At 31.8% G+C, this 72,089-nt stretch overlaps 7 protein-coding genes and 2 pseudogenes across 8 annotated transcripts in view; 5 read left to right on the top strand and 4 right to left on the bottom strand.

Moving 5' to 3' along the window:
- On the top strand, positions 469 to 6,557 carry LOC109334699 (cysteine desulfurase 1, chloroplastic). Its single transcript, XM_019570602.1, has 11 exons — positions 469 to 572; positions 682 to 951; positions 1,985 to 2,118; positions 2,200 to 2,359; positions 2,641 to 2,827; positions 3,837 to 3,982; positions 4,057 to 4,129; positions 4,293 to 4,356; positions 4,476 to 4,575; positions 5,918 to 6,076; positions 6,182 to 6,557. The coding sequence occupies exons 2-11, from the start codon at positions 727 to 729 to the stop codon at positions 6,350 to 6,352; spliced, it is 1,419 nt and encodes a 472-aa protein (XP_019426147.1). The 5' UTR covers positions 469 to 572; positions 682 to 726; the 3' UTR covers positions 6,353 to 6,557.
- Positions 7,709 to 15,108, bottom strand: LOC109334008 (annotated as a pseudogene).
- On the top strand, positions 28,787 to 37,584 carry LOC109334547 (protein ROOT HAIR DEFECTIVE 3 homolog 2-like). Its single transcript, XM_019570376.1, has 22 exons — positions 28,787 to 28,995; positions 29,828 to 29,894; positions 30,054 to 30,156; positions 30,258 to 30,328; positions 30,753 to 30,816; positions 30,897 to 30,962; positions 31,054 to 31,101; positions 31,201 to 31,263; positions 31,341 to 31,397; positions 31,660 to 31,818; positions 31,892 to 31,960; positions 32,059 to 32,150; positions 32,585 to 32,663; positions 33,565 to 33,730; positions 34,759 to 34,883; positions 35,011 to 35,273; positions 35,879 to 35,975; positions 36,083 to 36,253; positions 36,345 to 36,449; positions 36,581 to 36,675; positions 36,789 to 36,885; positions 37,040 to 37,584. Exons 1-22 carry the CDS (start codon positions 28,845 to 28,847, stop codon positions 37,325 to 37,327), a joined length of 2,496 nt encoding a protein of 831 aa, XP_019425921.1. The 5' UTR covers positions 28,787 to 28,844; the 3' UTR covers positions 37,328 to 37,584.
- On the top strand, positions 39,983 to 44,164 carry LOC109334885 (annotated as a pseudogene).
- Positions 44,439 to 46,204, bottom strand: LOC109334886 (photosystem I reaction center subunit III, chloroplastic-like). 2 transcript variants are annotated; one of them, XM_019570876.1, is made up of 2 exons: positions 45,444 to 46,204; positions 44,439 to 44,646 (listed from the first exon to the last, which is right to left on the bottom strand). In XM_019570876.1, exon 1 carries the CDS (start codon positions 46,153 to 46,155, stop codon positions 45,451 to 45,453), a length of 705 nt encoding a protein of 234 aa, XP_019426421.1. In that variant the 5' UTR covers positions 46,156 to 46,204; the 3' UTR covers positions 44,439 to 44,646; positions 45,444 to 45,450. The 2 variants fall into 2 exon arrangements, with proteins under 2 accessions (XP_019426421.1, XP_019426422.1); XM_019570877.1 differs by having other exon boundaries at positions 44,489 to 44,618.
- LOC109333727 lies at positions 49,737 to 51,188 on the bottom strand. Its single transcript, XM_019569283.1, has 2 exons — positions 50,699 to 51,188; positions 49,737 to 50,025 (listed from the first exon to the last, which is right to left on the bottom strand). Exons 1-2 carry the CDS (start codon positions 51,102 to 51,104, stop codon positions 49,787 to 49,789), a joined length of 645 nt encoding a protein of 214 aa, XP_019424828.1. The 5' UTR covers positions 51,105 to 51,188; the 3' UTR covers positions 49,737 to 49,786.
- On the bottom strand, positions 54,679 to 56,267 carry LOC109333728. The gene is made up of 2 exons (XM_019569284.1): positions 55,782 to 56,267; positions 54,679 to 54,998 (listed from the first exon to the last, which is right to left on the bottom strand). Exons 1-2 carry the CDS (start codon positions 56,185 to 56,187, stop codon positions 54,760 to 54,762), a joined length of 645 nt encoding a protein of 214 aa, XP_019424829.1. The 5' UTR covers positions 56,188 to 56,267; the 3' UTR covers positions 54,679 to 54,759.
- Positions 64,591 to 66,669, top strand: LOC109334619 (patatin-like protein 6). Its single transcript, XM_019570494.1, has 2 exons — positions 64,591 to 65,613; positions 65,946 to 66,669. The coding sequence occupies exons 1-2, from the start codon at positions 64,669 to 64,671 to the stop codon at positions 66,303 to 66,305; spliced, it is 1,305 nt and encodes a 434-aa protein (XP_019426039.1). The 5' UTR covers positions 64,591 to 64,668; the 3' UTR covers positions 66,306 to 66,669.
- LOC109334620 (accelerated cell death 11-like) overlaps positions 70,559 to 72,089 on the top strand; it is a 3,547-nt gene continuing 2,016 nt past the window's right edge. Inside the window, exons 1-2 of the mRNA XM_019570495.1 lie at positions 70,559 to 70,851; positions 71,547 to 71,719. Of these exons, the coding sequence (XP_019426040.1) occupies positions 70,651 to 70,851; positions 71,547 to 71,719 (374 nt within the window). The 5' untranslated portion in view covers positions 70,559 to 70,650. The remainder of the gene's footprint in view (positions 70,852 to 71,546; positions 71,720 to 72,089) is intronic.

The raw sequence follows: 72,089 nt of genomic DNA on the forward strand, positions 1-72,089 counted from the left end.
AATTAAATTATCCTCAAGTTGATCTTCATTTTACTAGTGCTATATTTTTCATGCACATTTTGAGGGATTATTTTTTATTTTTTCAAACAATATAAGAAGAATCTAGGCAAAACGTGATTATTATGTTTTCACACATGATAACCCTAGATTAATATCATACAGATCATTCAAATAAATTTTCTTACACAAATAATGTTTTATCATAATATTAAATCCCACTGGACATTCTTTCTTCTTTTATATTTTCTGTTTTTTTAACTTCAATATAAAATATAAAAAATGGATCACTATATATCTTAATATATAAATCTTTAAAGAAAATATATTTATAAATAAAATGTTGGTGTAATTATATAAATTCTGATTCATTTCTAGGTCCCAATAATTATTGGGAGAAGGGAGATACATATACCAAAAAAACTAAAAAAGTATAGTGACACATATTAAATTTAAATTAAAATATTAACCAAAATTTGATTCTTATCTGGGTTTGTGACCAAATACTACATAGCTGATTGAAACAGTGAAACCCTTGATTGGCTGCAAAGGAATTTCCCCTTATTCTGAGCCAGGTTCATTCAAAAGCTCTTATTTTTAATTTGATGGATGTGTTGAATTTCATAGAACAGTGTTTGTTGGAGTTTTACTTGTTTTGTCATTACCCTTTTTCTTTGCTCTCATATATAATCCAAATATCACAATCCTCTTGTTGAGGGTTTTTCAGTGATGGAAGTTTTGGTGCCAAAGTTTCAATCTTTGAAATTTCCAAGCCCAATTTGTTGCTGCTCAATCACTACATGGAACTCATCATATCTTAATTTTGGGTTCCGTCGTTTATCTTCTCTCTCTGTTTCTGCTGCATCAAAGGTTAATGAAGCAGTAGTTGAATCAGTTATTGCTTCACCTTCATTGGGTCATTCCACCAGACCCCATTTCCCTATACTTCATCAGGTCCTTATTTTCTTATCCTTAAATCAATTTTACTTTTCATAAACTACACAGCCTGTGAATAATTATAAATGTTCAGATAGCTGGGGTTTAATTTTTTTTATTGATGATCATGTTGTAAGTTTAGGCTTAAAGTTAAGTGATTCTCCAGAAAAGTGTTTCGTGATTTTTTTGGGTGAGAAGCTGAAATTCAGCTTATCCTAGAGGATGAAAATCACCATATCCTAAAAGCTGAGTTTTATACTATTTTTTCAGATAAACTTTTTTAGTATATACACACTTAATGTTATGAAAAGAGCACTTAATGGGCTCTTAATATTATGGAGAAAGGGCAGCCCGGTACTCCCATCTAGTGGGGTATGGGGAGAGTAGACGTATACAGCCTTACTCCGCTAGCGGAGAGGTTGTTTCCAGCTTTTATTGCTATGGACTGTAGACAAAATATATACACACTTAATGTTATGAAAAGAATAAGGTAACAAGGATGATCACTTAATCATAGAGCTTTCAGAGTTCTAATTCATATCTCAATCTTTACTCAATGTCACAGTAGGTATACTTGCTTGGAAATGTTTCAGTTCTGGTGTACCTCTTGGTTTTTCAGGGGGCAATATGTTATTTTAATGCATGCTTTCTATCCGACCATGTATCTAATTGCAAGCTTGAGGATATATTTCATTGAGAACCTTTCAGCATGTAACTTAAATAGCTTATCTAGGTTATTTCCCAAGACTTCCATTGTTTTTGAATTCGAATGGAACTTTTGATGTGTCAAGAACTCAATGCACAAACTGCACATTTTATAACCAAACCTTGGTTCCATTGTCTTATTCTTAACTAACCTATCTGTAGTGCTGTTGCTGAAACTGGTAGTTGGCTTTTATTTATAAAGATATGGTTTTTCATTTCCCAATATTCTTTATGCATATACAATGGACGTAAATGTACTTCTATGTTTTTCGTCATGGAAATAAGGTATTTGGTGTGTTATTCTGGTACATATTATAAAGTTATGATGCTTTTACTCAATTCACAGGAAGTAAATGGCTCAAAACTTGTTTACTTAGACAATGCAGCAACTTCTCAGAAGCCAACTGCTGTCTTGAAGGCTTTGCAAAACTATTATGAAGCTTACAATTCTAATGTGCATCGAGGCATACATTTCTTGAGGTACACTGTGTAATATTTGTAGCACACACATATATTGCTTACATAGTCAAGAGTTACCATGCATTTTTCTGTTGGATATAGTGCAAAGGCCACAGATGAGTATGAGTCAGCTAGAAGGAAGGTTGCAACTTTTATAAATGCTTCTGATTCCAGAGAGATTATTTTTACAAGAAATGCTACTGAAGCTATCAATCTAGTGGCTTATTCTTGGGGCTTGTCAAATTTAAAATCAGGAGATGAGGTATTTCATTCTAGGTTTATATTTTGATGAACCTCAACTCACTCAATTGTTCAACTAAAACTGAGATTTTTCTGTGTATCTTGTCAAGAATTGGAAAGAGTGTTCAGGTTTAATTTGAATTATCAAAAGTAATTTTGAAATAAAATTTTTAATGAGGGGATATTGGGTTTTTTAATCACTTAATTCTGATAACCTATATTTAGTATGATGAATTTTTTTTATACTATCACTGTCTCCAAATTATGCCCTCGTAAAAGCTTCTGTTTTATATATTCTTGCAGATCATAGTTACGGTTGCTGAACATCACAGTGCTATTGTTCCTTGGCAACTAGTTGCTCAAAAAGTTGGCGCTGTTTTGAAATTTGTGACTTTAAACCAAGATGAAGTTCCGGATCTAGACAATTTGAAAGAAGTGCTCTCAAGGAAGACCAAACTAGTTGTTGTTCATCATGTTTCAAATGTGCTTGGTACGTTACTTATTATGATTCTTTCGTTTGACCCAGTCGTTATGCATGCCAAAGTCTTCATTAGATTTTGTGTTTTTGAGAATTTTGTACAACTAAAATTTCAAGACATCTCATATTTTAGATATTATATACTGAACATTCTAGAGACTCGGAAGTGGTTCCCCATATCAAATGTATCCTTAAATAAGGGAGATTTAGAAGCAATAAGGTGCTGCTAAGAGTCACATTGGTGTCTATCTGGGTTCTGCTAACAGTGCCTTCTAAAAGGGATTCAATTGTTAACAAACTCTAGGGTAGAGTAAGAAGTAAGCTATTGATTGTAAGTGTTTTTATCATTTCTCCTAGATAACAGGTCTCTGATGTGACTCAAACTTAAATTGAATAAAACATTAAGATTTTGAATTGAAAAAAAGATAAAAATATCCACACAGGATGGACAAACTCGCTGGGATCTAATACCAGTTGATATAGAGGAGGTTGTATCTCCCAAGCTAGGCTGTTAGGAAGGATGAAACTCGACTTTAAATAAGAGTTCTGTGTCTCACCAAGTCGGTAAGCAGTGCTGCTTGTATCAGCATTGCACCTAGGATTGGTTAAATTAAATCACACTTGTGCTAAGAGAGAAAACTTTCTGAATAAATTTGTAAACTTATCATTACTTGATAGAGAACATTACATCCAGATAACGAGGCTTTCCGTAAGTTAAATATTTCCTATACGGGATTGCACTTAAGTTCTAATTCTGTAAGGGTAAAGACTTCCTATCAATGCTAACCCCATAAATAATGCCTAGACATATTTCTGAGACCAAATACAGCCTTGAAAACATTAACTCTTGATGGATGTACAGAATCTACAGATGATAGCACCCTGTAACTAAGCCCTCTTTCCATGTTTCCCCCTATCAATGTCTAATCTTTTCTTATCCACAATAGTAGTAGTATTTGTTACTCACTTTTAAAATTTGTAGCTGAAACTAAAGTGAATATTTTCCCTTTGCTTTCTGTAGCTTCTGTCCTTCCCATTAGAGAAATCACACAATGGGCGCATGATGTTGGAGCAAAAGTGCTTGTAGACGCTTGTCAGAGTGTTCCACACATGATCGTTGATGTCCAGAACCTTAATGTTGATTTTCTTGTTGCTTCTTCTCACAAGGTAGGTTTGTTTACATGTTTTTGAATCGTAACTCTTCCGGACAAGTGAAATAAATTGTTGAATGTGTGTTGCAGATGTGTGGGCCTACAGGCATCGGCTTCTTATATGGAAAAATAGACATATTGTCTTCAATGCCTCCATTTTTAGGTAAGTTATTAGACATGGTACTTTCCTTACATCTCCCTATCAAATAAGAACAGCTAATGGAAATCCAATAAATAAAAGTTGCTATTTGTTTTGGCATCATGTTAACAAGATAGTCTTTTGAAGTTAACATACTTCTGGCAACCTCTGCTTTTACTTGTTTTAGGTGGTGGTGAAATGATTTCTGATGTATATCTCGATCATTCAACTTATGCTGAACCTCCGTCCAGGTTTGTGAACTTGTTTTCGATTTGACCAAGTTTATCTTATGAATAATTTATACGGACTTGGGTAAAGATCATAAGTTTGAATCCAAATGAGTCATTTTGAGGAATTTTGGTTGTCCTAGATTTGAGGCTGGAACACCAGCAATTGGGGAAGCAATTGGTTTAGGAGCAGCAATTGATTACTTATCCGGGATTGGTATGCAAACCATACATGATTACGAGGTGAGTTGAGCTTTACTCTTACAACATTTTGTAACACATTTTTTTAACACATCGGAATATCCCCCCCGGGCTATTCTTTAACTCATTTTTTTGAGTAGGCTTCAAAAGTACACCTTTGGATTAGTAGGTAGTTCAAGCTTTTAAAGAATGAGATTCTTTACAGAAATGTTGCAACTTGCAAATATTATAGAGAAAAGAAAACTAGTTAATAAGAACATGGGTACCTTCTAATTATGACATGGAAAAGAACGGATAAAATAAGAGAGATTCATTCATTTGCAGTACTATGATACTTCACCAAAATTGGACAAGGGTTCTGGCCTTCTGGGTATGTATGAGACACATATCTGCATACATTTCAGGGAGTTAAATGGACATGTATTTTTCCTTTGGTCCAAAATGTACTATACTTTATTGAAAATCACTGAAATGAGCTGAGTTGCAATAATGGCTTTTGATACAAAAGTGGTGCCATATTCTTGTGTTTGTCTAAAACACAGAAGCCATGTTCTGCCCAAATCACATACCTTGATGTAGCCTTTTCCTTTTCGTGTGAATCATCATTGAATATTTGGGATCTCAGTTTGATTAACTATAGAGTTGTAAAAATCTGCACTTCAGTAAATTGCATGTTGATGCATTTCAGTCACTCCCAACCAATGTTGTGAAACCCGAGCCGGACATCAAACCGGAAGAGGTCCCGTATTAGGTTTAAACGGTTAAACCATTCGGTCGGACCGGATAATTTCATATATAATGTATCAATTTTATCTATAAATATATATAGTTATATATAAATACAAAATTTTATATAATTATATTGAAATAACATTTTTCCGTCTTTTTTTGGATCAGAGTAAAACAAAACATTAGAGTAGTGTTCTATTTTTTTAAAATTTTAAGTGAACCGTCCGGTTCACTTCTCGGGTTATTGCGGTTCAACCGGGTTTAACATGGTTGGACCAGAATTTCTCCGGTTTAAAGCGGTCCAACCCCATACACGGTTAAGACTACAAACCAGAGCCGTTTTCAAGTCCGGTCAGTGGTCAATCCGGTCGGATCGTCCGGTCCGGTTATCACAACACTGCTCCCAACAATACATTGATCTTGAACCAACCATCTTTTAGTTTATTCTTGCATTCAGGTATACCTGATATCAAGCTTTCAAAAGTGAGACAAAAGTAAAATTTTACTTATTTTGCTAGGCATCAAAGTGAAGTGGGAAAGGAAAGGCACATTTCTACACATAATATAACATTCTAACTCAATAAGCACCAAAGTCAATCATAAATAGTTTTATGAACAGTAAGTTACTAATTATATGAAATGTCAATTTTCATAGGTGGAGCTGGGTAGATACCTATATGAAAGGCTTCTTTCCATCCCAAATATTCGTATCTATGGACCAGCGCCTTCAGAAGAAGTCCAACGTGCTGCTCTGTGTTCTTTTAATGTTGAGAATGTGCATCCTACTGATCTTGCAACATTTCTGGACCAACAGGTAAGAGGATAAAAGACTATCCTTGGATACATGCATTTTCTTAATATTAAACAGTTCATTTGTGCCTTAATCCGTTAAACCTGTTTTGACAATGTACCATTTCAGCATGGAATAGCTATCAGATCAGGTCACCATTGTGCTCAACCGCTCCATCGCTACTTAGGCGTCAGCGCAAGTGCACGTGCTAGTCTCTATTTCTATAACACTAAGGAGGATGTCGACAATTTTATCGAGGCTTTGAATGATACTGTCAACTTCTTCAATTCATTTAAGTAGCCGGAATGTATTTTATGTAAATTAAATTATTCATACACCAATGAGGGTTAGTTTTATTGATAGGATGAGCTGCATAATGTTGTTGAATTCAATTTGCTGATCTTTTTGGTAGAACAGACAATGCTCAATTTGTATGTATAAAAATATACCCATACACATTAAAATGTCATAAGGTGATTTTTATATCCAATTTTTCTTTGGATGACCAGGTTCTGCTCCTTTCTAGTTTAGTTTATGCTAATACTCACTGTTTATTAGATCAAAGCTATGCAAGTACTCTTGATAGTTGAGATTGGATCAAGTCAAAGCTGTTGAAACTATATATGGAGACTTTCAACTCTTATGCAGCCAGCTATTGCAGATACCATTGTTTAAGTAATTAATGTTTTTGGTCATGCTTCTAATTTATTTCATCTCAAATATTACCATTCTTTTTTAGGATTTTCTTAACCTCAGGATTTATGAGGATAATAAGTTAAAAAGGGTGTCAAAATACTTTTAAAAATGGACAATATTATCGGAAACTTAGTCAACTAGGTTTAGATGTATCAAACATAACATTTTCCAATTTGAAGTTGCATATTCAAACCTCTTATCTGCAACCCTAAGGCAACACATTAAAATATTACTTGAGTATTCACTTTATTTCATTTGCCACTTTAATACTTTTCATTTTTGTATTATCCATCATTTTATGAAATCAACAAGCATTAATTACAATTTTTTATTTGCCCTTATTGCATTAAATAGAGTATGGGTTATTAGGAAAATTTTAATCAAAATATATTATCTTAAATTGGTAATTACCACGAGAGCGCATCTTCTGTCTTATAATTTGTGTCACTCCATGTGCCATAAACTATAATTGATTAGAAAAATACTTAATAATTATATTCTAACTTACATACATTTTTTCAATCAATCACAAACCCATGACACATAAAATTATACTCATTGTCGGACAACGGATGTGTGCGCTCACTACAGGAGCATATCTTTTGTCCTAATTTGTGTCACTCCATAAACTATGATTGATTAGAAAAATACTTAATAATTAAATTTTAATTTAAATACATTTTTTTTCAACCAATCACAAACTTATACACATAGAAGTAATACTCATTATGACAGTATATGTTCACCCCAATGCCCTAAAGTAACAAAGTACGGCAGAGGGAGTAATAAAATAACCTTTGTTGGAAATCACAACTTTTAAGATTTATGAATGAGTAGACTATACTACATTGGTCCTTGAGTAGTCTCTAACATTAATCAAATTTCATTTATGATTATGATACTAGAATGTGATGATATCATAATCAATGCTAATCTATATAGTATGAAAGTGGAAACAGATTTGCATGATACAGACATAGAATAGTTTACTTGAGTCACTGGAAGTTCAATCCAGAAGTAAATCCCATCAGCTTACTAAAGCAATATAGCAACATTCAGATTAATCAACATGATACTGTAATCAATTTCTAATCTCTGCCTAATCTATTTAGGAATATTAAAGTAATCAACATGACATTGTAATCAATTTCTAAAGCCATAGTTGCAAGCACACACTTGTAAGATCAATTGCAGCTAGTCTGAAGAAGATACATACTGCAGCAGAAGAGAATACCTTCTTCTCTTTCAACTTTCTTCGTCTACAAGAATAGTTGATCCATTGCCAATTCCAAGGTCCATAAGAGATGACATGTCATTGTCAAAAGCAGTAATGGCAATGGAGAACCCTGAAAGTTAGAAGATATGTAATGTAAGTATGTAACTAAGTCAAGAAACTATGTTCATTTTAATCCTGCATAGTTCCTTTATCTTCCAAAATTAATTTAATTTAACAAGAGAAATAGCAAATCACTAAAAACTTGAATAAAAAATATACAAAGAAGTTCATCCACAAGTTTTTCCAGAATATCAACTTGTTTTTTTTTTTTTTTGCATCAATCTAGACATGCTAAAATGATTATTCAATATTGTGTAGCCTCTAGAGGGTGCTGTTTCTCTTTTAGGTAAAATTGAATCAGGCAACCATGATAATAAGTAGCACAGTTTTTTTTTTGTTAATAAAGAATACCTCTTCTTGAAGAAATAATTTTAGCTTCATGGACTTGAGCTTAAAAAAGCTTTCGCAGAGATTTTTCAGTTTACCAACCTGAGAAAAGGAGGTTAATCAGAAGGGCTGTTTTAAGTCTATAACAGTGAAAATTACATGAGTAGAGAAATATTGATATTCAACTGTAGTCGTTGTTGGTAGCTTCTTTGTCAATGGTGGCTTCTCACCCATGGATGCTCCAACACATTCCAAAGTGATAGCTGCATTAATCTCAATATCAAGTTAATAAATCTTTTGAGTTCAGAAAGAAAAACTGATGCAAAAACTAGCATCCATAATCCATACACAAGAATCCTGAGCCAGTTGTCCGTGGGCCAGCAGGTCCAACTGAAGGTCTTTCATCCTCTATACCATGAATTTTCTTCAGCTCAGAAAACCTGCAATGAAGTGTATCAGGGCATCCACAAAACATTTTCAAAGGAACCCTAGCCACCTAGACAATTGATTTATATATTAGGTGTAATGTGAATGTAATGGCAAAGAGCTCGAGGTATGAAACATAGGTTTCCTTTCTCCCTTTTATTTTATGATTCCCACTGATTAAATTCCAAATCAGAATTGTTCACTGGATACAGCACTTTCAACCCAATATAAACACCCTAAACCAGTCTCTTACATATTTGCTCCTTTATCCTATCAAAGCCTAGTGATACAAATTCCTGAATACCATTTTCATCAAACTTACAATAAACATCACAAAACACATACTGAACACTAATGCTAGAGTGAAGGTTCCAAAAATTATTTACTCGGCATGCATTTACCTGGGGTGTTGTTTAACTTCTTCAGGATTAGTATGCAACCTTGAGATAACAAGCCGCACATACCTGCATAAGAATTGTAAATAAAATCTAGCATAAGAATAAGATGTTGCTTCAGATTTTTTGGAAAATATAGAAGGCCCACATTGGATTGAATTGGGCGAGTTGAGCAACATATAGGAAAGACACAGAGACCCAATGCCTTAAGGTTTTGAGTTAACATGTGGTCTTATGTTGTTATTCACTTAGCCCAATGAAGAGCACCACCTAAATCTCCCACATTGCAAGACTTAGACAGGACTCAACCATAACTTTTTTCTACAAGATTAAACTAAGAAGTGACCCTTTAATTGAGCTCTCAACCCAAAGGTAAGCATGGTTGCAAAAACTGGGCCTAATAGCCAGTCCCCAAAGAAGAATTTAAACAAAAAATAGCACTTCTATAATGGACTCAATGATGCTCCCTGAATACTTTTCCTCTTCTGCAAGAACAATTGATAGCAAGTTAATAAGCAGAAGCATTCATGTACTGTGCAAGAGAATCATCCAATTGCAGAGTGGCAAACAAGCCAAGTCACCCGCGAGGAAAATTATTTAGTTCATAAGACAATGTTGATAAGGAAAGAGAAGGCCCTATGTTGATAAGGAAAGAGAAGTTATAGAAACCAGATAAATTATTTTCTCAAAGGAAACTTGTAAAGGCCCTTTGGTCAAAGCAAATGTAGCATAACAAACAAAAGCACACGAGAAAAACTGAGTCATCCCCAAGAACTACATGTAGACTGTAGTTAAGGATAAATCTTTGCATCAGTGTGTGTCAGGAAATCAAATGTCTAATACGTTTTCTGGGAATTATCTATGGTGCTTAGTAATTGATTTTTCATAGAGATTTCGGTGTCACGTGCAGAGAGATTAGCAAGTTTTGATTTTTTGTGTCTTTCTACATCTTCCGAGACCTCTAATTTATTTCTTTATCCGTAGAGGGCAATCCATCCCTAATTCCTTATTCCCCTGTACTTCACTGTTCTCTAATATAGAGTGCAGCAATAAGTTGTGTATCTGCAACTGTCTCCTTGTTTTCATTGGTACAGGCCTACAGCCATAACCTTCTTAAAAACTGGGTTCTCAGTTCAATCTCTACGCCGCAAGATTACATATCCAAGCAAGAATAATAATAAATTATGAATTATGAATTCTAAGCCCAATTACATATCCATGTGGAATTAGTTACAGTAGAATATACACCAAAATATTTTTTTAGAAGAAACAGGATAGGTAATAACTCAATCAAATGATTAGGTGATATGGACAACCGGCACATAAGATACTTAAAGTGTAGCTTCAAAATAATTTTGAATTGCATCCCCAATGTACCATTTTCAAATGGATTATTAGATATAACAGTCCATAGATACAGCACAGTACCCATGCCGTGCATAATCAAGAAGTAAAATCAAATATGCAAGGCATAATAAACACTTCAGAGTATAAACCTTACCACCAATTTAGGAAAGAAGTTTAATGAGTCAACAGAAACCAGATCACCAAAGTTGTTGTCACCTAAAGGATAAATTGAAAGACTTAACAGCTGATATCCACAATCGACATTTCATTGCAGTATTATGATCTTCATCAAGAAGAATAGTATTATTTACCTAATAGAAGGCAGCTCAAATTTTGAAAGGGCTTATAACATGCAACTTCCGGTTCATACTGGGAAGACTTATCAGGATAAAAGAGAGAATTCAAACTATTCTTATTCAAATAAAGCTGCTCCAAACTGAAACAAACAAACATACCAACTGCAAAAAATCAGCAACTCACAGACTTAGAAAACAAATGTACCCGGAAGCAGAGGCATTATTCTAGGGAATAATAAACATAAAAGCGAAAAGAACTGAATAACTGGCCAATTCTAAGATAAAATCAATACTTCCAGTGGTAAAGATACCACCTGTGACTTCAACTACATTCCACTTCAATTATACAATTCCCCTATTTGATAACCACTTCCAACAAGAAATTGACTGAAATAATAAGTGGTTAGCTCAAGTAATAAGTGGTGAATGTAGGTGTGGTCAACATGAAAGTAGATTTGGTTATCAATATCAAAGGTGGTTAAAATGACATCAGTCCCAACTGGAGTCAGGACTGTCTTGTAGAAGTGGGTACATTTTATCATTACCAACCATCTTAGCTGAGAAAGCTTCACGATTTCATCCCATTCGGCTATACAATTATCTTCCAAATTTAACAGCCGCAGAGAATCAAATCCCAGAACCATAGAGGACGACATGGGCTGAACAGAAAAAAAAACTATTATAAGGCTTTAAAGCTAGAAATTTACTTTATACAGGTGATAAAAAGTTGTAGAGCAATATAAAATGAAAAATGAAAGTGAAAACCTATGCGCAAATGGAATTCTCTTATGCCCACCCTTAAATAAAAATAGCACACTGCCCTGTCCACCCAAGTTCTACATTTTAATATCAAAACAGAAATATCATAGTGAATCCAAGGAGCCTGTCATCCAGATGAGAGAATGCACACTCAATAAAGCATCCCAATTCCCATATATGACTTTTACAGAAAAGGAAGAGTGAAAGAGAGAAAATTAAGAGATGAAATGATCTCAATCTTTGCTATTTAAAAACTGAACGAGTACAGAGGTTGAGCCTGGTATTTATGCCAGCTCAGATTTGGTAACTGTCTACTAACTGCCAAACTGCACTTCTACTAGAGTACAAGATATGAATTCTACGTGCAATATTCTACTACTCTAACAACAGCTATTACAACATTTTTGTTGCTCTTTTGTGATTATCACAACTAATGATATGCAATGCAGAAAACATGTTTATTAGGTTCTCTTTACTCAGTAAGATTATTTTTTATCCCCTGATCCCCTATGTATCTGAAATGCTATTCCCAAGTTATTGGCTTCCATACTAATATCATCACTAGTGGAAACGAAGTGCGCTGGAGAAGCATGGTTTTTATTACATTTCTAAGTGTACCTTTTAAGATATTTAACAAACTTATTAAACCAAAGACAACATACCAGTATTCTGCTTATACTGTTTCCCATAAGATGTAGCTCTTCAATAGCTGTTATTGACTGTTTAAGCAGTTCAACCTGCCCAGTTGGAAAGGCAATATTTACAATTTATAATTAAATATTAGGGGAATTTAAGTGAGACATAAGCTGAGAAAAGATATAGAGGGGAACCTGCTCCCAATCTACACTACTATTATTTAAAACCAGAACACAGATGCTTTTCAGTAATGGAAGCTCGGATTTACATGGTGACATCAAGTTGCTAGTTAAGTTGAGAGTCCCAAGATTAGGTAACTGTTCACAGATCGTGACAATATCCTGCACAATATGAATAATTGAAAAGAGACTAAATGGTAATTATGATCAACTATAAATGACAAGTTAGTAGGCCATGCAAAATAAGTAAAAGGGAGTTTTGCATGCAATCCATGCACTGGTTTTTTTATATAGAAAAAGGAGGTTATGAGAGAGAAAATGGACAAGTTCAAACGATGCAGATATTAAGATATCCTCCTGGGGGAGGGGGACAAGCGAAACGGCTCTTCTAAAGTGAGCTTGTCTTTGAAATGAACGAGAAAGGATGTATCCACCCTTACAGTGCAGGAACTGTCTATACTATAATAAAGGAAGACAAATTGTAATCATGCTTACATTTTGGATTTGGGACATTTGTCTTATGGATTATGTAGCAAACTCACTTAAATATGAAATAGCGCCCTCTAAGGTTCTAACATAAATTTCGGGGGAGCAGAGGGAACAAGTTAAATATGAAGCTGATAGAAATATAGGATCTGTAATTAGTTAGATCCATTACTGGTTTCATATTACATTTTGTAGCACACTAGTACCATAATCATAAATCATAATAATAAAATAAGAAGTCAATAGAACCAAGGAGTGGGTTAACGGTGAGGGTCATGCATAGTTTGCATGAGGTCATGAGTTTAAACCTCAGTGTCACTATTGTACCTAAAATAGTCATTATCAAATAATTAATCAAATGATCTCCTAAAAGGAAAATTCATTGTAAATTACTAAACCGTCGTAATCACAATAGACAATTAAAATTTAAAGGAAATTTTGATAATGCAAACCTCCTAACCAAAAAAACCTATTTGAGTTTAGCAAAAGGCAAACATCTGCAGTCTTAATCATGTAAAGCTCCAGGTAAAATTTTCTTGGCATTTTGAAAATTAGCAAACTAAAAGCTGCAGCCTTGGCCAGGATAGAATATTGAAACTTGGTCGCAGAATATACCTTCCACTCCGAAAGCAAGTTCCAAGTCAGGTCAAGTTCTTTTATATCTATTAACCAACAAAGGCATGGTTTTAGTACATTGATTTAGCAGGTTGATATTTTGGACTTTTTTATATGCTAATTTATCCTTGCTCCCTTGTAAATTCCAAAGGAACTAGTTACCTATATCCAACTTGCCTTACAGGACGGAAGTAGATATAAGTAACAAATTTCCAATTATAACTTCTGCTAGAATTGGCTTAACCAAAAATAAAAACTTCAGGTGAAAGCAGCAAATTCATCAAGACTTCAATTTAATTAAAAAAATCACTGGATAGTGGATACTAATAGGTTGATTTTTCATTCATCTTGATATGAGCAAGGAAATGGGAGCATTATGGAAACAAACTTACTTGGTACTCTAGTATTTATATGACATGGAATTCCAGGGGAACTAACACCAAGGCATGACAATGATGCACTGGTTAACTCCTCTAGTCGACTTAGCATATCATGAATTTTATCTTTACCTAAAAGTTGAATAGATACTCGCTTGTTGCTGGTTGAAAGGACATACATTTCATCTGCAAAAACAAAATAAACAGAGAGGCCAGGGGATTACAGTCCCTTTTGCTTTTGCTCAACTCTGCCTATTTATACTATCTCTTCTAACTTCAATAATGAATAAGAGGAATTACTATTTTCCTCTCCTAAAACTATAGTATCAAAAAGAAAGAAAAAATCCCATTGGCCATCCTTTATCTTGTTTAAAATTTGAAAATTTATTTTAAGAAAAAATAATCACAAATGACAGTAAGAATTAAAGTCCTGCACCATGCAACCAATTTCACAACAAGGTTTACAATGAAAGCTGGTAATAAAACCAAATGGTGTCCTCCAAAATGTGCTCATGTAGCAATACATGTCACTAGAACAACTTCCTGACTCAAAATCCCAAAGAATGAATGAAAACATTAAAAGACAACTACGGCAATAGATTGGTAATGAGGCTAGGGATACTAACTCAAATCTATAAATTAATAGAAGAATAGATGCCAGTGATTTCTTCTCTTTTTCCCATAAAAAAATTGTAAGATACCATTTCCATCCCTTGTGTTGTTTTTACTCCATGCTCCAGGGACCCAAAATATGGATACTTTAAATGCAAAGAAATTGAACCCATAGAAGAAGAGACATACCCTCTTCGTCTTTAGTAGAGTCACTTCGATATCTTTTTTCAAGCGCTTCAAGCAATGAAATGCCTTGGCTCAGATTCTGAGCACGAACAAATGATCCTGATCTTTCAGACTTTGCCTGAAAGTATCGGACACCATTGATAGATCCATTATGTTTGCCTTCTCCGTTGTCCCAGTCAACTCCAACCCATGTGCCTGAATAGCCTTCTACAGGCCCCACATACCTAACTGTACCAGTCCTATGTGAATCACCATGTGTATGCACTCGTTGTCCCACCCGGAATTCATGTTTTGACTCAGCGGAATTCTGCATCTTCTGTTAAAGTTGGCCAAGAATTCCTCTTAATAAAAACATGTGAAGTTTTAATTCCAATTTCAACTTAAAAAAACACAAAATATAAGCCACTCGAATAAATTAGTAAAGAACCTATAGTAGACTTAGTGAGAATATGGCAGTAGCTTCTACTAACATGAAAGCCATCATATAAAAAAAACTTAAACAAATATAATGAAATTTCTTTTCTTGATGTAGTGCACCCAAAAGCTGTTGCAGTTTTGAGATACTAGGCACGCTATCATGTGAAGGACTATTAATTTTGTTACTAGGATTTGTGACATCTGCTGAACCTGATTATTATTTTTATTGCCTTCATTAATTTGTTATAGGAAAATGATCATTCTCAGGAGTTGCTACACAAATGACACCTCTTCTTTAAAGAAAATAAATGAGATAGACTACCAAAGGTCATATATGCACAATGTAACGGTATAGGAGCAAAATTCCTTAATCAATATATGTTTTAAGGTGATATATGACTTTAACTATGTAACAATTCCAAGTTATTAAGTTAATTGAATTGAAATCGTAGGCAATTAAGATTGATCGTTGTATAGTGTTTCGCTACAAGCAATCAAATGAAGTGCATAGAATAAATAGAAGAGAAGAAACAGAATTTGGTAATGAGATTTGGCCAATTGTGCCTATGTCTTTAGGAGCACTGAGCAGCTACAAAGATATTATTAAAGAATAAAGATTACAAACCCTAGCATATTCATAGGTTTAAGTGTCCATGATGTGTTTCTATTTGGCACACATTACACCAAAGGACTTGAGTCCAGTATATAACACTAATACTCTACTTTAATCTAATACTAGGCAATATGAGACTTCATATAACAATATAATTCAAACATTCTCAACAATCTCCATGTAGATTGAAATAGATGAATATCTCACTCCTTAGGAAATCTACACCTTAACAAATATATGACTCCACCTTGCTCAATACCTGATTTTCTTTAACAACTCCTTCACATAAGAGTATGCTCCCCTATATCATAAACCTTCTCAGCATCCTTGACGTTGTTAGTAAGAGTCTAGCTCTCCAAACTTGTAGTGCAGCTTCCTGTACTGTCATCAAATGGAACATACTGCCTAGCCACCTATTGCTATGAAATCTTTCGATATACTGGAACCTCGACACAAAAGTTCACCAACAACTGTCATCTTCTATACTCAGTCAAACTGAATTTTGGAGCTTCCTTGGAGAGCATCAACCACTACCATCATTGTCTACTCCGAAAATTATAGTTCAAAAGAACTATCATACTCCACCATAAAGAGTATATCCACAACACACACCTTGCGTCAATGCTAATTAATGCATGTGTCACATCCATCCAAGTCAATGCCCATGTCACACCTTGCATCTTTACCAATGCTCGTGTTACAACTTGCATCAAAGTCAATGCTCATGTTACACTCTACATCAAAGTCAGTCATCGCCCCTGTGCTTTTGTGGATCTACTAACAATTAATATCCTTCACTTTGACATCTTAGACAGACCATTAGAATATTCCAGTTGTCATCTCAAATGAGATCATTCTCTCAACATCTAGAGAGATATTGTCAGCACATGTCTCAAGGCCAAACTCAACACATGAGTCCTTATCTCCACCTTTATCCTAATATAGTACATGAACTTCTGGGATTCTGGATCAACACATACATCGCTCTCACCACAGTTCTATCATGTTTTCTTGTCCTTCAGTTCATCTACTTTATCCTTGCGCGGTAGCTTTAACGCACTTTGTCTAGCCATCACGCCTTCACTTTCTTTAGCCATTATCTGTTGTCTAGGTTAAGAGTCATCTATCAATTGGCTCTTATACCAATTGTTGGTACAGCGGAAATGATCATTATGCAGCGTTGGCTATAATCAATCTAACTGTACCAGTCCTATGTGAATCACCATGTGTATGCACTCGTTGTCCCACCCGGAATTCATGTTTTGACTCAGCGGAATTCTGCATCTTCTGTTAAAGTTGGCCAAGAATTCCTCTTAATAAAAACATGTGAAGTTTTAATTCCAATTTCAACTTAAAAAAACACAAAATATAAGCCACTCGAATAAATTAGTAAAGAACCTATAGTAGACTTAGTGAGAATATGGCAGTAGCTTCTACTAACATGAAAGCCATCATATAAAAAAAACTTAAACAAATATAATGAAATTTCTTTTCTTGATGTAGTGCACCCAAAAGCTGTTGCAGTTTTGAGATACTAGGCACGCTATCATGTGAAGGACTATTAATTTTGTTACTAGGATTTGTGACATCTGCTGAACCTGATTATTATTTTTATTGCCTTCATTAATTTGTTATAGGAAAATGATCATTCTCAGGAGTTGCTACACAAATGACACCTCTTCTTTAAAGAAAATAAATGAGATAGACTACCAAAGGTCATATATGCACAATGTAACGGTATAGGAGCAAAATTCCTTAATCAATATATGTTTTAAGGTGATATATGACTTTAACTATGTAACAATTCCAAGTTATTAAGTTAATTGAATTGAAATCGTAGGCAATTAAGATTGATCGTTGTATAGTGTTTCGCTACAAGCAATCAAATGAAGTGCATAGAATAAATAGAAGAGAAGAAACAGAATTTGGTAATGAGATTTGGCCAATTGTGCCTATGTCTTTAGGAGCACTGAGCAGCTACAAAGATATTATTAAAGAATAAAGATTACAAACCCTAGCATATTCATAGGTTTAAGTGTCCATGATGTGTTTCTATTTGGCACACATTACACCAAAGGACTTGAGTCCAGTATATAACACTAATACTCTACTTTAATCTAATACTAGGCAATATGAGACTTCATATAACAATATAATTCAAACATTCTCAACAATCTCCATGTAGATTGAAATAGATGAATATCTCACTCCTTAGGAAATCTACACCTTAACAAATATATGACTCCACCTTGCTCAATACCTGATTTTCTTTAACAACTCCTTCACATAAGAGTATGCTCCCCTATATCATAAACCTTCTCAGCATCCTTGACGTTGTTAGTAAGAGTCTAGCTCTCCAAACTTGTAGTGCAGCTTCCTGTACTGTCATCAAATGGAACATACTGCCTAGCCACCTATTGCTATGAAATCTTTCGATATACTGGAACCTCGACACAAAAGTTCACCAACAACTGTCATCTTCTATACTCAGTCAAACTGAATTTTGGAGCTTCCTTGGAGAGCATCAACCACTACCATCATTGTCTACTCCGAAAATTATAGTTCAAAAGAACTATCATACTCCACCATAAAGAGTATATCCACAACACACACCTTGCGTCAATGCTAATTAATGCATGTGTCACATCCATCCAAGTCAATGCCCATGTCACACCTTGCATCTTTACCAATGCTCGTGTTACAACTTGCATCAAAGTCAATGCTCATGTTACACTCTACATCAAAGTCAGTCATCGCCCCTGTGCTTTTGTGGATCTACTAACAATTAATATCCTTCACTTTGACATCTTAGACAGACCATTAGAATATTCCAGTTGTCATCTCAAATGAGATCATTCTCTCAACATCTAGAGAGATATTGTCAGCACATGTCTCAAGGCCAAACTCAACACATGAGTCCTTATCTCCACCTTTATCCTAATATAGTACATGAACTTCTGGGATTCTGGATCAACACATACATCGCTCTCACCACAGTTCTATCATGTTTTCTTGTCCTTCAGTTCATCTACTTTATCCTTGCGCGGTAGCTTTAACGCACTTTGTCTAGCCATCACGCCTTCACTTTCTTTAGCCATTATCTGTTGTCTAGGTTAAGAGTCATCTATCAATTGGCTCTTATACCAATTGTTGGTACAGCGGAAATGATCATTATGCAGCGTTGGCTATAATCAATCAAATAAAGTGCATAGAATAAATAAAAGAGAAGAAACAAGAGAATTTGGTAACAAGGTTTGACCAATTGTGCCTACGTCCATGGGAGGGCTGAGCGACTACCAAGATATTATTAGAGAATAAAGATTACAAACTCTAGCACACCCATGGGCCCAAGTGCTCATGGTGTGTTTCTATTTGGTGCTTATATCTGATGCACAGTACAACAAGGGACTTGAGTTCAATATATAACATTGATACTCTACTATATTCTAATACTAGGCAATATAAGACTTCATATAATAATATATTTCAAACATTCCCAACATATATAAACAATGTATTAGTTTAGTGGTGTAAAGTCTTATTAGATTTTTAGATAAATCAAAATGTCAAAGTTCAATTCCTATGAGCGACATTTGTTGCGATGGATAGACACGCACCTTGAAAGATATTAGCTATTATTCATAGGCTGAGGTGATACTATTTGGTTAAACAAAAAAAATAATGCATTAGTGTAGTGGTGCCCCATCAGATCCCTATATATACTAAAATGTCAAATTTTTAATTCCGGAGTGCGACACTTATTAGAATATGTAGTCACATACCTTAAAAAGTATTAATTCCTAATCCATAAATATGAATATCTTTCTTATACAAAAAAAAGTCATTCTATGCAACTAAATTAGACAAATGTGAAAAATGAAAGAAAATTAATTTTGAATTTATATTGCAAAAGACTTCTTATGGGCAACTTACAACAATTGCATGTGCAAAAAGCCAATAAAAGAATTAGCAAAGTGACTTCATCACATTGAAGAAAAAAATCGTGCATGCATCGTTATAATAGGTCTAGTATTATCTTTTGTTTTTTGCTCAAAGGATAAAACTTGCATTAAGAAAATACAAGGGGTGCTAACCCACACACCAATCAATAGTTTACAATACAAGAATATGAATCTATACAATACACACCAAGAAGCAAAATTTACATTCGTATTTCCTACTACAATAGAAAACCATAACTAGGAACTTAGTTTAATCAGCTCCATAATTGTCAGAAAAGCTGAAACCCTTTCTTTTTCTCCCACACACTATTATGAAGTTGAAAAAAATCATTGTACATGGGTCATTTCTTATCAAAATGTGCTCTAGCTACTTTCTTAAGTAAATAAAATTGTCCCTTGACAAAAATTGATTACTTTTAGTCTTGTGATATGTCGAGGAACAATTTCATTTTTCTAAAAGTAATCTTTTTTTGTTGAGATAAAACTTTTTCTCATATAATTTGTTAACTCAATCCCTTTAGCTATATTTTATTAATTCAACCATCATTATCATCGTTTCCCATACAAGGGTTTTAGCTAAAGATTAGCAACCATTGGAAATGATCCAAGAAATCTAAGAATCACTTCAAAACCTTTCTATCTATTGTTGGACACTAAAACCATAGGTCCAAACAGCAAACTCAGCCCAGAAAACAGAAAAGAAAAGAAGAAGAAATGAAGACTGATGAAAAAATTAGTTAATCTAGTTAAAACAGTTTTTTCTGTTATGCGTTCCTCTTTTAGCTTTATATAAACAATATATTATTGTATTTAGATAAGCAAAAAACAACTTGTATAATCAAGATTCATAAGTTTCACCTATCATTCAATATACACGATTTTTCATTTTCATATCCAAGATCCTTCTTCTATTCTTTGTTCTTCTCTCGCCTTCATCCTCATCATAGATTCCATCATGCTTTACATCTATATTATCGACTAGATACTACATTTTTTATTAACTTTTGTCAAACCTTATATATCAAAAATATATTCATTAACCTTATCGCGAATCAAATGAAAAGTTATGATTCATCATAGCAAACTAGATCATTGCTTTAACACATAACAAATGATCAATTTTGACAATTCAAGATAGACCAACTTTTTAACCCATTGGGCAATGATATAAAATGTGTATGAGATTCTATATTTTAATTTTAGTTAGAACACAAAGGGACATGGGTAAATTTTTAGGTGCCAACTAAAATGCGAACCTTTTAGTAGTTCGCATGGAAACGAACTAGTCCATAGTCGTTGGATGAAAATTTTTGGGTACTGGTTACTTATTACAGGTCGTTTGGAAGTCGTATTGGAGAAATAGATATCAATGGAGAAATAGATATCAATGGAGAAGTCGGGTTGCTTCAGTGTAACTTTTGGGCAATACAACATTGGTGCAGATGAAGACGACTTCTTAACAAAAGTCGGTTTGGAGTGATGAGACTTCATGTAGTCGTCCTCCACGAAAACAACATCCTTTCAGAAGTCGTGTTGGGCGTAGTTGGTTTCAGCCAAACTGACTTCAGTGTAGATATATTTAATATCACTCATCAAACACTTCTCAACCATAGAAGATTAGCTTTTTTCTTGGTTGAAGAACTGCTTCATAGTGTTACATTGTCACTGTGTATTTAGAATTGGTGGAAGTGCATTATTAAGGTTAGTTTTTAGTTCTTTATTGTTTTTTTAGGAGATATGATGGTTAACGAAAATTAAGTTTTGTCTCTGTTTATTGAATTGTTAAGTGTTTTTTATGATAATTTTATTGATTTCGTATTTGTTTTTTGTTTATATTTATAGATGGAAGAAGAAATTAACAACAACAATGAAAGTTATTCTGATGAGGTATTATTATTGAGAAAATATTTTATTTTGTGTTGATTTATTTATATTTGTCTTGTGATTAATATATTTTTATGATTTTAGGTTGTAGAAGAATTTGTTGATAGTGATACTAAAAATAATAATGAAACAGATGATTTAGATTTTGATGAAATTGATTTTGGATTGTTAAACGAAGATGAAATGAAGAAGTTAATGTTTTTGAATAATGATATTGCATGTGAATTTTATAAGATGTATGATATGAAGAAAGGATTTGGTATCCGACAATATCACACACGTTGGGATAAAGATGGTGAAATTTTGTGGCAGTCATTTTTTCGTGATAGAGAAGGATTTAGAGAAAAAAAAGATGATGTGGTTCGGAAGAGGGCGCCCAGAAAAGACACAAGATACGGTTGTTTAGCAAGAATGAATATCCACATTGATAAGGAAAAAGGAGGTTGATATGTTAATTACTTTTCCGATGAACATAGTCATGAACTCGTTGGTGAACATTATGGTGGGATGATAGCCTCTAACTGAAGAATGACCGAGACAAATGTCGCGCATATGAACACCATGAGAGAGTTGGGCATTGGAACGGGAAAAAATATTTGCGTCATTTGCTGGTCAAAGTGGCGGTAATCATTACATTGGGTTTTCAAAGAAAGACATGTACAATCAAATCCAAAAGCAAAGAAGGATTAGAAATAGCGACACAGAAGCCGCCTTACAATACTTGAAGGACCTATCAAAATCAGATTGTACAATGTATTGGAGACATACATTAGATGAAGAAGGTAAGTTGCAACAATTTTATGGGCGGATGGATGTAGCATTTTTTACAACTCAATTTTCGGAGATGTTCTTGCATTTGATGCAACTTACGGTCGAAACAAATATAAATTTCCAGTCGTTGTATTTTCTGGTGTAAATCATCACAAACAAACAACAATATTTGTTGCAGCCGTTCTGTCCAATGAGACACAGGAAATATATGTGTGGCTCCTTAACAACACCATTTTACCAAAATATCTCCATCAACAATTACATCCTACTTTATACATCGACCATATCATACTCTTAACTAAAATATCTCAGTTGCTAAGGTAACAAAACTAACACAGATCATCTGTGATTAATTATTCAGTTAGTTTATTCTCTTACACTAACATGTTACATTAACTATTCGGTTAGACCAACATTTTTTTAAAATTTAATCATTTACTTGTAAGGTTTTTACTTTATTTCGTTAACTATACAACATATCCTTTTAACCATTCCAATTAATAAAATTGATGATGTCCTTCACTTCATTTTTCTACAATTATTCAATACTTTATAAATAAAATCATAATTTTACTTCATTTTCTTTTAGTTTATTTCGTTAAGTACTGTTATTAATGTAAACAATTTTTTTAATGAAAATTAGTTTGACCCATTTGGTTATTACAATAAACATACATGACATAGGACATGGGTTCAAGTCCTACCCTCATCATTTTATAATTATATGTATAATCATATATAACATTACTATAATAAATATATACTTATTGACATATTTTCTAATAAATTTTATTTCATATACATGACTCTACTAGAGATCAGATGACATTAAGACAGGTCAATATCATCATTGGAGAACAACCACTACTAGAAGATCTATTAAAATTTACTGGTTTTTCACAAATATCTTGATCTTGTAACATAGATCCATCTTTAGTTACGGTTCTGGTTGAAAAATGGAGGCATGAGACACACACATTTAATCTTCGATGTGGTGAATGCACCATTACTTTAGAAGGTGTTTCACCAACTAGGAGTTCCTGTTAATGGCCTCCCGATAGTGGGACCAACTTTTTTTGATTAGAATGAACTATGTATGAACTTTTTGGGAAAGGTTCTAATTGAAGGAATAGACATATGAAAGTGTGAATTAAAATTAACTTGGATAATTCAAAACTTTAGCAACCTCCCATCTACACCTACACAACTGCAATTAGAACAATATTGTAGGGCATGTATCCTCTGGATTATTGGGGGAGAGTTGATACCCGATAAATCCAATAGTTGAGTACATTAAATGTACTTACCTTTACTTTAGGACCTTACCTTTACTTCAGGACCTATCAAGAGTTAGCCGATATAGTTGAGGTTCAGCTTGTTTGGCTAATTTGTATAAAGAGTTGTGTAAGGCAACAAAACCAAATGCGAGGTCCATGGGCGGCTGCTTGCAACTTTTACAATCTTGGGCGTGATATTACTTACCTTTCATTGGACCCACGATAAATGTTATGCCATCTTATCCATTTGTTGCGAGGTAATATATATTTCTACCTAAACAACAAATTTTATTTATAAGTACTATATTTCTTTTTTCCCTAATAATTATTATAAATTTTAAATAGGTGTGGTATCGGAAATTGTAGCTTTACAGGAGTTCCACATGGGGATTTGACAGGATTTAGGTCACGTATAGATCAAATGGACATTAACGAAGTAACATATATTAAACTCTTACCATTACAAGTTGACACAATATTTTTATTTCATAACAATATGCTTAATTCATTTTTTGTAGTTTAAATGGCTCACATATCATGCTTATAGCAACAATCTCCCACGCCATGTACAAAAAGATAAGAAGGTCTAGACTGCATGCACAACTTTAGTTTGTTTCTCAACCGTCGAATGACATGAAACAAATTAAGTCAGACTATAGTTTGGCTTGGTTCAAGAAATTCCACTACCACCACAGAATATTGATGCACTGCACAGAATCGACAAACGTGGAAATCAAGACACAAATTGGGATGTCAAGCATGCATAGTGGATTTATCAATGGAGTCATCGCAATGATCAACTCTTGCAAGGACCTGCAATCCAATTTCTGTACCACACACAACAATATATGAATTGGTACCTAACGAATTCTAGACCTTTCTTGTCTTCTGAATTATTACTTCGAGACCCATGTCAAATAAATTATCAACAAAGTCAACCACACCACTACACCCCTACAGCTCCTACACTAAAAAATCCATTGTACTAACCTTGTGACAACAATTTATGTCTCAACATCCAATGTATCAACCGTCAATGTCCAACTCTTATAACATTCAACCTGGAAGAATGTCTTTTCAATATGAAACATCACACCACCAATGCATTGATGATATCTTGCCTCATCGTTACTCTTTCTCTGCAGAAGATAGTGATTTCATGAATAACTTATTGAGTACACCACGATCAGCAAATATTTTCAATGATATGAGGTTTACCTACCATCAAGATGATGGTGCTGGACCAAGTTCTTTCATTATTGATGATAATATTTTCCCTACTATAGAGACAAATACAATTGAACATCAAACTACAGTTGAAGACCAGATTACAAATGAAGATCCAGTAAGGTCACGACGTCATAGACAACCACGTAGGTGTGAAACAGGAGGACATTTAGGAAATTGATAAATTTATTATTTTAATTTAATTAGAAATGAATTTAATTTTTATTATAAACCTGCAATTACAACTATTTTTATATTCCACAAAAAAAAAACCTTAACTCATTAAAAAACATTTCCATTAAATCAATTAAATTAATATTAGTAAATTTTTAAATCTTAAATGCCACCAACAAATAAACAAATTTAGGCCCAACAAACAATTTTTTTCATTCAGCCCATCCCATTCACCACGTACAGAAGGCGGTTTGGACCAACTACACTTACCCCTTCTCAAAAGTCGTCTTCTCTAGGGAAGACTCCACCATGTTCAGAAGTTAAATCATGCTAAACCGACTTCTGTGAAGGTGGAAGTCGTATTCCACGAACCCGATTTCTCTAAGTAACAATTTCTAGGTCACCATTTAAACGACACAAATTCAAATGATTTTTATCCAACAGGTAAAAAAGGAGTTCACATGGAAGCGAACTAACCCTTAGTTTGCAGCTTAGACGCACCCAAATTTTTATACTCTGAATTCTTTTTTTAGAATAAAATATTATTGAAGATCTTTCTAGTATTATATGGCCTTCATTTTCTATAGCATCTTCTAGAAAAGAAGAATTTACATCTAATGCAACTCCAATTGATTCTTTAGATAGTGGTTAAATTATCAATCCAAATCCACATGTAAACTCTTTTGAGAGAGATAATTTTTGGAATTCACTTACTCTAAGAATATATTTTTTAAATTTATTTCTTATTTTAGTCATCAATTCTAGGAAATTTAAATAGTTTGAATTAACTAGTATATCTAAACTATTAAATATCCATAGAATTGATGGCTAGAATTGAGAGTAAAAATATTAGGGAACATTTTCAATTACCCATTCCCATGTTATTCAACTTACGTTTTCTTTCTAAGTCTATGTATGTTATTCAACTTACGGTCTTTCTTTTCACTAGTGTGCTAGGAGTTATTATTCCATTTCTTTATTTTTATTGTCAACACATTTTTTAACTTCGATATTTATATATGTCAAATAAAACTAAGTTAGGTGATAATAATTCAATTTATGTTTTATTACTTATAAGAACACGAATTTCATACTATTATCAGCTTGAGAACATCATTGATGAGTAATTTGTGTATCATTACATTTTTGCAAATGCTAATAGATAGTCTCTTATATTATTTGGATTTGTCTTCATAATTTATAATGTTTTGTTTAACTTAATTATACTCGTCACAATTTTTTGTTTACGAAATTATACTCATCTCTCATAAAGGGGTAATTAGTGTAATCTATGTATATATATAATTATGGATAGTTTGTATAAGTTCACTAAAATTCATTTTATGTCAATATAATCTACTCTAAAAAGAATTAATGGAAGTATATACCAAAAATATCAAACTCCAAATAAAATACATAAATAGTTATTGTACCCAAAAAAATACAAAATAGTTAATAATATAATGAACAAACAAATTAGGACTTTATTATTAAAATATGAAGGTTTATCCATTTAATGTAATTTCAAATTCCGAAAATTGATATAATACAATTTATTAAACTACCCGAACAACTTCAATATTTATTTGTTCAGTTTCATATTTTTTTATACAAAAATTATAATATTACGTACATTCAATTAAAAAATATGATATAATTATCTAAAATAAAATATATAAAAATTATATATTTAATAAAAAAAAAATAAGAATGTGGGACGCCAGTAGATATTAATTGAAGAATATAGTTAATTATATCCTTAGGTAATTAATTAAAGTTTAATCCAAGAAATAATAATAGAAATATAAAAACTCTAAATCTATTCAGCAACATATAATTTTTTTTAATATTCATAGTAAACATTAATAATATTAAATATTTGTATTAATAAAAGTAAATTATTTGTATTAATAAAAGTAAATTACACTAAGACTCTCTGAATTTTAGTGAAATTATACAAATCAACCATCTTTTTTATACCTATATAAACCACCCATATATTTATATACATACTTCACACTAACTATCTATTGCATGAGGAATAAACATGATCTTTTAAACAAAATGTCTGATAAACGTAATTAAGTTAGACAAAATAGGGATGAAAATGTATCTATGAACACTATAAGAGTTTTATACACTGTAATTGCATCATTCACTATTCATATTTAATCATGGTTGACAATTAAAAAAATAAAACAAATCAATTGTGTATGATGCATTAACTTTGTGTAAATTCTCACATCGACAATGCATAAATATTATATTTAACACAATATGATACATTGTGCAGACAAATCCAAATAATATAAGAATTAATGTTTATTCATTATTTTTAGTTGGTTGCAAAATGCATCAACAGGTCTAAGGAGATATTGTTAAAAATTATTCTTATGCGATATTCTAACGAACCAAAAATAATAAAGAGATGTTAACTTATCTATTATTTAGACTTGTTTCTACAATATATTATATTTTTTGAGGGATTCACTTACTCCAATAGTAAGTTTTCTAAACTTACTTTCCATCTTATCCATTAATTATAAGGAAATCCAATGATTTGAATTAGTGAGTAGATTTAAATCATTAGATGTTCATAGAATTGATGGTTATGATGAGGAGTAAGTGAATCTCCACTCGTATTTAATTAGGATTTAATATGTATATATTGTGTTTTTTACACTGTCAATAAATCATTCACTATTGATTTATTAACCACCATTGACTCTCAAACAAAAATAATACAAATCAATAATAAATAATGTGCTAACAGTGTAAAAAAACTTTATATTAATACATAATTTAATTATAGAAAAAGAGGGGTGATTTCACAATAAGGCAATGAGTGAGAATGCAATTTACTCTAAATAACATAGGTTTAGCATAGTAAAATGAATTCAAATTCTGAAAGCCTCCTCTTTACTTGTTAGAGTAAAGACAATGTACACTCATCTCTTACGTATCTATCACTTCAATACATGGAGTGTGTGAGAAATGAATGAATTAGATAAATTTAAATTAAGATAATGATATATGAGAAAATATTCATCAATTTATATAAAAATCATTAATTCTTTAAAAAACTCATATTTATCCATAATATCACTTTCCCATAAAGTTATTTCTTCCAAAAATCACTTTTCGAAAAAACACATTTTTTAGTATTTTTAATTTGTCTTCTGCCATGTTTCCATTGCTCTAATTTTACTTATATCTTTTAGATAGATTAAAATATTTTGAAATGGAAATAAATATTTACCATTTCTATCCAATATAATAATATATTAAGAGAAAAAAGTATGCAATTACAACATGAGAGGTTTATATATTATCAGATTATCCTTTATTATTTATTTTTAATTATTATTGATTCTTAACAAAAAATAATATAAATGAATGATCACTTTATATAAATATTAACATTAACAATATGGTATTATGCTTCAAATTTAAATCCAATAATTATAAAAATATTCATTAAATTACATTTATCTAAATTCATTAGTTTAAATAATAGACTTGGATAAATTTTGTCATCTAGTGGGAGGATCGTGTTATTATTAAATATATATATTAATAAATAATAATATCTTATGAGATCACCGTAAAGTTGGCGGTGAAAAGAATAAGTGTTGATTGGGATTCGAATATTAACATCGTAGAATGCGAGTGTCACGTGCGAAACACATGCTTAGAGTTCAACACTGTCGTCAAATTGTTTTCAACATAAATCAAAGATCTAATAACCTTTTCTTTCATTCTCATTCTCATTTCAATTCAAAGTTATCATCATCATGCTTAATCCTTCATCTTGCGCCACCCAACTCATCGACGGCGACGGCGTCTTCAACGCCACCGGCCTCGACAATTTCATTAAATCAGTTAATCTCTCTAGTTGCGGTATTTCATATGCTGTTGTTGCAATCATGGGTCCTCAAAGTAGTGGTAAGTAACTACTTCATTCGATTCCACTCTAAACCCTACTCCACACTTTTCAACTTCTCCAAATTACTTAGCTGTTTAATCAATAAGGCGTTGATCCTGTAGTGTACGGTCCGGACCGAAAGGTTAAGGTTTCGATTTCTGGAAGTGACAAGACAATCACACATCTGAAAGGGGTTATTTACGGAATACCACAAAAAATCATTTAACTGTTTTTACTTTGCCTCAATTACAAAAAATGATGTGGTCGATGTGATCAAAATTGCGATTGCTGCTGGATTAGTTTACTAGCTTTTTATGAGCTCCTATTTGTCTAATTTATTTTATAGAAATTCAAATTATTTCACTCTTTGTTAAATCTATAAGCTAACGTAATCTGTTTCAGGTACAAGTTGATTTATACTTGTACTGTGTTCTATACAGGTTTTTAGAATGTTGATCATTTAGCTTGTGATCTTAATAGGATGAGAAAGGTGTTTTTTAGCGATTTCTGGTTGGATTTAGGGGATTTTGTGAAATAGTGTTCTAGTTAAGGGTTTCACTGAAGAAAGTTCAAAATTTAAGTTTTTGGAAGATCTTTAGGAGCAGTTCAAATTTTGTTGAGGTGACTTGTGATGCAAGTGACAATCTTCGTGTAATATACATTTTAGTTTCGGTTCTACAAATCTGCAATTGAGACAGCTTAAAAAATAATTATTATTCTTTGATTCTAATTGGAGATACTGTCATGCATTTTGGTTTTTCGGTGTATCAAACAGGTGCAATTTCTGTTGCTTTATTTTCTCTCTAATTGGCTTGTGTGGTCTGATCTTATGTTTTTTCATCATTTATGCAGGGAAGAGCACTTTAATGAATCATCTTTTCCACACAACTTTCAGGGAGATGGATGCTTTCAGGGGAAGGTTAGGATTTTGAAGTTATTGAGCTATTATTGTGGGCATAGAAAATAATAATAAGGAAAGAGAGAAAGAAAGGATGAAAACTGGGTGTCTTTATCATTCATTCAGCCTATTATGTCTTAGTTTATGATAGACAGGTTATTGAATATCATATTGTTGCAGATCTCAAACGACCAAGGGCATTTGGATAGCCAATTGTGTAGGGATAGAGCCGGCTACAATTGCCATGGATTTAGAGGGCACTGATGGAAGAGAGAGGGGCGAGGTGATAAATTCTGTATTTTGAGTATTTTTCATTTCCTTCTTTGTTGCATGTGCATCAGGCCTCACTTTTGTCTTGTTTTCTTTTTTAAATATAACTCCCAGGATGATACTGCTTTTGAGAAGCAGAGTGCGCTTTTTGCTCTGGCAGTATCAGATATTGTTATGATAAACATGTAAGTTTATATTGCTTTATAATTTATTGAATGGATTAGATTCTGGTATGTTCCTTGGAGTTGGGCATTATGGTAGTTATTTATTTATTTTTTTAGCAAAACTTTTCACACCAAATCTTTGTTGTGGAGTCCTTAGAAACTACATTGCTTAATGGATGTCTAGGTGGTATGTAAGTCTTTTAGCTAACATGGTGTATACTGTATACTTATTGCATGTTTGTTCTACTAACTTAAGTTTTATAATAATCTTGCTTATAACTTATCTACCTGAAGCTTATCAATGGCATTGTATGTTGGTGTGAGTATAGGGTAGGGCACAATGTAATGCAAGTATATTTCATAATGATACTGTGGAATGTCAACAGTAGACTTATAAAAACTTAATTCATTTTTTATGAATATTGAAGATTTCATCTATTCACAGGTGGTGTCATGACATTGGTCGAGAACAAGCAGCCAATAAGCCTCTTTTAAAAACAGTTTTTCAGGTAGTTTGCTGCCTTGAATTTGCCTCTGGTTGTTAATCAATATTTGAGTTTTCACACTTTGGTTTTTCTTTTATTTGTAGGTCATGATGCGCTTATTCAGTCCCCGCAAGACAACATTAGTTTTTGTTATTCGTGATAAAACAAAGGTCTACAACACTTGGACCTTTCTTTATAATGCGCACTGCTGTTCTATACTTCTATTCAATGTCTTACATTGTTTTCTGGCTGTATATGCAGACCCCTCTTGAAAACTTGGATCCTATTCTAAGAGAAGATATTCAAAAGGTGTTATTTCCATCTAATCTATAATTTTTTTTGTTATTTAATTTTTTCTTCTTTTTCTTCATTAGCACTTTTAATCATGATATGATTTTTTTCTTCCAGATTTGGGATGCAGTTCCAAAACCAGAAGCTCATAAACATACTCCTCTTAGTGATTTTTTTAATGTAAGATCTATCTTCTTTCCACATGGCTCTGTTTATGTATATATTGTGGCATATGACAAATGATTCTTCAAATGAAGGTGGAGGTTACTGCTTTGTCAAACTACGAGGAGAAGGAGGAAAAGTTCAAAGAGGAGGTACCCTTTCCATGAGATATTACACCTCCTTTAGGAGTTTGTTTAGGCCTGCTTTTTCCTTATTCTTGAGTATTTTATAGTTTCTTTTGCTTTCAGACCTGGTCAAGTGTTCTTCTGGTTGATAATTTTCTGACTATAAATATATTAATGCAAATAATGAAATTTTGGAAATTCTATGTTCAACCATTTCCATTTTTGGGTTCTTTCCCTATGTGGGCTATGTATAGAATTATAGATCACGGTGGTCCACTTTCTCGAACAGGTTGCTCAATTACGGCAGCGTTTCTTCCATTCTATAGCACCTGGAGGTCTTGCTGGTGATCGGCGTGGCGTTGTGCCTGCTTCTGCTTTTTCTATTAGTGCACAGCAAATATGGAAAGTCATACGGGAGAACAAGGATCTTGATCTTCCGGCTCATAAGGTTTCCTACTATCTTATTTTTGTTGTTCAACTTTGGTTTGGTTTCCTTATCATTTTTCCATTTTATTTAACAGGTAATGGTTGCAACTGTGCGTTGTGAAGAGATTGCCAATGAAAAACTTGGTCAGTTACACTCTGATGAGGTGCTCATCCATATCTCCTGATCTCCTCTTCTGTAATACTTTATATCTTTCACCAGTTGTTTATAAAATCAGTCATCACACGATTATATTTGGCTTAGGGTTGGTTGGAATTGGAGGATGCTGTTCAATTAGGACCAGTACGAGGTTTTGGGGAAAAGTTGAGCTCCATCATTGATATCTACCTTTCACAGTAAGTTCCAGATGCTGGTGCTGGACTTCAATATTAAGATAACCTTATGTTCTTTTGCTTTTTAATTTCCGAGTTAACAATTAACTTTTTCCTACCTCTTATTAACTCATGTGTATGTAAATGTGAGTCATTGTAGAATTGTAATCATTTTTTGAATTAAATTGGGATGCATTTTTATTTTTGGATAGTTTGTGGAGGTCTACACTGCTTTGCTAACTTTATTTCTTTGCCCTATTCAGAGTTGCCATTAAATAAGGTTGTCGAAAACAGAATAAAATTAATATTGGTTGGTTCTTTGTGATTGTTTCAGAAGATATAGGATAAAACTAGTTGGTAGCTTAATATGATTAGTTTCTGTATCATTGTTTGGATTATTTAATCTTGTGAAGTTTAAACTTTCTTTTTGATATGCTGTTAATATGTGCTTTCAACAGATATGATCACGAGGCTATCTTCTTTGATGAAGCTGTGAGAAATGCGAAACGAAAGCAATTGGAGTCAATGGCATTGGATGTAAGGCTGCCTGCTACCTTATATGGCTTTATTTCTAAATTTAGTTTTCATCCATTTGGGCTGAGAGGGTAAGGCTGCATACATCTTCCCTCCCGAGACCCCATTAGGTGGGAGCCTCATGTACCAGATCACCTTTTTTTAATTCATTTGGGCTGAACTTTGATAAAGTAACCATGGGCTATTGAAACAAACTTGTGTCTCTTTTATAAAAAAATAAATAATAATTTAAGCCTCGGAAAACCTTGAGTTAAGTGAAAGATTTTTTTTTTAATAAAAGGATATTTTATGGGGGGATAAAGGAGTAGTGCAACTTGGGGTTGGGAGCAGAATGAGTCATCCTCCAAAAACACTACATAGAAGACAGCCAAAGAGGCTTTGAACTGTAACAAAGCTTTCCACTCTGTACAACAAAGTTTTTTAATAAATGGAATGAACAGTATACACGTTAAAGCGAAAGTAAATACACCTGAAAGCTGTAGAAATTATTCTCAAAATAACATCTGGATCCACATGACGTCTTCTTGAAAGGTCTAGCGAGGATAGATGTATGCAACCCTACCTTCGCAAGCCGAAAGACTATTTTCAGGATTTTGTAAGAATGATAGTTGGTTTTTTGTATTAATTAATTAAATTTTCAAATTTTATTTATATGTTTACCTATTATTGTATATAATATCTTTTAAATTTTTTAAACTGGTTCAACCATTGGTCCATCCTTGAACTCCTCTATTTTTTGGTTCAATTGCACTTGCTTATTGATAAGAAAAAATAACAGAAAACCACTAAGCACTTCACTAAATATTTTTGGTTAGGGGTTCTGTAGTCTGCACGTGCACATATGTATATTTACACACAAAAGTTTTTTCTAAATTTCTTTTATTTTTTGGGGTTGACTTTTCAGTTTGTGTATCCTGCTTATACAATCATGCTGGGGCATCTACGCTCTAGAGCTCTTGAAGATTTTAAAGCTAAGCTGGAGCAATCACTAAACAATGGAGAAGGGTTCGCTTCGGCTGTTCATATATGGACAAAATCTGTTTTGCTCGAGTTTGACAAAGGATCTTCTGGTAATAGATAAGATTCTTCTTCATAGCATATACATTGTCACCTATAACTTTATATGCACATTTTAGAACTAGTTGATAGCCTTTTGGATTTAAATTATTTGTCTTTTGGTCATCCTGCCTGTCGTTTTAACTTGTACATTTTCCGCTCCAGACTTATATTGGATGTGGATATTTAAAGTGATTAGAAATGGCGATAATCACTACTATTTGTAGGATTGAGATTCAGTTCCACCAAGGTTTACAGTGTGAATTCCCAATTCCCAAGTTATTTTGTTTGTGAAGGAATTAAGCAGTACCTAATTAATATACACAATCTTAGTTTTAATCCATAGTTCTAAATTCTAATGAATTTAAAGGCAATTGCATATGAAGATTAGGGGAAAATTGAAGAGTTTTTTCTGAGAATGTCTATTACTATAATACTGTTGATTTATTCTATAAATGGTGAGTTCATTGAGTATGGCTGGTCTCACCCAAATTATCACGAGGTTATTTTAAATTTGACTTAGACTCGTAGTGCAGTGAGTTATAAGAAGAAATAAGTGCTTACCAGGATGCATATGACTATGATGCTGTTGATTTATGGAGTATTTAATATGTGCATCAGACCAAAAAAATCAAGATAATATTTGAATTTTGACTTTTAGATTCATTACAGAGGATTATAGATATATTTATTTAATCTTGAAGAAGAATGCCCATGATATTTTTTATTCTCGTTTTCATAGATCTAGATAGTTTGGCTTTATCTAATTTTTTATGGGCGTTTGTATATTTATTCACATAAATAGAAGGCAAGGAAGAATGTTGCTTACAGGTTGACTTCTGCTCAGTCTACTTCCTCAGATGCATCTTACTGGTCCATCCATCAAATTATATTTCTATTTGTTTACTCTAGAGTCATATATTCTATCTTGTCTGGATTTACTTGTAATTGATTCACTCTTTGTTCTCAGTCATTACACAACCTTTATTTTACATATGCTTAGTCCTATTTAGTGGTTATTTAATATTATTTGCTTTTCCAGATGCTGCTGTAAAACAGACTAATTGGGGTGCTTCAAAAGTGCGAGACAAACTTCATCGTGATATTGATTTACATGCTTTATTTGTACGCAATGAAAAATTAGCAGGGATAACAACTAACTTTGAGGTAATACTGTTGCAGTGTTGTGACTACAGCAGAGCTTAATTGGTTGAGTTTAGCTGATTGCTATTCAATTGATCTTTGCAATATATTTGTCAAGTGTCAACTACTAAAATAGAAGTATCTTTTGCAGAAACAACTGGCCAAGGCGTTGACTGAGCCCGTGGAGTCTCTGTTTGAAGCAGGTGGAAAGGACACATGGCCTTCGATAAGAAAACTTCTTACACGTGAGACTGAAGCTGCTGTATCAGAATTTCTAACATCCATTGCTGGTTTTGAGCTGGATGAAGAAACAGTTGAAAGGATGCAGCAAAGCTTAAGGGACTATGCAAGAAAAGTTGTGGAGAATAAAGCAAGAGAAGAAGCTGGGAAAATTCTGATTCTCATGAAAGATAAGTAAGGATACTTTAAAGATAGCTCATATTTATTTGGTATATATGGTGAATCTTGGGTTTGCATTGTTAAATGTGCTATAAGAATTGATTTGTTATTGACATTTGGAACTTGAGAGTGGAGAGGACAGAAACAAGTCATGATGCTGTTCTATTTTTTATTCATTAATATCCAATTGGAGTAGAATGCAGAATTTTTAAGCAGAAGTTTTTGTATGTTACTGTCATGGGTCTGAGATGTTTTGGCATTTTACTATGCTATGCTAATGTTGCCTGCTGATTGTTTCTGTGTTATACATGTTGATAGACAGATTTTGCATTTATCTTATTAAAAGGGGCAGAGAAAGACATAAGAAAAATAAGAGAAAACATAAAAAAACTTGCTTTGAATTGGTTTTACTGAAATTTTACTTTTTGATAAAGCCCACTGGCATTGATTGATCCGTGTAGAAGGTGTGGTTGTTATTTGTGTCCATTATTTTGTTGGAGGGTGCCCTTTACTGTATTTGTACTTTTCTGTTGTGATGAAAGAAAGTCCGCTATTCTAGGTACCTGTCATTCATTTTTGGGGTTAATTTGGTGCTTTACTGACTTTTCTAAAATTTCCAGGTTCTCTACAGTGTTCAATCATGACAATGATTCGCTGCCTAGGGTTTGGACAGGGAAAGAAGATATCAGAGCTATTACAAAGGATGCCCGCTCTGCGGTAATTGATTAGCAACTTCAATCATAATTTTTCAGCTTGCTTATACTTGAAATTATATCGGAAATTATGCTTTGTTTTAACACATAAAACATCTTGCCATGTATCAGTCGCTTAAGCTTCTATCGGATATGAGTGCTATACGCTTGGAGGAGAAGCCAGATCGTATTGAAAGTGTACTTCGTTCAGCACTTCTAGATAGAAATGTTGCTGCAACATCTTCACAATATGCAATTAAAGAAGCTTCTGTGGATCCACTGGCTTCAAGCACGTGGGAGGAGGTAGTATATAGTGATAATTCATAATTGTAGTTCCCTTTATAATGTTGTAGTAAAAATAATTATATCTGAAATCTCTATTAAAAAAATGAAGGTTTCCCCAAAAGATATACTCATCACTCCAGTGCAGTGCAAGTCTTTGTGGAGACAATTCCAGGGAGAAACTGAATATACAGTTACCCAAGCTATTTCAGCTCAGGTGAAATCATCAGATAATATTCCTGCTTATCCTTTTATTAATTGAATTTGCCTTAACAGTTGACACTTCCCAATTCCAGCATGCTAATAAAGGTGTTATTTCCTTTTCCTTTTTTGTTGTTGTGGGTTCAGGAGGCCTACAAGCGGAGTAACAATTGGCTACCTCCTCCATGGGCAATAGTGGCAATGCTCGTGCTTGGTTTTAATGAATTTATGCTTCTTCTAAAGTAAGTACTTTCTAAATTCTTGAAATGGGTTTATTTATTATCACTATTATTTTTACTGGAACCTATTTCCCTCAGTTAAATAATGACATTTGCTGACTTCATATGTGAAACAGAAATCCTCTATACCTGATGTTTATGTTTGTTGCCTATCTAATTGGAAAGGCCCTTTGGGTACAAATGGACATAGCTGGAGAGTTTCGACATGGCGCTGTGAGTATGAGCGGTCTATTATTTTACTTACTTTGTTGGAAGTAAATTGTAGAAGTAGCAATGATAAGTATAGCATGAGAAAGGCTGGTTGAAACATGAAGGATCTTATCTACCAAGTTGACCAACTCTATCTGTTTTTTGTGTTTATTTGCAGCTGCCTGGACTTCTATCCATTTCATCAAGGTTTCTTCCCACAGTCATGAACCTTCTTAAACGTCTCGCCGAAGAAGCTCAGGGCAATCCAACAACTGAAGGAACTGAACAACATAATTCAGCTGCTCAGGTATACAGAAATCAAGTGCAAAAATCTGATTTAGCATCAAGCTCAATCACCACCAATTCCTCTGTTTCTAGTGTTGGCTCAACTAGTGGTGATAATGAATCCTCAGCCACAAACTTGTCTCAGAGAAGAACAATCGTTACAGAAGCTAATTTTTCATGATAACTTATTCTGGAGACCTTTGGCATCACAAGAGGGTATGCACGAGTTACAACAGTTTTGTATTACATGATAATAGTGTTTCGAATTACTTGTTGCTGGACCCTTATATAAATATTTTTGTACCCTTTAACGTGTAAATTATTGACTGCATGAAGGGGAGGACCCCTATTTGGGTTCTGCTACTTACAATAGTGACTGAACCATAATGTTGTAAACTTATTATCATTTTTAGCAACTTAAAATGGTTTAATAATCTACTCTCTCCACTTTATGAACACATGAAATTGATATACAAGGTCAATCTGCATTATATATATAGAAGTCTACCATAGTCTGGAAACATATATAGATGGATAATTCTAAGATGAATTCTGTACAGGCTAACAAACCTATCATGTTAGTTTTTTTGGGGTAAAGGTAAGACCCATCTTGTGGGCGTAGTGGAGAGTCCCTTGTTGTGGTAATTAAAGGAAATTTAGAATGGAGTTTTTGTAAACGGCGAGTGTCATGATAACACAATCTAAGAGTCCCTCAAATGCCTTGTTTGGGATACTTGTTAAAAGTTTATGAGAAAAAGATGTATGTACTAACGATGTATGAGTTTAGTTTTATATATTATTATTGTATTATTCGTCATTTATACTTAATTATTGTTGACTATTAAAAAAAATAATTTAAATGAATAGTGAATGATATATTGACTATATATAAATATGTATATTATAAGTTAGTAGATATTTAACTCAAACATTAATCTTACAGTAAAATCAAGTGAATCCAAGATGTTCAAAGGGGCCTTTCACTATTTCCATCACAAAAGGCTCATTATGACAAATATCAAATATCACATAGATTTGATATCTTTTGTTCGATTCAGACATTAAACTCTTTAGATTTAAATCAAACGGAAGTGGATAGTCACACCCCCATTTCTGAGCTGATTTACACACGAGCCAAACATTATACAACATAAAAGAAGATTTTGTACATGATTATTAGGACTTAAAAGAAGAACTCAACAAACAAAAAAAAGTAATAAATACTTATTTTAGTTCCTAGTATTTTTTTGAGTTTACCACTTTAGTTTTAAAAAAAATAAAAGACCTAAAATGGTACTAGAAAATTTTCAAATGTAGGTCAAATTAGTTTTTTTTAACATGTTTCATAATATTTAGTAGAGACTAATTTAACCTAAATTTTAACATGTTTCAAAAAAATATAAGGAACTAAAATATATATCTACTGTAATCCATAATATGATGTTTGATGGTTCAAGTACCATGTTAAATTTGCTATATTAGATTCTTAACAATGCTATATATATATATATATAAGCTCAATCTGTAGCAAACAAACAAACGAATTTTACTCCACCAAACCAAACAGTCTGGTCCGAACGCTCTCTCCATAGCATAGCAGGCGTTGACATTTATGATCCATGTAAGTGAGTAACAAGAATCATATACTCTCCAAACAAAAGCACATACGCCACGACCCTTTCATCATTTTCTCAAAAAGTTCCTAACTTGGTTACCTTTTCATTGTTTCACCGAATCTTTGACCAAGTGAGTTTGTGACTCAGTGAGTATAATGCTTAGTATTTCCCACATTTTGATGGAGAAAGCGATGAGTATAGTGAAGGAGTTCAAGGAACAGTGTGAGACCCCACTTAGGAAACTTAGAGAAGTTGCTGATGCTATGAAAGTTGAGATGCATGCAGGTCTTGATTCAGAAGGTGCTAGTAGAATGCTCAAGATGTTGATAACTTATGTCCAAAACCTTCCTACAGGGTAGGCTTGTCCTTGTATATATAGAGTGGAGGTCACTTTTTACTACTGCTTTACTATAACAAGTTAACAACATTCTTACTCTTACATCATCATCAATCATTTTTCATTTCTTATTGATCTTTTAAGAAATTATAAAATTTACCAATGGATTGGATGTTACTATCATATGTATCTTATATATCTTATAGTATATACTTACTTAGCTATAAAATTTCACATTAATCCAAAATCATTTGATCCCTTGTTGATACAAGAAATTTCAAGGATATGATCTATATAATATGGAGGGATCCTTGAGTTTACGTGTATATCGATTCTTAACTTGCTTAGTTAACTTTCCAAAATCAATCTTTGTAAAGTGCCTGTGGCTTTGTACAGCAAGAAAAAAATAGTATCTGTGGCATTTTGTGATTTGGGAGAAATTCTATGGTACCTTTTTTTTGTTTCCCGGAATAAATTTGTATTCAATGAATGTTTGACAACACATTCTGGGTGTCAACTTCATCAGACACTATAGAATCTCCCATGACATGTATATGTTCTATGATATTTAAAGTCAAAGTAGAATGGTAAATAATTCACAGTTTTTTCACTTAACACTTCAGGATCAACTGATTTTAGTGTTACTTTTATTTGACCTTAGTGATTTTGTAGTTAACTTCTTAGATTATATTATAATGATAATTTTGGCATTGTTGATAGGCTATATGTGACTTATGTTTTGCTACCCCACCTTCCAAAAATTCTTTGTTGATCAATCATGGTATTATAGCAGTCACTTGTTAATGTTTCAGTGCCACTAGATGATGTCAGTTAGCTCCTAAAGCATATTTTACTCCACCAAACCAAACAGTCTGGTCCGAACGCTCTCTCCATAGCATAGCAGGCGTTGACATTTATGATCCATGTAAGTGAGTAACAAGAATCATATACTCTCCAAACAAAAGCACATACGCCACGACCCTTTCATCATTTTCTCAAAAAGTTCCTAACTTGGTTACCTTTTCATTGTTTCACCGAATCTTTGACCAAGTGAGTTTGTGACTCAGTGAGTATAATGCTTAGTATTTCCCACATTTTGATGGAGAAAGCGATGAGTATAGTGAAGGAGTTCAAGGAACAGTGTGAGACCCCACTTAGGAAACTTAGAGAAGTTGCTGATGCTATGAAAGTTGAGATGCATGCAGGTCTTGATTCAGAAGGTGCTAGTAGAATGCTCAAGATGTTGATAACTTATGTCCAAAACCTTCCTACAGGGTAGGCTTGTCCTTGTATATATAGAGTGGAGGTCACTTTTTACTACTGCTTTACTATAACAAGTTAACAACATTCTTACTCTTACATCATCATCAATCATTTTTCATTTCTTATTGATCTTTTAAGAAATTATAAAATTTACCAATGGATTGGATGTTACTATCATATGTATCTTATATATCTTATAGTATATACTTACTTAGCTATAAAATTTCACATTAATCCAAAATCATTTGATCCCTTGTTGATACAAGAAATTTCAAGGATATGATCTATATAATATGGAGGGATCCTTGAGTTTACGTGTATATCGATTCTTAACTTGCTTAGTTAACTTTCCAAAATCAATCTTTGTAAAGTGCCTGTGGCTTTGTACAGCAAGAAAAAAATAGTATCTGTGGCATTTTGTGATTTGGGAGAAATTCTATGGTACCTTTTTTTTGTTTCCCGGAATAAATTTGTATTCAATGAATGTTTGACAACACATTCTGGGTGTCAACTTCATCAGACACTATAGAATCTCCCATGACATGTATATGTTCTATGATATTTAAAGTCAAAGTAGAATGGTAAATAATTCACAGTTTTTTCACTTAACACTTCAGGATCAACTGATTTTAGTGTTACTTTTATTTGACCTTAGTGATTTTGTAGTTAACTTCTTAGATTATATTATAATGATAATTTTGGCATTGTTGATAGGCTATATGTGACTTATGTTTTGCTACCCCACCTTCCAAAAATTCTTTGTTGATCAATCATGGTATTATAGCAGTCACTTGTTAATGTTTCAGTGCCACTAGATGATGTCAGTTAGCTCCTAAAGCATTTGATTGTTTATATTGTGTTGTGAAGAATCTAAAGACAAAATGCAGAAGGAGAGAATTTGAATGATTAAGTATTACAATGTATTTCAATTGACCAAAGTGTTGGGTTTATATGAGGGGATGAATGGAAGAGTTTATAAGTGGAAAAGGTCCGTGGAACCATTGCCTTAAGGTTTTGGTTCAAGACGCGATGTCTAACTTGTGGCTCTTTTCTCTTTCCATGCCCCGTTAAAAATGGAACTTCCCAGTGATTGGAAACTCCCCGATTGTGGTCGGGTCAGAAGAAATATATACAATTTTCTGTCATGAACATGTAGTTCTTAAATGCTGCTTCCTTTAATGATCATTTTTTACTTTGTGACATTATTTATAGGGATGAGAAAGGACTGTTTTATGCATTGGACCTTGGTGGCACAAACATCCGTGCACTCCGTGTTCACTTAGGTGGGAAAGAGGAAGGTATTGTCGGAATAGAGTCTTAAAAAGTTTCAATTCCTCCTCATTTGATGACCAGTTCTTCAAATGTAAGTCTGTTATGAGAAAATCTATCAAAGCACTAACCTGTATACAATCTAAAATATGTTGATTATGTCATGACAGGAGTTATTTGATTTTATAGCAACATCTCTTGCAAAGTTTGTTAGTTCTGAACCTGAAGATTTTCATCCTCCCCCTGGCAGACAAAGAGAACTGGGTTTTACCTTCTCATTTCCGGTGAGGCAAACATCAATTGTATCCGGGACTCTAATAAAGTGGACAAAGAGTTTCAATATCGAGGGTTTAGTAAGTTTTGTTACCTTAATTATATTATAATAAAATTTGTTTCTTTTACCAGTTTTTCTTGTTGTCATATGAGTTCATCATGATTATGGTGTGGAATCCAGATACCTGCATGACTCTTCTGTCTTTATCAGCACTTGCATATACAATACCACAATCATTTTTGTTGTAGTCTTAAATTATATTTTATGAGTTCAGAAGTTGCTATTCTAACACTGGTTCACACATGTATCATATGAACTGTATTCTACTAATTTTCTCTTAATTTCTTAGTTGTTCTTTTAACAAACATGGTAATCTGATGGTTACTCTTTTATGGAATCTGTTTGGGTTGTTTGTAGGTTGGAGAAGATGTTGTGAGGGAACTAACCAAGTCCATGGAGAAAATTGGTCTGGATATGCGTGTTGCAGCTCTAGTAAGTTATACTTTCCTCTCTTTAAGATCCCCCCTTAAAATCAGGCTTTGGAAATGATTTTCCATATGTATCTGACATGATTTATGATAGAGCATTATGACATCGTTCAACCCATGTAGCCGACCTCACCTAGTGGGATAAAGACTTGGTTATTATCGTTGTTGTCTAGCATAAATTTTGGACTAATGAGGTTTTATAGTTACATTTCTCTTTAAAATCCCCGGTTACTTAATATCATAGACCAGAATCAAAACCTGACTCTGTGATGTAGGTTAATGATACGGTTGGAACATTAGCTCGAGCCAGATTCAGCAATCAAGATGTCATTGTTGGGGTGATTTTTGGTACTGGGACAAATGCAGCATATGTAGAGCATGCACATGCAATTCCAAAATGGCATGGTCTTGTACCAAAATCAGGAGAAATGGTAAGTATGTTATGAATATTTATGACACATATTTTCTTGTGTGATTGAACTGTTATAACCATTATTCTAAGAGGCAGGAGGTGATGATTAGTTGTGTAAAAACATGCTGATAGATTACTAATCCTATAGGTTATAAACACAGAATGGGGTGATTTCTGTTCCATTCATCTTCCTCTAACAGAATATGATCAAGCTTTAGATGCCGAGACCATAAACCCCGGAGAACAGGTAGTGATTATCTATCATAGGTTTAAATGACCAATGTGCATCTATAATACTCTGCCACTTGTTTTTGCAGATTTTTGAGAAGGTAATTTCTGGTATGTATTTGGGGGACATTGTAAGGAGAGCTTTATTGAAGATGGCTGAAGAAGCTGACTTTTTTGGAGATACTGTTCCTCCCAAGTTGGCAATTCCTTTCATACTTAAGTATGATAACTTATCTAACCAAATATTCACTTTTACTTGTTTGAGTGACTAGCATTGATTCAGGCCTTATTGTGTGGTTCAAAAGTGTGATATTTTCACTATTGATTTTGGCCATTTATTTTCTTTGATTTGAAGCTTACAAAATTTCACATTTTTTTTATGGGATGTATAGGGCATATGATATGGCTGCTATGAACCATGACTCTTCTTCAGATCTGAAGGTGGTTGGAAACAGATTGAGGGATATATTTGAGGTAAAGATGCTCATTTGATCACGCTGCACTTAAATGTGCTTGTTGGTTGGCATATTTAGGATATCTTGTTTCTGTTTGTGATCTTTCATTGTAAGTAAATTCATACAGATTATGTTAAGGACAAATAAAAGTTGGTGTTTCTCCTCCCAAAAAGGAAAGTGACTAGTTTTTCTCATTGTTTTCCTTTTTGTTAGATCCATAATACATCTTTAGAAGTGAGGAAGATTGTTGTGGAACTCTGTGACATTGTTGTTATTCGCGCGGCTCGCCTTGCTGCTGCTGGTATTTTCGGCCTCCTTCAGAAAACCGGAAGAGACAAAGTTAAGGTTGGGGAGCAACAAAGATCAGTGATAGCATTGGATGGGGGATTGTTTGAACAATACCCGAAATTCAGAACTTGCTTGGAGAGTACACTAAAGGAGTTGTTGGGAGTTGAGGCAGCTGAGACCATTGTCATTGAGCATTCTCAAGATGGTTCTGGCATTGGAGCTGCACTTCTGGCAGCTTCTCACTCCCAATATTTGGGAATGAAGGATCACTGAAGAAGAGATTAATTTCGAGGTAAACAAGTGTGATACTAGACGAATCTCAATCGTTACGGTTGAGAGATACCAAAAAAACTACAAGTGAAGGATTAAGAATGATTATATGTAAATGGTTTGTCTATGTAAATGATTTATAATAAGATATTATGATTTCGTTTGGTTCGTCACCGATTCCACTTGTTGGGAAAAATGGCCTACGCACATGCCCTAAAGCGTGATTATTATATAATGAAGTTTACTTACACTTGCTCATTGATTATCTTAATTTTTATCTAGTGGCAGTAATTTTTTTCACCTTATCATTATCTCACCTTCTATAACAAGTTTATGTATTTAATGAATGAATTGGATGTATGACTCTTAGGACTAATGTAAAACTAGTTTCATCAATAACCCAAAGTATAGTTATATATTAGAGTGAGCAAAGGAACAAAAAATTGTGGTTCACATCCATTCCACTACACACAAATAAGTAATTAAAAATTTACAAAATGGGCACATAAATTATCCACCACCCATAAAAAGAGTTCATCATGATAACGCCCTTCTATTCTCTCCTATTCCTCCTTCCATTATCACCATCCCCTCTCTTGCCTGATAAATCATAAACAACCAAATCAACTAAATTTTCAAAAGTAAATAAATGATTTAAGTTAACTATTGAACAATGTCAGTGTAAAAATTTTAAGTTTATAATCAATAAAATAGTTAACTATCATACTATTACTAACTATCGTTACATATTATATGTTATGATTAGAATGATGTATGATTCCACCCCTCTCAAAGTGTCTAAAGTGAGAAAATATGTATCAACACTCATGTCATATACTTATGTCTAATGTTTATGTACAAAGTTTAAGAAATCAATAAATGAATAAGTTTAAGAAATGATATAAAAATTGAATACAATTTGACGAAAATAAACTTATTTAATGTACATTGGAAACTGAATTAAAAGGAAATATGACTAATAAATAAGTGTGATTGTAGAATAAAATAGAAATATGTATTGAATTTGCAACTGATTTAAGAGAATGGATGAACATTAGGAGCTAAAATTCTAATAGAACTTATTCTTTGCGAATGCAAACAAGTTCTCACATGGCTTTGTTTAAGAAAGTTTCATTTTGATATTAGTACTAGTCTTAAACTTCCAACATTATAATTAAACTCCAACATTAACTTCCAACATTAACATTATAATTATTGGAACTTCCAACATTGTTAGACTAATTTTCCTCATATAATAATGCTGTATAAAAGCATGCATTCAATAATTTATAATTGAATTTGAATGAATGAAGTTGACTATTGAATTCTTCACTTACTCTCTCAATTCCAATAAACATGGAAGAATGTAAGAGTAACAGATTAAGATGTTATATTACCTTAAATCTAAACATCCTTAGCAACAAGTTCACCATTCAAGAACTCTCTATAAGCAGCAATAGGCCAACTGAAACCCTTAAACAACAACCTAGAAGCAAGAGGAACATCAATAATAATCTCTTTCTGTGTAGGTTTCTTCTCATCCCTTATAGCAATCAAGTAGCTTCTACCAACCCAACCAATCCAACCTGCTATATAAAGAAACAACACTCCTGGTGTGATGAACTCACCCCAGTGCCTTTGATCACCACTCACTATCAAGTGTGGCAACCCATCTGACCCACATAGAAGCCCTTGCTTCCCATAATTCTCGAACCTTCTCTTCGTTTTCTCCACTGTTGCATTGATGGCTAGGGCTGGGGCACTGTCTGGGGCGTAGAGTTTCAGAGAAGACTCGAGTTTTTTGATTTGTTGCTTCTCACGTTTGGCGAATTGTTTCGAGTCTTTGCATGGGGTGAGGCCGGAGATATCAGCTGTGGCGGGGAGTGGGGCGGAGAGGAGGATGGAGGAGAGGGCTAAGGCGGTGGAGAAGATCTTCAGGTCTGAAGAAGAAGAAGAGGAGGAGGAAGAAGTGTTGGTGGTTGGAGTGGTGCTGCATTGAATGGTGGTGGTGGTGGTGGTGGTGGTGAATCTTGGTTTAAGGGTGGGGGTACCAATGAGTTTAGGGTTGAAGGTGGGTTTGGAGAGGTAAGTGGGAATGGTGAGAGACATGATTGTGTGAATGTTAGTTGAAGAAGTAAGAGATGGAATGTGTGGAAGAGTGAAGGTTTTTTTAGATTGTGAGAGACAATGGGATAATAGATAAGGTGAGACATGTTTTGATGCTTCTTATTGGTAAGTGGGTGTTATCTTTCTTAGGAATAAGGATCATCTCTATTAATGGAAAGACAAGTACTTCAATTTATTTGTATTCTGAATGACAAATATGTTATTCTATTATACCTGAAAGGACAGATATGTCATTACATGTTAGATTTTCTTTGGTTTTTTCAAGGACTTGTGGAGAGGATCCATACTCCTTTCTTAGAGGGTCACCTACGGTCTTCAACTGTGTCTCATTACCTCTCTCAAAACCAATCAAAATGTTACTATTTGTTTTATTTTCTTACATTCAAGTGATAATATATCATTATTATAGACAAGTGATCTGATTACACCCATCATTCTCTCTGCATACTTTAGATTTCATCCCTAATTGTCCATGTTTTGAGTGTACACCTCTATGTATAATGCCAAATTTATCATATTTTAGATTGAGAAAACTTTGTTGGAGACAACCTCAACATATCATATTTGGAGACACCTAATTAAAGTTTAATAAATTATAGAAATTGTAGGTCTCACTCCTCCAAACATTAAATACGAGATCAAGAGAGAGGAAAGAGAAAGATAGAAGGAGAGAGAAGGAGGAAAAAAACTTGAGTAAGTGGAGTGAGACCCACAATTTCTATATGATTTATAGAAGTATGATTAAGGGTCTTCAAATGTGATGTGTTAAGATTGTCTCCAATGAAATGGATTCCTCTCTGGTACTAGAAATGTAAGAGAAGTTAATTTTTTAAATATTTAATTTAAAAAAAAGTAAACATCATTAGTGGCATTGAAATTTTGTTTTTTTGTGTGTGTCATAATCCTACTAATGCGTTGTCCTCTCTAATAATGGAGAGAAGTCAAACTCGTCTCTAACCAAGTTTTTCTCTTTTAGATTAGTTACATTTAGGTATACAATTGTTTTTAAAGTAATGTTATTAATATCATACTGATCATCAAACCAGTCAAGGTACTAATATAATGATATGGTGGTTCACTGATTAAACCACATATCAATGAAGTTAAATATACATATATTTTATACTAACATTAATGTTGAAAAATCAATAAAGAAGACAATAACTATTTTTATTTATACAAATTGTTAAAAAATGTATATGATAAACCATGTTTTATATGTACATAAAATGTAATATTTGTATATTTGATCCTCCAAACCAATATTTTGGTAAAAATAAATCATTTTCATTAAAAAAATAATTTTAAATGAAACCAGTCGGTATGACCGGCATGACCAATACGATTAAATTGAAAATCGACCGATATGACCGGTTTTTACTGGTTTTAACCATTTTTACCGTTATAATTGTATGGCTAGCATAAGTATTGTATCGTAAGTAGCGGATCTTGATCCTAAGTTTAGAGGGGGCAACAACATTTAATTACAATTTATAATTAAAATTAATTTACAAAAATAATATAAAAATAAAAATATTTGTTTTAAAGTTTGAAAATAACAAATTAATATTAAATAACGTTAATTAACAACTAAATATGTTAAAGAAAAATGTATATTTAAAATGTTATTTTCGTTCTTTTAAAGACTACTTATATTCATCATCATTGAATTAGAGGTAAAAGATCATGTTATTTTCTCTTCAATATAAATCATTATGTTGTCGGCAAAAAATCATCTTCCATCTTACTACGTAATATTATTTTGATTATCTTCATTGCTAAAAATGATATTTTAGTTGTAGTTGTAGAAATTAGAATAGTTAAAATAAGATAAATAATTCAATCAAACAAGTATTATGATTCTATCTTCCTTGTTTTTGTAAAAGCTACACTTAAATCAGAGATGATTGGGATGTTCTTCAAGTCGAATGACCGACATCATGAAATCCATAACATATAATTTGTACATAAAAATATTTAAGTTATTAACATTAAATATTTTATAGACATTGTTAGGATTCAAACTAGTGTTGAGAGAGTAAAGTAAATAATTTAATGAAGAGAAAAAATGAATAACTAGTAATATATGAATTTTATATACTATTAGTTCATCATCCACCATTAATTTTTAATTATTATTGACTCTTTAAAAAAGTAATACAAATCAATGGAGAATACATTACATAAATATTATACACTTTAATAAATTTGCTAATATTTAAAAAACAAATTAAAAATTCAGGGGGGGCAGTTGCCCCCACCTGCTCCTTCAATAATCCGCCACTGTCCACAAACAAGATATTGAAGTAGATAATGGGTTTTAACTCTCACACCTGCTCTTTCAATAATCCGCCACTACGTACTAGTATTAAGACCAGTTTACTAATTGAACCGGCCAACACGAACTGGTTTTGATAACAGAGTTTTAAAGTACAATTTATTTATAATTTGTGTCAAGTTATTTATGATATGAGTCATAAGGTGATATGATGGTTAAAGTGAAGGGATTTAAGGAATGAAGTGAATGAGATTGTGAGTTCGAGTTTCACTCATAGCAAATTAAAAAATAGAGTTATAAGGTGGTTTGATGGTTAGAGAGAAAGATAGGGGTGAGTAGTACCCGAATATGATCAGATTTCAGTGAACTTTGGTTCATGTTCAAAAATTAGACTCAGTCAATATTTAGAGTTGGATTATGGATAAACATGACTCGACCCGACCCATGGTTACATATTCGTCATGTTTATATGTGTCTTTTTAATTGTATATAAAATAATGATATATCTTCGATCAAAAGTATAATCGATTCTCCAATTTTTCATGATATATACATGATCAACAATATATACATATATATTATTTCATATGTCAAATTATATACTCATACTAGTAAGCAATATTGAGAAGACTTTATATATAAAAAATAGGTATGTATTTTATTTAATTGGATCTAAGTTAGATTAGGGTTCAAAGATTAATCGGATTGACATTTGGTCATGTTAGCTTTAGGTTTGGTGCCAAGTTCGGGTCATAAAAAATATAAATAAGGCTTGCTCAACCCGATTCCATGATTACCTCCAGTCTGTGATAATATTACCCTTGAAAGTAAGTCAGCTAGTTTATAATTTTCTAATTCAGCCAATAAACAATTAGAGCTATTCGACCAACAAACATCCAAGGAAGTTTGTAATTTTAGAAAATGAGTTTCTAACATTTTAAAGCTAGTTTTCGAAAAGTTAATTTAGGTAGCTTTCCAAACATCATAAGAGTTTTGATAAGTTATTAATCAATTTATATCCATTTCTATATTATTTTCCATATCTATATCTATATTCATATTTATATTACTACATCTATATATCAATATTTAGAAGCTCAATGATATATTATTTACTATTTTTCTTATTTAATACTTTATTAATACATGTTAAGTAGTGTAAAAATAATAATTAAAAATAAAATGATATATTAGAAAAATATAATAAATTTGATATAAATCAACAAATCAATATAATTTTCACTCAACATATTTGTTTACAATGAATAATTTTCACCAAAAACAATTAAGTGAGATGAATGTATTACAATGAATGTAATTTGATTGATGAAGTTATTATTCAGTGCAAGGTCCAACCACATGCAAACACTTGCTAGGTGGTGAAGTAATCTTTGAGTAATCTGTCATTGACCCTTTGTTCTTCATCTTTTCACTCTCTTTGTCTTCAAGTCCCTTTGAAATGTCCAACACATTCCCTGCAACCAGTTTTAGTGTTGCTTCTACATTGGAAAGATTAGTTGGAGGTACCTCTGGGTCAAATGCTTCATCACAAGTTTGGCGATAAGAAAACACAGCTGCAATAATGGGAAGGGAAACATAAGTATTTTATGAGGTACTCAAATCACATTGTTTTTTTTTTATTATAGTTTATCAAATGTATAAAATGAGAGACCCAAAACAAATAATATTTATGGAATGTTCTAATAAACGCTTTGGATTTTGTTGTGTGTGTGTAATTTGGACCCTTTATTTTAAAATATGTGATTTAGATCTAGAAAACAAACTTGGATGCAAAATGATCATTCATGTTCTAAAAGCTCTTCTTTTTACTTCATTTCAACTATTCTTTAAGGTTATATGCAAAGATAAATCATCTTACACCAAAATCTTAGTTTGGATGTACTTTTTCTATATAAATTAAAATATGAGAAGTATACAAATTTCTAACTTTAGGTGGATAAAAATAACTTCAGCCTTAACTTTTGTTAGGAGTTCTAAGAAGCATGTATTGACAACATATTATCCAACCTCAATCGTAAAAGTCAACCATAGTTAAGATTAATATAAATGGTAGATAATGTATAAAAAATATTTACCTTATCGATTAAGAATAAGAATTCTCTCCCATACTATAAGAAGATCTTATTTTCAATAAGAAAAATATTATTTTATTATAATTAAAATGGTAGATATATTATATTTTACTTTGATTTTGAAGGCGAGTTTCTTGAGGGAACAACAAAATACCTGAGAATTTCAGGTTTGCTGACCAAGCATCACGTTTTGAAACCGCAGCAATGGCTTCATTGACTGAATCAACCATAACACCATATTGGTTCTGGCATACTGCAAGAGAATCCTTCAACCCTTTTGGTGTTGTTGGGTTTTTAAGTAAACTATCAATGACAGTGGAAGCTTTAAGAACTTGGTCTTTTGCAGCAAGAATCTCTGCCTCAAGAGCAGTGTAAGCATTGAAATTTCCATGCATTTGGGGCAATATGGTTTTCACACAAAGGATAGGATCAGTGGTACCCTTGCATAGTTTTGTGACACCAGTTTCAACTGCTACAGGTAAGTGAATGGCATTGGTACTATGTAGGAGGAGAAGTGAAGAAATTGAAACAATGAGGACAATATTTTTGGTGAAACTCATTGTTTCTTTCTTCCTTTGTTTTCCTCCTATGTTGTTCAAGAGATATGAAAATGATGAAGAAAGGGTGCTCTGATTTGGAATAAGAAAAATATGTGGGGTATTTAAAGGGTATGGTTGCTTCTTATTAAACCACACCAATTCCAAATTTTCAGGAATACCACAACAAAAATTAGAATACTTAATATATTTAGTCTTCTTTCATTGATAACCAGACATTATATATACAGTCTATAACAAATTAACTACCTTTACGTGTTAATTTAACATTATCGTGTTCATTCAGTTCAACCTAACAACTTGGTGGTCTTTGACATTGTCTAACAGTACGTGTTACCATCAATGCTTATGTACTAAACTTGGTACCAACAACACATTATATGTGTAATATATTTTGCATGGCAAATGTTTTCTTGACAATGAATGTAACTTTTAGTTTTTTTTTATATGCGTGTAGAAGTAAAATATGAGAAGTAAATGAGAGATACAAATAGCTTAGTTTGTAATAAGAGAAGTTGCCAGATTCTATTTTTTCATATAAAACTACTCTTTAATTTTGCATGGAAATTTAAATATAGTTTCCATGAACAAAATAATACATGCACTTCTAAGAGCCGAAGCTTAGCTAGAAACAATGGATTCTATCTCTTACCTACTCCTTACTATTGACATCACTTCATCTTACTCTCTTCCAAGAATTCAGATCCTCTAGGATATTAGGGAGCCCATTATTAGATAAAGATTATGATACGTGACACAAATAAATCTTTAATAAACATGATTTTAAGTTATTTTTTAATATTTTTATAAATTAATAAAGTCTTTTTTATCCTCATATTCCAGTTTGGAGTCTCTAGTAAGGGAGATGACCTGAACTCACTCTTACATTATGCATCATGGCATTCATTCGGATCTCTTGAAGTTCTTGTTAACTCATCACCAACCTCTACCCTTTTTGCTCAAACCATTCAACTACAAAAAAAGAATATTCCTTCTTTAAAAATCTAATTAATAATGAAAAATGTATAAAACAATATAATTATAAAATTTTACTAAATATATTTAAGTACTTTCATATGCTTATTACCAAAAAACCTTACTTGGGGAACCATGAAAATGAATATGGGGATGATTTTAAACAAATAGAGACTCATTCTTGAATGAATATACTTATATATGACACATTAACTTTTAATGATCTAGATTTTTCTTACTTCTTAATAAAATAATATTAAAAATTGACAAACTTTATTCACCCTCATTTTCTAGTATTAAGAGTATCTCAGCCTATTTTAGAGGGTTCTAGAAAATCTCCAAAAATCTTTCATCTCTTTCTCCAACTCCGAAAAAAGAGAGACTTTTTCAAATGTGATTCACTCCCTTCTTCCACTCATAAATAACACTTACAAACAAAGCCTAAAAAATACAAAATTCCAACATGATTTGATTAAGACCAAGTTAAAGTTCATTGCAATCAATATCTTCTACACCTATAATTAGAAACATATCATAATTTATTTTCTTCTAAAGGAATTCAATCGACGGGTTTAGTTGTTGGCTTCCCATCTCCAACCGATCCATGCATGATGACATAATTTCTTTCTAGTCATACCATATATATGTGATGTATTATGATTGTTTTTTTTTTCTTAAATAAAGTTTCTCATTCCTTTAATTATAGTTGATTTTGTGATTATTAGTGTAAGTTTTTTTTGTAATTGTTGTTGGATTTAATCCAAATAAGATCTCGATCTTAGTATTCAGCTGCTATTGGTGTAGGTTCCTAGCCTTTCACTTTGTGGTGCTTGCATTAGATCCAAAAGTATGTATTATAGATGCCTCTAATTCATTTTAATATTGTCCGTCTTTGTTGTATTGAGTTAACACTCCTTATACTTTTCTAATACAATTTCACTTATATAAAAAAAGTGTTAAAGAACATGGTATCCCATCTTGTTCTTGAACCAGAAAAGCTTGATCAAAGAAGAGAAAGAAAGAAGTATGAACAATGCCTCTTTGAATTAATTTTCAATATATCACAACAACAATGAAAGGGAAAGCTATTTATGAAAGAAGTGGTTAGAAACTAACCAGAAAACTACCATAAACAGGAAAATGGGCCAAAACAGAAAGCCCAACCGAAAATAAACCAAACTAAAACTTCAAACAATATTACTACTTTCTTTTTCCCTTTTGACTCATTAGCTTTGAGTTCTTGTTTCTGCTTATCATCAATGGATTTCATATTCAAGAAAAAGATTATTAGTTTCTCCTGAAGTTTAAGTATTTGACATACATCTCTTATCTATCTTTTCATGACTCACCGGAAGTTAAAATTAATGACAAAAATCATCACCCAACAATAAAATATAAAGAAACATAATTGTATCAATAACATATTAATTCAAAATACAAGTAAAAGTAAATTGCACCAAATTCCTCAAGTTTTAATTTCATTAAACTCACCAATCTTATTGTATTATACTCACATGCTTCCTCTAAGAGTTACCAATATAATTGCACTCACTTTCGTTGCAAAAAGTATCTAATCTAATGTATTTATATAAACTAGAGGTGTTTTTTTGTAAGTATAATTTCACTAAATCGATCCTAAAGTGTTAGTATAATTTACTTTTAAAATAATTAAATTAAATATTTTACTTTAATTTAAAATGTCATTTTTCCCTCTTTAAAACTTAATTTCATCACTGATTTAAATTTGAAGCCACATCCAATTAAAGTCTATGAAAAACAATCACCAAGTAATAATAAAATACAAGAAAATATACATAATTGTACCAAAGTTTCAAAATAACGTATCAATCCAAAATAAAAATAATTAACAATATAAAGGAAAAAATGTGCATACATTTAAATTTTGTCTTTCTATTCTTTTAGAAACTTAAATTCACTAAGGATTAAATGAGAAATAAAAGTTTCAACTATTAATTTCATAGTAAAGCAATCATATTTTATTAAATGTGTATTTGTCTTTCTTACCCAAAAAAACTACACAATTTATAAATAAATACTTGTGTGATTCTTCAAACATGAATGATTAATAACATCAAAAATAAAATATCAAAGTTGATATCTCAAACTAATTTTCTCTAAATTGCTCAATAAAAGCCATTGGATAGATTTTTTTGGGTGTGCTATAATATACAAAAATCTTACTTTAGCAACCAATTTATAATAACTTTTAGTTTTCCTTTCATTTTTAAATGAGTTTCTAATAAGAATATGATTAGTGATAGATAAAGCTAATTTAATTTAGTATTATACAAGAAGTTATAAAATTGAATTATACATATAATGTCACCGTAATCTATAGTAGATATGTTATTAAAAAACATTACTAAATAAAAAAATTGTGTAAATAATATTACGAGAGTAAAAGCTTAATTATTGTTGTATATAAAAAAAGGTTGATTATTCTTTCCCAATGAGGAATAATTGTATTACCATAACATAAACATAGCATTCAACTCCGATTTATATATATGAATATCCACCAAATTAAAGAAATTAATTAATTAAGTATATAATTGCATTACTATGAAATTACAGAGAGGGGGAGAGAAAAATCTCTCTATTAGTATATATAGAAAGAAGAATTTGTGGTTATTGTGATTGTGATGTGAATTAAGTGATTAACTTATTCACTGCATGGTCCAACCACGTGTAAACACTTGCTAGGTGGTGAAGTAACCTTTGAATAATCTGGCATCAACCCTTTCTTCTGCATCATGCGAATCTCTCTATTTTCAAGTCCCTTTGAAATGTCTAACACATTCCCTCCAATCACTTTTAGAGCTTCAGCTGCGTTTGCAAGATTTGGTGGAGGAATTTCTGGTTGGAATTCATCCTCACAAGTTGATCGATAAGAAAATACAGCTGCCATTATAGCAAGAGAAAAATAATCACTTTTTTGTGTAAAAAGCAGATTTTATGTATTGTTTTGTGTAATTGTGTAGCAATAATGTTGGCTTCGATATGTTTTTGGTTTTACTAAATTTTATTACTCATACAAAAACTATTGAGTCCTTAAGTTTTTAGCTAGTCTCTCATGAGGTACTAAAATCACATTCCATTTTTTCTAAAATGAGTATAAAATCTCATTAAGAAAAAGTAAATAAAAAATAAATAAACACTTGAAATTTGTATGTTGTATAATTTAGCATCTCAACTTTAGAAATCTGCAAATTAGATCCTAAAAACAAATTGAACTATGAAATGACCATTCACGGTTCAAAAATATCTTGAACTCCTAAAAAAGTGGAAAGAAATTAAGGTTTACGTTAAACATGACATTTTATTATTTCAATTTTAAGGTTATATGCTACGAAAGACCATCTTATTCTTATACACAAACCTTATTTTTAAAATGTAAACTTTACATGCATACAGACAAGTTAAGCAATAAAAGTTGTGTGGAATTTCAATACTAGAGATCTTCTCACCCCACTTTTAATTACTTTTCTCTAATAATGGATGTTAACCCATTCATATTCATCATTTATTATGAATAGGATTTTCTATCCTAAGATAATTATTTTATATTTTTATAATTTTTATTTTTAATTAAGTGATACTTTTCCATTGGACGAGACAAAAAATAGGAACAAAAAGTTCAATGAAACCAATGATGGTAGATAAAAGCAGAACCCTTTTGTATACCTGAAAACTTCAAGTTTGTCATGCCAGCATTACGTTGTTGCACAGTGGTGATGGCTTCATTAATGGAGTCAATAATATTTCCATATTGGTTCTGACATACAGCAAGAGAATCCTTCATCCCTTGGGAACATGAAGGGCTTTTAATTAACTCATCAATTATGGCCACAGCTTTAAGAGCCTGGTTTTTTGCTACAAGGATCTCAATTTCAAGTGCCTTGTAACGATTGAAACCACCATGCATTTGTGGCAATATGGTTCTAACACAAAGGGCAGGGTCAGTGGTACCACTGCATAGTTTAGTGACCCCAATTTCAATGGGTATATGTAGACGAATTGCATTGGTGGTGTGTAGGAGAAGGAAGGAAGAGATGGAAATAATGAGGAATAGATTTTTGGTGAAATCCATTATTTTTTCCTTCCTTTGTTTTCCTCTCCTATGTTGAAGAGATTGTGAATATGAGAAAGAAGGAAGAGTGATTTGAAACAAGAAAAATATATGAGGTATTTGAAGTGTATATGGGTGAATTTTCCTAGTTTTCAGAAACACCACAACCCTTCAAAATTTAGAATACTTGTTACTATATTTAGTCTTCTGTTTTTTATTGACAAAACTCAAATTATATATAGTCAAGTATGTAATAATGAAAGGGCAATAACAAACTAACTTTACCTATACAATAATAACAAACCACCAACAATATGGGAAATAACTCTGGATATAGTAATAAAAAATAAGGCGTGTAGATGGATCTACTCATTAAATTCCCAATAAAATAGGATCTATGCACAAATTTGTCCATAAACTCTTAATTTCAAATTATGCGTTAAAAATATTTTGCATTGGAAGTTTAAATTAAATTATATTGCGCAATTGATAAATGCTAAATGCTAATCATAAAGTTATAAAATGTTATCCCGTGTCTAGCAGACAAACCATATCTCAAATTCACTACTACATGTTTCAGATTTCTTGCATGTTTTTTCTGCTCATATTATTAAGACAACATGGGAGATTAAAAGAAGATCAAATAGATCTTTGTCCTATCCATTTTAAAAAGCCTTAAATACATTTCCCCTAAAGAACTTTTTATCCTCATCCTTAACTTTGGACAGAAAATGCTAATATAAAGACATTAAATACTTAACAAATAAAATTCATGGACTAACATTCTAACCACTTATAAATGTAAGAACAAAAAATGTGCTGATTTTAGTCCTTGTGTTTTACTTTTTTTATATATTTAATCACTTTATCTTAGTCCATCTATGTTAATAGTGAAAGTGAAAATGAAAATCAATACCAACTCAAAATAGAATGACTAAATTAAAAAATATATAATAACTAAAGTCAACCTCACATATAAAAGCTAAAAGCGTATATATAATTAAGCCTTTTAAAAAATTTCCTTCACGATTTCATTGAAGGTTCCACTTCAATGCAAATATAATCTTGACCAAGATTCACAAGCCAGCCAAATATCAATTTTCCATTTCCCTTGTACCTTCCATTATGCTAGCTAGGATCGTTGAAATCTTCAGTGAAGTGTCTCCATTTTGGACCCTTCTACTAGCATGCAATATTGTCGGTAAGGAATCTCTCACCAGATCCTTGTCTTTGTTGTGGCTCGCATTCCTTTGTCTCTACATGCATACTTGTGTGGCCAACCAAACTACAGACCAGTACAAAATGACAAACAACAACATGGGATAAAAAACATGAACATGGATAACATGTTCGACATAATTGATGTTCTTATGTTCCAAGTCAATCATATTGTAATAAGTAATATAAAAAAATTATTTTATGTTTGTATGTTTTTTATTTTAAGTTATGTGTCATTTTTTAATTAGATTGTGACATTAATGGGATAGACGATTCCATTAGAAAAACATATTAAAGAATTCAACCTTATTTAACTATTTTTTATATATGCAATTATGTATAGTACTGGTTGTCAAGGCTTCTTCAGTCCAAGAGTGCCACCTTTACAATTTTGTCCATTCTATGACTATGCCTCTTATGCATTTTCTATTATTTCAAACGTGTATATGTATCTTTTTAATTCATATGTATAAATTATATATGTAAGAGACCCTTAATATTGAATGTATTTATGTGTATTATTGTGAGATATGTATAAGATATGATGCAATAATACCATGGGTATGGTTATGATGAATTGTATATTTCACTCTCATCTTTGGATCTTGTGAAGTTGGATGAACCATCCGACAAGTAAGACTATTTATATTATATTTAACATGACGTTTTTTATCAATCAATAATACACACATTTGATTATTTATAAATCTCTTTGTTTGTTGCACCTGTATGCATTGGTGTATAGGTTGTGTGTTTTCTGTAACAAAATTTTGGTACAAAACATTCAATAATATACACAAATTTGATTATTCTTAGAGTAAATATTCATGTCAGTATCTCATGTTTTTTTAATATTAGCACTTTGGCATTTCAAAAATTAAAAAACTCAAAATAGGTTGGTCCTCGTGGTTAGTTAGAAATAAAATTATCTTTGAGCAGTCTTCTTTTAATCTTGATGAGGTAATGTTTGTTATTAACCTTCATTCGTGGAATCTTCTTAGTGCTCGATTCGCTGGGTTTTCTTTCTCCTTTTTGGAATGGGTTTGGAATCCATCTAGTTGCATTTCTTGTAATAGTTAACGTCTTTGTGATTAGGAGTACCACTTGTTCTCCTAACTATTTATTTTTTAATAAATTATTGCAGGTAAAAAAAAGAAGCTAATCATTTTTAAGGTCAAATTAATTTGTATCAGGTATTATAAAATATATTAATAAAAAAAACTAATCTAACCATTATTTAAAATTTTAGAGAAACATTTTAGGTTTTTCAATTTTTGAGTAATCAAATTAATAAGATAAAAAACATAAGGAACAAAGATGAGTATTTATTCTTGTTTTTATATATGTTTGTTGCACTTGCATGCATTGGTGGACGTGGGACTGCGAGATTTATCATATATACATGTTGAGAAATTGGAAATTGAAGATGAAAAGAAAATTAGGGAAAAAGAAGAAGAAAGATATATAGAGGTAGATAAGATACTTTGTACGTACGGTGTACTAGTTGTACATTTTTCACGGTGTTATGATATCATGGACGAAAATAAATTATTTGTTAGACGTTGTAAACTTATGAAACTTGTTTAAAATAAAAATAAAACTTATGAAACACAATTGAAACTTAAAAATTACTTAGAGGACTAATATAGTAGATTTGCATTTAAGTATTTATACCAAATTCTTACAATAACTGTTAGACGCAATCAACAAAGACATGAACAATACAGGTTAGTAAGATTTTGATATTTCAAGAGACAAGGAAAATGATGTGCCTCCATGGAATGTGTACAAGCCAGCTTGTGAGCAATGCCCAATTTTTATAATATAACAAACTTTATTAAGGCTCCAATATTTTCAATCTAACAAACCTCAATGATTAAAGGCTTGAACCCATCATTAACAAGTCTAAAACAAACTAATTTGTCTGGTGAAAAAAGAAGTGTGATATTAGTTTATTCACTAATGAAATGATTTTGACCCGACAATAATTGGTGGAAACAATGTTTACTTCCAATTTAGTTTGACATGCAAATTCTATATATTATCACTTAGGTTTATTTGGATGTGTCCCTACCCAGATACATGTCCAAAATCAAAAGATATCTTCTGTTGGTTGCCTTGTTCCTTTGTAACATTTTTATTTTGTTTAATTCTACGAACAATGTATTTAATTGTCGGTGTCTAAGTGAGGAAATCGTGAGGTAAGTTACCAATTTTATATATCAAACTTGGCATGAACCCATATGGGTAGTTAATTAAACAAATATTATTGAAACCAAGGTAATGATTGTTTTTTTTGGTGAATAAAGCAAGGCAAAGATACTATGTATAAAATAGATTTAATGATTTTTTGACCCGCTATCTAAGGAATGGAAAAGTGGAATATCTCACTATCAATGTGTATCAAATAGGTTCTTGTTTCTTATTTGAAGCTTTCCTCCTTGCTATTTTGGATTATGATTATGTTGTCACATTAGAGGACCCATTGAATTTGATCAATTACTCCCGGGAATCTGTGTTAATTCTTGCAAGTAATTGTGATGACAAGTTGTTGGAAAAGATGGGTAAAATGGGATCACGATGATTAATGAACAAAGTTCACTTCACACAAATATATACAACCGAAATTAATGAACAAAGTTCATGTGTCACCGACACTGTGAAAACAGTCACCTTTTTTTTCTTAGATAACTCTGAAATTTATCTCTATGATTTTATGCTCATACACTTCTCTTATACGTTTTGCCTTCTTCTTTTCATTGACCCCATATGTTACTAGTCCTTGACTACTTATTGTGTCATATGTATATAGATATATCTCCAAAACAAGTACACATCTATAATTTCCATCTATCAAAATATCAATCTCAAGCACCAATCAAATCATTATTGCATAATGTACTAGCAAATTCACGTGTGATTAATATCTCTTTAACCCTCTTCTTTTTTCCTACATTTAAATCTTCTATGCCAATTTGAGAGGATATATAGCAGGGTGAATTGTTCACACAGCTCAGCACCTAGTGGTTGGTACATTCGTACATGATCATGCCATCATGGTATGGTTTGGACAGACCTGTCAAATATTAATTCTACATAATAGAGATATAATTTTTAGAATGAGATTAAAACGTGTAAATTGACATTCCCACTCTAAAAAAAATTATATAGTATATCATTTATTATATTAACTCTTAAATAAAAGTAATAAAAATAAAGTAGTAGATAATATATTAATTATATTTTTTTTTATATTGTCAGTATATAAATATTCGATTTTTTATTTATAAAAATCAACCCAATATTTAGAAGATTGAGTTGTAGGAGAATCACAACAGATCCATTGTGGGTCATATGGGCATCTCTGAATTTGTATTAGGTTAATTTTGGTCTTTTCTTTTTCTCCATTTTGCTTAAGTAAAGACAAGGACATCATAAGTTGGAGAAGTAGTATTCTTCAATTAAGAATCCTACCTGCTACAAACTAAGACAAAAACAAAATTACATATTATAAATTAACGGATTTTCATGAGGCACACATGACACATTCACGATGATTGAAGTTTAATATTATGGTAGAGTCTCTGTGTACATCTCCTATCATAATATAACTATAATATTAATTATATAATATAAGATGAAAGTTTTTCTATTATGTAGCCAATTGATAAATCTATAAACTCACCCATCTTTTATTAGCAGTACATATTTTAATTATGTTAAAATTTATCAAACTGATTTTTTATTTCATATTCTAGTACAATGCATGTAGTACCTTTAAGGAAAAAATATATTCTAGTACAACGCGTGTATGTACTTTTAAGGGAAAAAATTGTAGAAAGAAGAAGAGAACACAACCTGTGTAGGGAAATGCAGAGAGATAGAGAAAAAAACATTGAAAGTTATAGGTAAGATCTGAGAGTTAGAGCACATCTTTGTGAGAGACCCTACTGAGATTTCCCCTCTGACCCTGACTGAGAGCAATTGCATTGAGCAAAACGTGACATTAATTGGGGTGTGACAGCGAATCTAATCTCTAACATTAATGTTCAAAATATCATGAAAATTCATGGGGCTACTTTTTTGTCGGTGATCCTCATAAATTTTAATGCCACGAACCAAAATTGTTACATTTTGGGATTGTATGAAAGAAAGCAATTTGAGGGTAAGCTATAAATAAAATAATATAAGGAAATATCTTCTCTGATTTTTTTGCATCAACTACTGGTTTCTTACTCTAGAGAATAAAAACATAAACAGTATACTTGACAGATTTTTTTGTAGGTATTCATTCATTGAACATAGTAGAATGTACAAATTTCGCATAGATGATAAGATTGATGAGAAGATAAATTATAGTTTTCTAATTAGGACCCTATGATATATATGTTTCTTGTATGTTCTAATTTGGTGGTTAACAAAACCATTGTATCATTATAGTAACAAAGCAATCTCAAGGGTATCCATTTGACTATTACAAAGAAATTGATGAGGGTATTATGATGATCTAATGGTTGTATTAACCATCAGAATCATTATATACCTAAGATTACTCTAATTAGTTCATTCTGTTAGAGTTTTTGTATGATATTGAGGTTACAAAAACAATGGATCATCATAGTATATATGCTTATAAGTTATCCTCTTTTGATGGTTGATTGGGTGGAGTTCGAGCCTTGAGATTATCATTCTATTAATGAAACATTATCCCATACACATGAGCGCATCTGTTGTCCCACTTTTTTGTGTCATTTTATGTGCAAAGAAATATGATTGACGATATAATATTTAATAATTACAATTTTAACTTAAATAAAAAAATTCAACCAATTAAAGTCGATGGTACAATAAGTAATACAAAAAATGATGTTAAATTTAGAAACTCAATTAGATATGATTACAAAATTCAAGGACCCGACTGCAATCTTTAAAATTTAGAGACTTATTTGAAAAATCCCAAATAGTTTAAGTATTTACAAATTAATTAAATCTATATTTCTATTATTTTACCAATAAAAAATTTATGATATTGTTAAAGATTCTTCTTAATTTAAACATCTCACTCTAATTTCTTGATCCAATTTACAATACCAAAAACTCATAATACCCTCATCAATTTTCATCTTTGTCATATCTCTGATCCAATTGCTACCTCGATAAATACAACTTTGATTTCTTATCGTTAAAGTTCCACGTCTAAAATATATTTTATAGACTGAGTTATGAATTGATGTTATTTGTTTATATTTTAAATCTTATTAAGTATAATAAGTACTTGTAATGATTTGGTATTCAAATTTGAAACTCTAAACTTCTTAAAATATGTATTTTTAAGATTTTAATTTTTTAGTAGACTAAAAATATTAATTATAAATTTGAGTTTTGTCTATTTAAAATTTTGTTACATATATACATATATAAGTGTAACCGTGCCTGACTTAACTAATTTAATTGATAGATGATTTAATTAGTAAATTATCAGTTTAATCGACCAATTAATATCTCAGTATTGTAGATGATTTGATGACCACGGTACCATATGTAGGTTCAAGAATTAAAAGTGGGATCATTATTTTGATAAATTAATATCTATTCTAGCATTTCCTTTACTACACAAATGAAAATACACATATGTCAATATGTATTTGTTTACATGAATACTGACTAGTACTTTAATTCAAAGTTATAAGCAAGTAATACTGTGTATTTAAGTTAAGTGAAGATGTTTGCTTATAGATGAAGTTAAAAGTGGGGGATCATTGATTAAACATTTTACAAGGTACTTTAAGAAACTTGATTTTTTATTTTTTCTAATGGTAAAGAAAATTAAAATGTAAAGTGAGGGCTTATAAATAAAAATAAAAGATGAACAAGTTTTAATATAATCTGATGGATAAAAAATTGTCGAGTTTATAGATTTGGTAGAGGCATACAATAGAAATTTCTAATAAAACATCCTTTATAAATATTCTAATTAATTATTGTATAGTTAATTTTAGGAGTCGACAACTATGTTTTTTTATAAGTAAATATATTAGTAATGGACATAAAGGATTTCAACTCAATTACAACTCAACAAAATTTAATATAAGTATAGGAATTAATATATTATTGAACAAAAGTGTACAAGTAAATTCTAAATTTTTTGAAACCCACAACTAAGATCTAATTTAGATCAATTTCATGATGTGAATAAGTGCAATATAATGTTATAGAGATCATTATTTTCATTTAGGAACTAATCTTAAAATATGATGTGGATAAGTTATATGAATATATGTATTCATTAAATATTGAAAGAAGGACAAGAAGAGAATTGTGTATCACAGCACGATGAGCTCCCACCACTAAATTTTAAATTTTGTAGGCTAAAATGAAAGTAACTCGAATAAAGGAACCAGATTAAAGAAAAGGTGCAGTACAAAAAGGACTACCGTATTCCCACCAACACAATTTAAAATCCATGTACATCATCACATATCAAGTTCTTGAATTGCAACTTTGTGTGTTAGGCCTTCAAATTTTCTTTTTCTTTCAATGCACTACTTTTTGTATTCGAAATTCAGATTAATCACCAATAAATTTGAGTCTTCATAAAAGACTTGCTTTTGTGGTACAATTAACCTTATTTTTTTATTCAAAGAATTTGAATATATGACCTTTATTTGAGAACACATATGTTTTTTTAATCAATGTAAGGCTCATGTAAGGTTGTACGGGTATGTTTTCTATATTTACATTCAGGCACATGTTTTGGTTTAAAACTTTAAATACTTTCCAATTTTTTAAGTAAATGAAAAAAACTTATTCCTTCAATAATGATTTATTTATATAGTATAATAATAAATTATTTTTTGATAAATAAAGAGAAGAAAATGAAGAGTATCTTCATCCTTATATTTCACAAGTCATTGTGTTTCATCAAACTAAACTAATCCTATAGAGGACCTATAAAACAAAGTTTTATCACTTGAATAAAGAAACATTATGCACCAAAAATGATAGACAAACTTTGGTGGCTTTTTTATAATATCATTAAGCTAAACAATATGTCATCTTATTCAATCAATCACCCATCTAAAATAAATAAAAATTCCACACCTTATGTCTACAACCCCAATGTTATTTTAATCTCAAACTGTTTTTTTTTCTCCATATTTTTTGTATGAAGAAAATACAAGTGTGGATCATCACTATATAAACCCATCTTCCACTCTTTTCTTCATCATTCAACAACATTCACATTTCACAACACAATTTCAATATTCTCTCTTTTCTCCATAAATGGAAACCGTTCCCAACTCTGTTGTGAACTTGAACATGATTGATTCAACCTTCAAAGTTGATAAGCTCACTTATGAAATCTTTTCTATCTTAGAGAACAATTTTCTCTTCGGTTGCACCGATAATTCTAAGAATTCACTTTCTAATTTCACTCCCAAAGACTTCAATTTGGAAAAACAATCTGCCGGCAAAGTTAGGGTTCTCTGCATTGACGGCGCCGGCGCCACCGACGGTATCCTTGCCGCCAAGTCCCTTGTTCACCTTGAATTATGCCTGAGGATAAAATCCGGCAACCCTAACGCTCACATCGCTGATTATTTCGACGCCGTTGCTGGATCTGGTGCCGGCGGTATCCTCGCAGCGCTTCTCTTCACCCGCGGCAAGGACGGCTTGTCAATGTTCACCGCCGAAGAGGCGTTGAAGTTCTTGATCGATAACCGGAGAAAAATTTTCCGGCCTTCTAACTCGATTCTCCGGCGGGTTCTCCGGCTGTCGGCGTCGAAGGCGGAGAAACTGTTCCGTAAAACTTTCGGAGAGTGCACACTGAAAGACACGTTGAAACCGGTTTTGATCCCTTGCTACGACCTCATCACGCGCGCTCCGTTCGTGTTCTCACGCGCTGATGCGTTGGAGATGGACGGTTACGATTTCAAGATGCGCGACGTTTGTGCTGCCACGTCAGCTGACCCTGCCTTCGTGGGTCCCACCGAGTTGAGATCCCTCGACGGTAGGACAAAGATCGTGGCCGTGGATGGAGGAATCACGATGAACAATCCAACGGCTGCAGCAATCACGCACGTGCTGAATAACAAGCACGAGTTCCCTTTCTGTAACGACGTTTCCGACATCTTAGTCTTGTCCCTCGGAAATGGAGAGTCTCACTTTAACGCCGTTAATTCTCCGTCAGCTGTTGTAAGGATTGTCGGTGAAGGAGCTTCCGATATGGTAAGAATTTTTAAACAATATTAATATAATTTTTCGAAAAAAACCCATGAAATGTTATTAAGTGTGATTGGGGTGGATGTTATAAAAAATATTTTTGAATTTGTGGTGTAACTAGTATTATAACTATAATATTATTGTTGCATCAATGCCTGTCCTTTATTTTTATGATTAAGGCTTTTGTGTATAAGATTAATGTAGTGTTTTATATTGCCTCCATTTCGTAGTGTTGTGACTTATTATTTTACACAAGTTCCTGCAATTTTAATAAAGGCAATATAATAACAATCACAATTCAAAATTGGTGGTTTAATTAATGATGTTAATTTTTGTAGGTTGATCAAGCTATATCAATGGCATTTGCGGAATGTAAGATGAACAATTATGTGAGAATTCAGTCAAATGGAATAATGGCAAAAACACAGAAAGTGAAGTCGAACAAAACAATGCGAGATCTATTGTCTGTTTCTGAAGAGATGTTGGCACAGAAAAGTGTAGAGTCTGTCTTGTTTAAGGGAAAGAAAGTAGTTGAGAACACAAACATGGAGAAGTTAGAGTTGTTTGGGGGAGAATTGATTAAGGAACAAGAGAGAAGAAAAACAAACATTTTACCCACAGTTGTGTTGAAGAATGTTTCTCCATCACCCAGGACTTCATCTGCCACCACTTTGTCCACTTTATCTTCAAGCTCTTAGAAAATAAAAAGAGATTAGGATGAAAAAAATCCAAAATTAGAATTAATTTTGAAGCGAGTTGAGTCTTATGGTTTTTTTGGGTTAGCTGCCGCTTGAGATCAATTAAGGATCTAAAGAGCTGTGCAGAGCTCAATTCTCAAATGTCACCTACATTATTTTTATTTCTTTTTCCCTCTTTAGTTTTTGGTATATATTACTTGTATTTAGTGGTAGTTATTTGTGTATATGGCTATTGTCAAAAGGATGAAATTTTGTTCAGGTGTTTGATTGTGACAATTAGATGGTAATGTTTGGTTATAATATTGTGACTCCAATGTACAACATTGATTTTGAAATTGATACATTATCAAGATATTTCATGTCTCCTTTAAATTAAATTCACTGTAAAATAAACGAAAATAGTTAGGTATTTGAAAAGAAGAGAACAAAAATAGGATATGTTAATTATCAATAAATAAAGTAGTTTTTATTTTATCTATTACATACTTGCATATAATATTGAATTTTAAGATTATTTGATGAATATTTTTATGTATCATTAGAACTAGAATGTTTATTAGTATCTTAATGATGAGAAATAAGAATAACTAACACTGAAAAATATGTTCTGAAAATGTAAGAGTCCAATCAAATATGATCATTAATTTTATTTAATTGATCAAGATTAAAACATAAAATATACAATTTCATTATGAATTGTTATATTGTGTGTTTCTAATCTTTTAAAAATTGTTATATAAAATTATTAAATAATACTAATATCATTATAAATCTGTAGAATTTTAATGTAACTTGAATTGGCCAGTGCAATTAGTGATTGATTGATCATATATCCTGACTAATCAATAACCAGACAACGATTAATAAAAATGACTTCAACGGAATGATATTAGGTTATGTTATATCAAATGTAGGAGACCATTCAAAGCATAACTTATTCAAATTTATTAGTTCTTCACATAAAATCAAATTGATGCAAAATACAACATGTAAATAGTCATTTTGGTTCTAATTTCATCAAAATTATTATCAATCAAAATCAAATTGAATTCAGGTCCAAGAAAATAGTCCTATAAGACTTTCATATTCATTTGATTTTTCAAATACAATTATGTGCAAATGATAGAATTCAAGGCTTATGACATGATAAAATTAAGCATATTTATGGATACTCACAAAAATACCTATAAAGGGTATTCATAATAATAACTAGTAGATGTTAGATTTAATGGATTTGTTGCCAAAGTATCAATATTTAACCCGAAACTTAGAGGAGATGTTTGTGCTTGAATATTTCCTAACTATTCCGAATAGTTTACATTTATTGTTCCTATGAGCATAGTTGATAAATAAAACGTGTTATATAGGACAGGTATTGCATAATTGTACGGTTTTCCACAATTTTTCCACCCCTCTATGTGCCTGCCGTGCATGTAGGATATTCATAAGTTTGATTTTTAATAAGAGAAAAAGATATATACACTCATAGTGTAAGAGTTTTTTACATTGTTATTATATGATTACCATTCATTTTCAATTATGTTTTACTTTTCAAAAAAAGTAATCCAAATGAATGGTGAATAATGCACTGATAGTGTATAATTCTTTACACTATCAATGCATCAATGTTATACTCTTTTAATAAATGTTTTATATATTTATATAATTTTTATTAGTGACATTATATATCTACTTTATTTTATACTAGCGTGTTGACATGCACTGTCGTGCCTGTCAACCCGCTTTCCTATCGTTTGTAATGTATAGTTTGTATTTTATAAATTCAAATATAATTTTTTGCGCTAAATTTACGGTTGAATTTATTCAATTGGTCTAATATTCAATTTTTTAAATACACTTTTAAAATAAGAAGATAATAAGGATAAAATAAGAAAATAATATTATATGATTTTTTGGTAGAAATAAAAAGATATTAAGGGCAAAAAAGGAAAACATAAATTACGCCATAATGAGTGGTTATTTTGTGTTTTCCCTTTATTAAGATATAAGATAAGATAAGATTAAGATAGTAATAAATAATTTTCCCTTTATTAAGATAATAATAAATAATATACAAATTATAAATTAAAAATGATAGAAAAGTGAATTAACAATTACAATAATATTGTCAAGATGCTATCTATATCCTGCATATTTGACAATATTTTATGTTGGTTATCTATGGTAAAATATAACCTTCACATTTTATCCTGATTTAAGATTAATTATATAGTATCAAGTACCTATAAACATGTCTTATGGTGATGATAGATAATGTATTTATTTTATAAATGTGTTTATTGTTATTGGGTTTGATATGGAGGGTGATGTTGAATAATGTATTCATTATATAAAAACCATTAAATTTGTAAAATATTTAAAACAATTCATCATAATTAATGTTAGCGTGTAAATGGTATTGTGTACATGTTGATCCGTATTCTTAATGACACACATTAACACACAAAATGTAACATGTAATAATAATTTTATCCTTTTGTGTACCATAAAATTACATTTTTGTCATTACAAATGTGAGCAAAACAATCACTTACCTCTCCATTAATGGAGAGGATCCTTGTTCTTTTGAGTAAGGCTCCTCTCCATTAATGGAGAGGCAAGTGACACACATTAACACACAAAATGTAACATGTAATAACAATTTTATCCTTTTGTGTACCATAAAATTACATTTTTGTCATTAAAAATGTGAGCAAAACAATCACTTACCTCTTCATTAATGGAGAGGATCCTTGTTCTTAATTTTTATATAGAATATGTCATCTTCTTCTTATATTAATACTTTAAAAAAATTAAAATAAAAAATGTAATATATACCCTCAATGAAAATTTAACAAGATAACATTATAATAGTTGTTTTAATAATCATTACTGGGTATTTTTCGTGTACTAGTATGTTTCTTCTTGGATTGAAGAAGATAAAATAAGAAAATTTGTAAAAATCTAATATATATTGATGAAAAATGTGAAATAATATGTAAAAGGTTTTAGTAGTTATTAATAAAAGAGATTATAAAATAAATGAAATCTAAAAATTATTTTGATTAACATGATAACTTATGTCTTCACATATATATATGATTTCGTCCAAATTTATCCACGTGCTGACTTGAAGGGATGCCACGTTGAGTACAAATAGAAGACAGGGCCACAGCGTTTATTGGTCATGAGAAATTCCATCTTTGATGCAGAGTCGGGTTTTAACATTTAGCAGAAAAGGAAAGAATTTAGATAGACTTTATGAACTATTAAAAGCAGTCTTATATTCTGATCCAATAAAATTAATATTGTAAAGTTTTATATACGTATCTTTATTTAAAAATAATGATTAGCATCGTAAGTATAAAAGACTTTTATACTATGACTTCTACACATGACATGCATTAATAACTTAAGTCTATTTGCATGTAACCTTTTCTTTCTTGTGTGTGTAACGATTATTAAATGAAACTCTATACTTATTTAATCTTCATGTTATTAACTGTAGTGGGTGGACTATATGAGGCAAACGAAAATCTGTATCTAGATAATTTATCCTTTCATTTTATCCCAATATGACATGACTTTCCAATTTATAACCCCTATCGGAAGAATATTTTAGATGAGAAAAAAAATATAAAAAATGATAATGTATGAGTTTACACACTGTTATTGCATCATGTATTATTCATGTGTTATTATCATTAACTCTTTAAAAAAGTAATACAAATGAATAATGAATAATATATTAATTGTATATAATCCTTTACACTGATAATGAAATATTAAGCGGTTGAATTATAGTTACAAATTTATCATATACTACTTTTTTTATATTTTTATTATAAGAAAATATATAAGTAAAGTTGAAAACATTTTATCAACTAATACATTGCTACCCCAACGGTGTCCAAAAATGCATCATATTCATGTCAGCGTCACCGGATAAAAATAATAGTTTAATATATATATATATATTATCATTATCAAGTTTTATACCTAATAAATATATAGTTCAATCATTTGCATTACCTATATTAAATATAGCATAATACCATTAATATAAAGATTTATACAATCATAATTATTCACAATTTATACATAATTTTCTTTTTTGAGGTGAGAATAATAATTAAATGTAAATGATGAATGGTATATAAAACTCACTGGTATTTTTTCTCCATTAAATATCTCTACATTTTTTCTTCTAGAAACAATCCATTCCACATACACACAAACACAAAGTAGACATAGCTATGAATTGTTATTAGTGCGTTCATATGCAACAAGGAACAAATTGAAGTAAGAAGAAAAACACAACACAAGATCCTTCATCTTCGGTTCTATGGCAGAATCCAACGTTGGAGACAAAACTCTCGTCAAAATTGCTGTCGCATTCGATTCCCTCGCCACCGTTGCCGCCGATTCCAATAATGGCGCGGCGGTGGAGGTTGCTCCCTTCTCACATGCTTGTTCTCTCGTCTCTCCTCTCTTCGGTTGTTTGGGTATCGCTTTCAAGTTCGCTGAAATGGACTACGTTGCCAAGGTATGTGGAAAAGTTTTATCTTTTAATTGGATTCATTCAATTACAATAATGGGTCATTGAAAGTTTGATTTTTTATTCATTTCCTGCTTTCAGATTAATGCAAATGCTCAACTTGGGATTTTATCTGTTTTGGCTAAAATCTTTTGATTTTATTAGAAAGAAAGATATTAATTTAAGCAAATATGATAGTGTTGCGTTGGATATGATATGATTTTGATATAGGAATCAATGCATTGGAGAGGCAATTGAGGTAGAATCTCGCCTTAGGTTGTTTTTGTATGCGAAGAGACTTGTATTAGTCTCGATAAGGAGAATATATCTTATGAAGGATCCGAATCACTATATGTGAAACCATTTGAGAATGATTTAGATGTCATCGTTTGTCGATAGACAACTAGACATGCTTTACTAAAGAGCATTATAATGTCGTTACCTAGTGGGAAAAGGTTGATTCTTGTGTTTTTGAGATATGGTACCTGGTGTTTCTTGAGTAAACAATGTGATCTTTTGGGATAAGTGTTTGTCTCTTGTGTAATTTACTTCCATCTTGTTATGATATTATAAATCATGTGAGAACAAACATATTGTCTCAGCATTGGGAACTTTCTTCTTAGTGTATGCTTCATGCAATTGTTATCATGATTTGGTTTATCCGTGTTGTTCAAGGTTTCTTGTTGATTGTTTGCTGATGATAGGTTAAGGATCTAGCAGAAGCATCCAAGTCCATTCAGACCTTACCATCTATGATTGATCTGGACGTACAAGCTAATTGTGTCCGGAACGCAGGTAGCCATACAAGAAATCTGTTGAAAGTAAAGCGGGGACTTGACATGGTCAGAGTACTCTTTGAGCAAATGCTGGTTACAGAGTATGTAGATCAGTCACTGTTTTACAATTCCATCCATGCTTGTTTCTCCACCCTATAACTTTCTATGTTATGCATTGAACAATTCTAATACTATGCTAATAGACACCAAAGAATGGAAATAAATACCAATGAAAATGAAGTGGGAGGGATAGGTTACTTTTCATCCGTGAGTGTCAGGTAGTTAAGGTGTAAAAACGATGTTGGCAGTTTGTGTCACCGCATTTTGCTTGGTAGCAAGAGGAATGAAAAATTTCATGCTAACCACTTTTTTTTTCTGTACCAATTGAGATGTAAGCACTTAAGGTCGGGAAGGAAGATAGGTGTCTGGCAATGAATCAAACCTTTTAACATTTTCATTCCTCAATCTTTG

This window comes from Lupinus angustifolius, chromosome LG19 (genome assembly GCF_001865875.1).
Source record: "Lupinus angustifolius cultivar Tanjil chromosome LG19, LupAngTanjil_v1.0, whole genome shotgun sequence".
NCBI lineage: Eukaryota > Viridiplantae > Streptophyta > Magnoliopsida > Fabales > Fabaceae > Lupinus > Lupinus angustifolius.

Coding starts and splice junctions, on each gene's coding strand:
- LOC109333727 (XM_019569283.1), bottom strand. CDS start 51,104: ATGAGTTTCACCAAAAATATTGTCCTCATTGTTTCAATTTCTTCACTT. Junction 50,026..50,698: donor AGCAAACCTGAAATTCTCAG/GTATTTTGTTGT, acceptor CCATTATTGCAG/CTGTGTTTTCTTATCGCCAA.
- LOC109334547 (XM_019570376.1), top strand. CDS start 28,845: ATGCTTAATCCTTCATCTTGCGCCACCCAACTCATCGACGGCGACGGC. Junction 33,731..34,758: donor GTTTGACAAAGGATCTTCTG/GTAATAGATAAG, acceptor TTGCTTTTCCAG/ATGCTGCTGTAAAACAGACT. Junction 36,886..37,039: donor GAGAGTTTCGACATGGCGCT/GTGAGTATGAGC, acceptor GTTTATTTGCAG/CTGCCTGGACTTCTATCCAT.
- LOC109334619 (XM_019570494.1), top strand. CDS start 64,669: ATGGAAACCGTTCCCAACTCTGTTGTGAACTTGAACATGATTGATTCA. Junction 65,614..65,945: donor GTGAAGGAGCTTCCGATATG/GTAAGAATTTTT, acceptor TAATTTTTGTAG/GTTGATCAAGCTATATCAAT.
- LOC109333728 (XM_019569284.1), bottom strand. CDS start 56,187: ATGGATTTCACCAAAAATCTATTCCTCATTATTTCCATCTCTTCCTTC. Junction 54,999..55,781: donor GACAAACTTGAAGTTTTCAG/GTATACAAAAGG, acceptor CTATAATGGCAG/CTGTATTTTCTTATCGATCA.
- LOC109334699 (XM_019570602.1), top strand. CDS start 727: ATGGAAGTTTTGGTGCCAAAGTTTCAATCTTTGAAATTTCCAAGCCCA. Junction 952..1,984: donor ATTTCCCTATACTTCATCAG/GTCCTTATTTTC, acceptor CTCAATTCACAG/GAAGTAAATGGCTCAAAACT. Junction 4,576..5,917: donor AAACCATACATGATTACGAG/GTGAGTTGAGCT, acceptor CAATTTTCATAG/GTGGAGCTGGGTAGATACCT.
- LOC109334886 (XM_019570876.1), bottom strand. CDS start 46,155: ATGTCTCTCACCATTCCCACTTACCTCTCCAAACCCACCTTCAACCCT.